The sequence below is a fragment of the Rana temporaria genome, chromosome 7 (genome assembly GCF_905171775.1).
Source record: "Rana temporaria chromosome 7, aRanTem1.1, whole genome shotgun sequence".
NCBI classification, from domain to species: domain Eukaryota; kingdom Metazoa; phylum Chordata; class Amphibia; order Anura; family Ranidae; genus Rana; species Rana temporaria.
This window is the reverse complement of record NC_053495.1, coordinates 79,530,109-79,602,197: the sequence shown is the minus strand read 5'-3', so window position 1 is coordinate 79,602,197 and position 72,089 is coordinate 79,530,109. Positions and strand designations below refer to the sequence as shown.

Below are 72,089 nucleotides of genomic sequence, written 5' to 3'. Positions count from 1 at the left end.
CTCGTGTATAACAGTTCACAGTGTTTGCAGCTGCTTTGTTTACTATTGACTTAACGGCTGATAATTTTCCTCTCTTGCTCTTTACCTTTCTCTTATCTCCTCTCTTAGACGGATGAGGAGATGGATGGGAGCCCGCTACGTCCAGGATTATCTCTGCAGTCTCTGGTTCTCTGCAGCCTCTGGTAAGCCGATAAACACTGTGTCTGTGTGGGGGGATACAGGAGATCTCAGTCCTCTCTCCTGTTTCCCTCTAATGACACCTTCATCCTTGCGGTGGTGTACGGGACCAACTGCTCATACAGCCTGCTGTTCCTTGCCCGGGGGAACTCAGAGGGGAGGAGCCCTCACAAGCCTCTCACTCACGTCCGCTCATCAGCACTACTCCACATCGAGGAGATGATTGGGGATAACGGAGTTAGAGCCTTGCTGATCCTCCAGAAAATGAGGGAGAATGGGTCCCCAGGTCTATTCCTGTCGATCGATGCTGAGAAGGCATTCGACAGGGTAGACTGGGGACTCATGACACGAACCTTGGAAAATATGGGTTTCGGTCAGAGGATGCTAGAATGGATCGGGGCCCTCTATAGGTCTCCAACGGCCAGGATAAAAATAAATGGTAGCCTATCTGAACCCTTTGTGATGAAGAACGGTACAAGGCAGGGGTGTCCCTTGTCCCCTCTCCTGTTTGTTTTGTCTCTCGAACCTCTACTGGCCAGGGTCCGCAAAGATCCAAACATCGAAGGAGTCAAAATCGAGAAAGAGGAACACAAGTTATCTGCATTTGCGGACGATGTCCTCTTCTACGTAGTGAACCCCATAACATCAATTCCCAAGCTGATGATTCTTTGTGAGCAATATGGGGAAATCTCAAACTTTAAATTAAATCTCTCTAAAACAGAAATTCTGAACGTAAACATCAATAGGATAGAAGAAAGACTATTAAGAACAATGTTTCAATTCCCTTGGGTGAAGGAACTCAAATACTTAGGGATCCGTCTGGCAAATACAAATAAGAAAATCTACGAGATTAACTATTTACCTTTACTGGACGAAATAAAGGCTGAAATCAAAAGAGTAAAAAATCGACCAATCTCATGGATCGGGAGAATACATTTTTGTAAAATGGTCCTATTAGCTAAAATGGTATACAAATTCCAAATGATCCCTATGGCCCTACCAAAGCCCATGCTCAATATGCTTACAAAATTGATTATGAACTACATTTGGAGCCATAAGAAACACAGAATCTCCCTACAGACTCTAAAACAACCAAAAAATAAAGGTGGACTCGCTGTACCGGACATAAAAAAATACTACGAAGCAGTTGTCATATCGCGAGTAGTGGAGTGGGCCAGGGCCAACAAAGAAAAAAGGTGGGTCAATCTGGAAAATGCACTATCCAAGGTGAGACTAGACACAATAATATGGAACCCCCCCCAATTTAGAAAATTAAGCACGAAAATACACGGGATAACAAAAAACGCACTTAGAATCTGGGACACAGTAAACAAAAAAATGGAGAGGGAATTCAATTCACCCCTTATAGCACTGAAAAACAATGAATACTTTGCACCAGGGAAAACACAAGTGGGAGGAAATTGGATAAAGAAAGAATCGGCACAATTAAGAGATATAATTAAAGATGGACACTTGGTAACATATTTGGAATTAACACAGGAAAAAAGTTTGATGGAAATCAATAAATGGAGATATCAACAACTTAGTCGGTTCGTCCAGAAATTACCAACCCCATTGAGATCAGGGGAACAGTTAACAGAGATGGAAAAATTATGTTCATCGGAAAGCGTTAAAGGTACCATATCAAAGGTATATAGGATGTTAATAGAGACCGACGAGAGGGAGATACCACCATTTATTGAAAAATGGGAGAGGGAACTTAAAACACAGCACGATGGATCCCAATTAAAGAAAATGTTGAAACTGATACACTCCTCAGCAGTAGATAGCCGAACGGCGGAAATAAATTACAAATGCATCGCTAGATGGTATATAACCCCGAACAAATTAAGCAAATTTAAAGAGGGTCAATCAGAAAATTGCTGGAGGGGATGCGAGACCCCAGGTACTATGGCCCACCTATGGTTGGAGTGTCCCAAAATAAAGACATATTGGGAGAAGATTTTGGAGTTCGTAGAAGAGATTACAAAAAATAAAATAAAAAAAGACCCATGGACGGTGCTATTCCACGGAGGTGAAGTAGGGCTAAGAAAGTATAAAGAATCAATGGTCCCACACCTATTGAACGCAGCTAAGAGGCTAATTCCCAGAAAATGGCAAGAGACAGAATGCCCTACGATTTGGGAGTGGATCGACGCCGTCGAAGAGACATACACGATGGAAGAACTAAGGGAAGGGCTAGAGGGGAATAGTATAAGTCAAAGTAAGAAATGGGAAGACTGGAGGGCTTTCAAGAGGTCATGGAGTTATGCTGAAAATCTGAGGGCTGACATAGGAGTTCCTGGAGGAACTTTATAAAGAGGCTATATCTGGTGAGGGGGGGGGGGCTAGGGGAAATTAAATAGGACAGCACATTTTGTTCTCTTTCATACATTTAAACTTGAAAAAAAAAAAACTCAAATAAAATAATGTAAGTGATAAACAAAAGAAAAGAAGAAGAAAAAGAAAAGAAAAAAAGAAAAAAAAAAAAAAAAAGAAATGAGTATAATATAGTCAAAAGCACACCCTTACTAATGATGTAAAACCAAATAGAGACGCTATGGGGGCTGGCAAAAACAAAAGCTGAGCGCTCTAAAGAAACTCTACGAGGGGAGAAAAAATAAATAGATAAATAAATAAAAAAAAAAAATATATTGATTTTGACCTTGGAGGACGAGGTCCATACAGTTTTGTTCAAAATTATTCAACCCCCCAATGCTGTAAAGGGTTTTAGGGAATTTAGTGTACATTTGTAATTGTATTCAGAATGCAATCCTACAAGGACTTCATAAAGAACCATATGCAACTAATATGACATCAATTGGTTTTGTAATACAGTAGTAAATGCAAAATTCAAGGCAAAGGGCACTGTTGAAATGCTACCTGGTCGTGGCAGAAAGAAGATGCTGACTTTGACTGCTGTGCGCTACCTTAAGCGTAGAGTGGAGAAAAGTCCCCGTGTGACTGCTGAGGAACTGAGAAAAATATTTGTCAGATGTGGGTACTGAAGTTTCTGCTCAGACAATACGGCGCACATTGCATAATGAAGGCCTCCATGCCAGAACTCCCAGGCGCACCCCCTTGCTGTCTCCAAAGAATAAGAGTCGACTGCAGTATGCCGAAAGTCATGTGGGCAAACCACACACGTTTTGGGATTGTGTTCTGTGGACTGATGAAACAAAATTACAACTGTTTGGGCCCATGGATCAACGCTATGTTTGAAGGAGGAAGAACAAGGCCTATGATGAAAAGAACACCTTGCCTACTGTAAAGCATGGCGGGGGGTCAATCATGCAATGGGCTGTTTTGCTTCTGCAGGTACAGGGAAGCTTCAGCGTGTGCAAGGTACCATGAATTCTCTTCAGTACCAGGAGATATTGGATGACAATGTGATGCAGTCCGTCACAAACCTGAGGCTTGGGAGACTAAGACCTTTCAACAGGACAATACTCCCAAGCATACATCCAAGTCCACTAGAGCATGGTTGCAGATTAAAGGCTGGAACATTTTGGAGTGGCCATCGCAGTCACCAGACTTAAATCCGATTAAGAACCTCTGGTGGGACTTAAAAAAAGCAGTTGCAGTGCGCAAGCCTAAGAATGTGACTGAAGGTGGAAGCGGCGGTGGAGGAGGAGGAGGAGGTAGCCAACACAGCAGGTTTTGGTTTTTAATTGATTTATTTTTAAAATTAGGGTAAACCCCAAAAGAGTGAGACAGATCTAGGGTTGCTACCTCATCCCTTTAAACCTGAACACAGAGTTACACAGGTTCTGGGGCTAATTTGATGTCGATAAGGCACCAAGTGAGTTTAATTAGCAGCACCTTAAATCAGCCAGAGAACCTGTGTAAATAATATGTTTTTGCTTTGAAAGCTAGAAAAAAACAATGGCTGGGTAAGGCCGGCCCGGTGTCTATTCTGCACAAGGTACGGACAACTCCTCTGGGATCCATGCCTGGTTCATTTTAATGAACGTGAGCTTGTCCACATTGGATCTGGACAGGCGGCTGCGCTTGTCTGTGATAACGCCCCCTGCCGTGCTAAATACACGTTCAGACAATACACTGGCCGCAGGGCAGGCCAGCGCCTCCAAGGCGTAAAGGGCAGGCTCAGGCCATGTGCCCAATTTGGAGACCCAGAAGTTTAAGGGGGCATAGCCGTCATTCAGTACGTGTAGGGGTGTGCTCACATACTGCTCCACCATGTTGCTGAAATGCTGCCTCCTGCTAAAACGTTCCATATCAGCTGGTGGTGCTGTTTGTTATGGCGTGCTGACAAAGCTTTTCCACATTTCGGCCATGCTAACCCTGCCTTCTGAGGTGCTGGCGGTGCCCCTGCTGCGTTGGCGACCTCTTCCTCCTCCTCTGCCTTCGCTTTCTGCTTCCACTGTGGCCCCGCTGCCAGGTGGGAATTGTACCAGCAGCACGTCTAACAGCGTGCGCTTGTACTCGCGCATCTTGCGTTCACGCTCCAGTGAGGGGATTAAGGACGGTACATTGTCCTTGTAACGGGGATCCAGCAGCGTAGCCACCCAGTAATCAGCACCTGTCATAATGTGCGAAACACGCCGGTCGTTGCGGAGACACTGCAGCATGTAATTGCTCATGTGTGCCAGGCTGCCCAGAGGCAACGAAAAGCTGTCCTCTGTGGGAGGTGTATCATCTGTGTCCTCTGTATCCCCCCAGCCACGCACCAGTAATGGCCATGAGCTGGTCTGGATGCCATCCTGCTGTGAACATGGTTCCTCCTCCTCCTCCATGTCTTCCTCCTCCTCATCCTCCACCGCGTCATCCTCCAGAACTGTGCCCTTGCTAGACAATTGTGTACCTGGCCTTTGTTGGTGCACGAACCCACCACTTGTGAATGACTGCCCTGAAAGCCTTGCAAATGATCCCAATTCCTCCTCCTCCTCTTCCTCCTGTGCCACATCCTCTTCCATCATCGCCCGTAGCGTTTTTTCAAGGAGGCATAGAACTGGGATAGTCACGCTGATAGCGGCGTCATTGGCACTGGCCATGTTGGTGGAGTACTCAAAACAGCGCAACAAGGCACACAGGTCTCGCATGGAAGCCCAGTTATTGGTGGTAAAGTGGTTCTGTTCCGCAGAGCGACTCACGCGTGGAACTCCACTATCTCCTGCTGCTGCTCGCACAGTCTGGCCAGCATGTGCAAGGTGGAGTTCCACCTTGTGGGCACATAACATATGAGGCGGTGAGCGGGAAGGCCGAAGTTACGCTGCAGCGCTGCCAGGCGAGCAGCAGCAGGGGGAGAATGCCGAAAGTGCGCACAGACGGCCCGCACTTTCTGCAGCAGCTGTGGCATATTGGGATAAGTTCTCAGGAAACTCTGCACCACCAAATTCAGCACATGCGCCAGGCAAGGAATGTGCGTCAAACCGGCTAGGCCCAGAGCTGCTACGAGATTTCGCCCGTTATCGCACACCACCAGGCCTGGCTTGAGGCTCACTGACGCCAACCACTCATCGGTCTGTTCCATGTCCCTCCACAATTCCTGCGCGTTGTGTGGTTTTTCCCCCAAGCAGGAAAGTTTTAAAACTGCCTGCTGGCGTTTACCCATGGCTGTGCTGAAGTTGGTGGTGAGTTTGTTACGCTGACTGGATGAGGAGGCGGTAGAGGATGAGGAAGCGGAGTAGAAGGAGTTGGGAACAGGAGGCAAACTGAAGCGCCCTGCAATCCTCGGTGGTGGAAGGACATGCGCCAAACTGCTATCCGCCTCAGGCCCAGCTGCCACTGCATTTACCCAGTGCGCTGTTAGGGAGATATAACGTCCCTGACCGTGCTTACTGGTCCACGTATCTGTAGTTAGGTGGACCTTAGCACAGATGGCGTTGCGCAGTGCACACCTGATTTTGTCCCCCACTTGGTTGTGCAGGGAAGGGATGGCTCGCCTGGAAAAGTAGTGGCGGCTGGGCACGACGTACTGTGGGACAGCCAATGCCATCAGGCTTTTAAAACTCTGCGTCTCCACCAGACGGAATGACAGCATTTCAAAGGCCAGTAATTTTGAAATGCTGGCATTCAGGGCCAGGGATCGCGGGTGGGTAGAGGGGTACTTCCTCTTACGCTCCAGTGTTTGGGAGATGGAGAGCTGAATGCTTCCATGGGACATTGTGGAGATGTTTGGTGACCCAGGTGGTAGTGTTGCTTGCCGGTCCTCTAATTGAGGGGTGGCAGGTGGCACTGTCACTACGGAGGTGGATGAAGAGACAGAGAGGCCCGAGACTGATGCAGAAGAGGAAGCAGGAGGAGCCAGAGACCTTTCTTGGTTTTTGCGGTGTCTACTCCACTGCAGCTCGTGCTTTGCACTTAGATGCCTGGTCATGCAGGTTGTGCTCAGGTTGAGAACGTTTATGCCTCGCTTCAGGCTCTGATTGTACAACGTGCAAACCACGCGTGTCTTGTCATCAGCACATTGTGTGAAGCACTGCCACGCTAGGGAACTCCTTGGACCTGGCTTTGGTGTGCTCGGTCCCTTGCTGCGTTGGGCAGTAGCAGGCGTACTGTCTAGGGGACGGACCCTCTGCTTTGGCACCCTGCTCCCTCTTCTGCTGTGCTGGTGGCTCTGTGCGACCACCGCCTCTTCCTCCGAACTACATGGGTCACCTGCACGACCTTGATTCCATGTCGGGTCGAGGACCTCATCGTCCTCCACATCATCTTCCACCCAGTCTTCACCACTGCCCTCCTTGTCGGTCTGCACAATTGCAAAAGCACCAGCAGTTGGCAACTGTGTTTCATCATCATCATGCAAGACGTGCTGTGATGGTCCCCCCATGAACTCATCCTGAAATATAAGTGGTTTGACATCGGTGCACTCAATCTCTTCCCCTTCTGGGCCTGGGCTAGGTGGATGGCCCTGGGAACACATGCTAACAGACTCATCAAAAAGAAGAAGAGACTGCTGCATGCTTTGGGGCTCAGACTGCTTGGCTGATTTGCAAGGGGGTGAGGTGAAAGACTGATGGTGGACATCGGCTGCAGGCGCCAACTCTGAGCTTTCAGCACAAGACTGGTTGGAAAACAATGTGAAGGAACTGGAGGCACTGTCAGCAACCCAATCTACTACCGCCTGTTCTGCTCCTGGCCTCAACATTCGTAGAGCTGGATTAGGCCCGACCAAATACCGCTGCAGGCTCTGTCGGCTACTCGCACCTGAGAAAGGTGTTACACTTGTGCTTGTAGCTGGCACAGATCGACCACGTCCTCTCCCTGTAACAGGAGCTCCACCAGCAGCACCACGACCGCGGCCACGTCCCTTATTTGACGTTTTCCTCATATTTCTCAAATTTAGGGTCTTGCCCTAATTTTGAGAAATTTTAAATACAAAAAAGTGTAAGCTGGTGAAATAGGCAGAGATTCACCTATATATTTCTCTAGCTATAGCAATAAGCAGGAAGCCAGCACTAAACAATGTACTGCACAGACAGTATATCACAGGGGAAAGGTGGAGTGCTGGTGAAATGGGCAGAGATTCACCTATATATTTCTCAAATTTAGGGTCTTGCCCTAATTTTGAAAAAATGTAAATACAAAAAAGTGTAAGCTGGTGAAATATGCAGAGATTCACCTATATATTTCTCCACCTATAGCAAGAAGCAGGAACCCAGCCCTAAACAATGTACTGCACAGACAGTATATCACAGGGGACAGGTGCAGTGCTGTTGAAATATACAGAGTCACCTATAGATTGCTGACTGCCCCTATAGAAAAAAAATTCAGGAAACTCTCCCTGACTATGTACTTGACAGAAACACAGTATATCACAGGTGCACAGGTGGTGTGGCAGGTGTACTGCTGTTGAAATATTCAGAGTCACCTATAGATTGCAAACTGCCCCTATAGTTGAACAAAATTCCTAAACTATATGAAGCACAGCAGATGTCACAGGAATAGAGTGCTTGTTGATATTTCTGGAGCAACATACACCTAAAACTGTCCCTATGATTCAGCAAACTTTCCCTCACATAAGTGAAGCAGTGACAACGAGCCAGATGCCATAAGATGATGCAGATATCAAAGAAATAAAGTGTGCTTCTTGATATTTCTGGAGCAGTATAACAGCATAGACCTAACACTTTCCCTGAGCAGATTCAGCAACCTTTCCCTCACATAAGTGAAATACAGTGAAAACGAACCAGATACACCCAAGACTTTCCCTAAGCAGCAGATTCCAGCAGCCTTTTCCTATCTAGAGTGAAGCAGAGTGACGATCTGTGCTGTGTGCCTCTATCTAATATAGAGGCACGTCACATGATGGGTCACATGCTGCACTGGCCAATCACAGCCATGCCATATGTAGGCATGGCTGTGATCAGTTCCCAGTCACAGTAGTAACACGAATGGCGATTGGCTGCCGTGCAGCGCGCCAAAACATACCCGAACAAACCCAAAGTCCGTACCGAACCCGAACTTTACAGTTCGGGTTCGCTCAACCCTAATTGGAAGGGCTGAACATTTACTAGAGTTAACACCGAGGCCAGAGATATTTTTGAATCTATCAAGTTCCTTTAAAAGGATAGGGATAGAGGTGAGAGGTTCTGTAAGGAAGACAAGGGCGTCGTCCGCATACAAACTGATTTTAAACGTGTTTAGGCCTTTAGTATAACCTCTGATATCTGTGTTATTCCTGATGGCTTGGGCAAGAGGTTCAATAGCTAAAGCAAAAAGGAGGGGAGACAGAGGACAACCTTGCCTTGTGCCTCTACCTAAAGTAAAAAATTGGGAGTTATTTCCAGGAATCCTGATCTGAGTTTGAGGGGAATGATATAGGGCGTTAAAGCCCTGAAGAAATGTATCCGGGATACCAAATCTAGGGAGGAGATATGTAAGATAGGACCAATCTACGCTATCGAAGGCCTTTGTTAATGTCTAAACTTAGGAGGCAAGCTTGGCGGGAGTGCAAATTGGCGTCTTGTACTATATTGGTTACCAGTCTAATATTCTCTACAATTTGTCGGCCTTGGATAAAACCTGTTTGGTCTGAATGAACTAAAGGTGAGATGACCCTGGACAGCCTGTCGGCCAGTAATCTACCAAAGATTTTCAGATCAATGTTCAGTACAGAGATGGGGCGGAAATTTTGGGGGAGGGAATGATCTTTATGTGGCTTAGGGATGAGAGACATGTTAGCAAGGAGCATTTCCTCAGGGAATTGGTTGCCAGCCAGGATGTGGTTAAACAATTTAGTGAGGTGAGGGGCCAAAATGGTTGCAAACTTTTTACAGTAGGAGGAAGTGTAACCATCTGGTCCAGGGGCTGTGGAGGTTTTCTGCTTTCAAAGATTTTTATTGTTTTTCACAAAAAAAATAGACAAGTTACACTGTAGTTACAAATATAGGGCTCAAAAGACATATCAAAGCCCAAACAAGATAATATAGCAAAAAATATAGGCCCATATTCTTAAACAAGTTCCGCCGGCGTATATAGAGATGCGCGGCCTAAGTGTAAAGATGCGCCGTCCTATCTATGCGCCGCAGTCACAGAACCAGATCCGCCAGAAACAAGGCTGCTCTCGTCTGTCTTAACTCGTTTAAGTGTACGCGGCGTAGGCGCATATTTCTGCTGAAGGCATCCTACGCGGCCATAGAATTAGTATTCAAATATGCAAATGATGTACATAAGCAGATTCCCAAACCTACGCGCGATCGGCGTAGGCTACGCGCTGTGCGCGTAAGACGAATGGCCGGCGGAAAGTTACCCCTCATAAAGCTCGGTTAACTTTGCTCCAGACCTGAGTAAGTCAGCTTGAAAGCAAATACAGCAGCACCATCCCGGACGAGCTGAGCAACCACACTTAGGACAACACATTCGTATGCCAACATGCCAGGGGCAGGCGAGGTCTTAGCACTACTAGTGTATGCAGAGGAAGAGGAAGAGGCGCGTAGAAGGAGGAGGGCACGTAGGAGGGCACGTGAGAGGGTATACCCACAGCGCATTAGCCTCTTTGGCATGGCTGATGTGGAGGTGTATCGGCGTTTCAGATTCAGCCCTGATGCCATCCTGGAAATTACCAGAGCCCTGCAGGATGACACCACCAGCCCAACACAACGCTCACATGCAGTGCAGCCCCTGGTGAAGGTCCTGGCAACATTGCATTTCCTGGCCACTGGTTCTTTTCAAAGAACAAGTGGAGACGTGATTGGGATATCACAAACCAGCATGAGCAGATGTGTGCACCAGGTTGTCCCCGCAATCCTCAGACGCATGTCCCACCACATCATCAGACCCACCCAGGAGGTCCAGCAGGCGAAGGTAATGCGTGAGTTCTGCCAAATTGCTGGATTCCCACGCACCATCGGGGCCATTGATTGCACCCATGTGGCAATACAGGCCCCCCATGAGACACAGCACATTTATGTGAATAGGAAGCACTGGCATTCCATCAATGTCCAGGTGATCGTGGATGCCCATGGCCTCATATGGCACGTCCGTGCCAAACACCCAGGATCCAGCCATGACAGCTTCATCTACCGTCAAAGCGACATCCCAAGACAATTTGAAGAGAACGTGTATGGGGACAGCTGGCTGGTTGGTGAGTGACATGGGTGTCAGGTATGACTGTCCCCCCCCATGATGCAGACATCACGAGGGGCACATGCATGACTAACATCCTCCTGTCTTTTCCCTTCCAGGTGACTCTGCATATGCCCTGGGACCTCACATGATGACCCCATTCCGGAACCCCCAAACCCCAGGAGAGGAAAACTACAATGCTGCACACATACGCACCCGTGCAGTGGTGGAGCGCACATTTGGCCTCCTCAAGTCACGTTTCCGATGCCTGGATAAGACTGGGGGTACCCTGCTGTATTCCCCAAATTTCGTGTGCCAGATCATCGCTGCATGTTGCGTGCTGCACAACTTTGCAGTGAGAAAGGGCCTGGAGATTGATCTACGTGATGACCTGACCCCCCAACCAGACATTACCCCCCTAACTGAGGGTACCCCGTCTTCTGAGGGATCAGCAATCAGGAGATGTCTAGTGGAACGAATCTTTGAACGTTAAAAATACACATTAAACATTACACAATGAGAATGCACGCATGCACACCACTGTGGTCCCTAGCACACACACCCCACATGCACATCTCATTGGATTAGACCGAAGTACACCGCACGGTACTAAGGAGCAGCAACGCCGCGTCAAGGCTCCAATGATGTTGCTGTCCATTCATACACCTTTCACACGGACCTGGGGAGAACTTATCCCCAGCGACCAAGGGTGACACCCCTTACTGGCAGGAGTGTCACCCCCCCCCCCACATTCACACACCATTCACACTGTGCTATGCACTACTTTGTGCAGCACAAAAAATACAACAGCTCTTACTTAGAGCATAAATACAAAAATATCAAAAAGCTCTTACTTAGAGCATAAATAAAAATATACAACAGCTCTTACTTAGAGCATAAATACAAAAATATCAAAAAGCTCTTACTTAGAGCATAAAACAAAAATTAAAAAAAAATCATACTTAGAGCATAAAGAAGCCCAAATAAATCACTGGCCCCGGCGCGGACTCCGCCTGGTGCCCAGGTTCCTGGCCCTCACTTGTCTGGGGGGAGCCTCATTTGGGGGTGGTGGGGCATCAGGTGGAGGAGCCTCCCTCGGTGGATTAACATCCCCAGGTGCCTCCCTGGCTGGCTGTCTGCCCTCTAGAGCCACTGCTATACGGCTGAGCAGGGCCTCCTGGCATGCAGTCTGGGCCTGCACAGCCATCCGCAGGCCCCTGACCTCCCCCACAAGTTCGGCTGTGGTGGTTTGCAGCTCACCCAGACTTGTAATGGTGGCTGCAGAGTTTCCTGCCACATCCTGCAGAGCGTCGGGGACTGCTCCAGAGGAGGACAGGCTATTATTGAGCTGCCTCAACTCCTCCAAAATGTCCCCCATATGGCGGCTCTGCTGGTCCTGCTGCCTGGCCAGCTTTTCATGCAGGACTCCTGACACACCCCTGCTTTTATGAGTGGCCTTCCTTGGGCCAGGAGTGCCTGGGGCCCTGGAATAGGGGGAGGGCCGTGAGGGGCTGGTGGTGAGGGGCATGGGACGGGAGGGGCTGGTGGTGAGGGGCATGGGACGGGAGGGGCTGGAGAGGGTGATGGAAGACCCTGAGGGGCTGGAGATTCGGTGGTGGTGTGATGTTCCGGGCATCTCATGTGAGTCGTCAAGAAATAAAATGACCTCCTGCACACTCTGGCCCACCTTCTCTTCATTGCCCACCACCTCCTCATGGGCAATATCCTCCTCAACCACCTCCTGTGCGGAGGACTGGCCACTCCCCTCCAAAAAAGCCTGTAGGCTTCCCAGGGGGTCAGCCACTGTAGCAGGCTGCTGGGGGGACGGTGTTGGACAGCAGAAGACGGCCCAGCTCCCTCCTGCACACCTGTGGATGACACAAAAAAATCCCATGTTGGTGGACCCACACACTTGTCACATGTCCCCCCCCCAAACATGCTACACACCATATTGAAGATAAAATACACTTACCTGTCCTCATGGGTGGGTCACTGGAGTCATGGCCCTCCAGGCCCTCCACCTGCTCCCTCCGCAGGCATCTGGCAATAATTTCCTCCTCCTCTGACAGCCGGATCGGACAGGGTGGCCCACCTCCAGTGCCCCTGGCATGTTTGGCAATGGTGGCCATTTTATTTCTGACCACCCCCCGCAGGTCATTCATTTTTTTCATGATGTCCTGGGGGGTCCTCACCTCATGGCCAAGGGCATTGACCTGTGCCGTCACTTTGCGTAAGATTTCTTCCTTTTTTAATTTGCTGGTATTGCCACTCTCAGCACCATGGAGCCTGGCATCAAAGCGCTCCATTGCTGAGATAATAAATTCCCTCTCAGCAGGGCTGAAGTTTTTTTTCCTGCGGTCTTTCCTTGGCATAGCAGCAGCAGCAAAGTGAAAACTCCAATAGGGAAATACAAGGGAGTCACTTTGCACTAGCTGGGCGGATGCTTGAAGCTTTTATACACTGGGCCGGCCCAACTCAGCATGGATTTACGCCTATTGTCATTGTGCGCATGCGCAGAGGGCGGAGCACGTCCGGCACATGCGCCGTTCGGTCTGGACATCATTTGCATGGGGTCACGGATCATTATAATGCTTCACGCCCACATCCCTCCTACCGTCACTTGCGCCTACTTACGCCAACACATTTAAGTTACACGAGCGCAGCGTAGGACGCAGGTGGTTCGGGAATATGGTTCGGCTCTCGCCAAATTAAGCCGGCGGTGCACATCGGAGTTCCGCTCCGCCTCACTAAATATGCGCCGATCTACGAGAATATGGGCCATAGTATCTAACTATTTTCAATATATAGATCAGCCTTTAGACATAGATACTTCTCCGTACCTCGTAAAATAACATTCTGGATCAAAATTAAAGGGAAGCAACATATAATAAGAAAAATCTACAATCGAAGGCTCTGTTATATAGTCACTCCTAACAGAGATGTTAGCTTCATCAAGATATATACCCGGATCAGAGGAACATATAGAGTCCGGATCACAGTTGTTAAATACAGATAATTGTTCGGCAACATAGCAACTAGGTCCGGCACCCCACTTGGGCTCAAACTGTGCTGAAACTAGCTGCACAAAAGATCATAATTTACTACCTGGACCGACATCCATCAAATATGCAAACCTTCCTTGAGATCCATAAAGAGGACTCTATACATATAAAATTAAAATTATAAAACCATTGATGGGTAATATTCCCATAGGAGTAGAGTTTGTAATACAGAAACAAACATAATTCTAAGGATATGATGTCCCTATTTGAATATCAAAAAATATAGAGAGAAAGGACAAGACTGAAAGGATAGCGTATAGATTAGCACTATCCAAAAAAAAAAAAAAAAGGAAAAAGGAGAGGAAAAGAAGAAAGCGAAAGGAGAGACAAAGAAGTCTAGTAGAACAGCAAAGAGATAAGTAAATACGAGTCAGCTCGCTGATACACTCCTCGAATAGAAACCACTGAGAACAAGTGGAGTATAAATCCTCACTTGTTAAGTATATGCTATGCTGGAATACCTGGACGCAGGGAAATACCTACATGATGGGCCCATGGTTCCCATATGTTTTCGAACTTGTCCCTGGAGTCAAGCAAAATACTAGAGAGTTTTTCCTGGGTCATAATCCATGATATGTTACGCTTGGCAGCAAAAAATGATACCTTGGGCTGTTTCCAGGCTTTAGCCAAGGTAGATTTAGCCCCCAGCAAAATAAAATGGATCAAGCTCCTCGAAATTTTCGGGATCTTGGGGTCGTGAATGTTTAGAAGAGCTACTTCCGGGGATCTAGATATTTGCAGACCGCTAACTTTGTAAATAAGATTACAAATTTTATTCCAATACCGTCTAATTTTGGGACATTCCCACCATATATGGGCCATGGATCCAAATAGGCCACAACCTCTGAAGCAGATAGCTTACGAGGAAGGATACATGATTGACAACTTGGCAGGGGTAAGATACCATCTAGATAGAACTTTGAGATTGGCCTCTATCAGGGCGACATTCAAAATGCCTTTATATGCTCTCGAAAATACTATAGACCAAGAGTCCAAATCCCAGTCCAACTTCAAATCCCTTTCCCAAGCTGACATGTAGGGGGTCTTGCTGTCCTGATGAGCTAAGCACTGATATATAATAGAGATGCCACCCCTCTGCTCCTCCGCACTGCCGCACCATGTCTCATAGGCCGTGAATTGTGGCGGTAGAGGTTTCTCCTGCCATATTTTATGGAGGAAATGATGTATCTGCCCAAACCTAAAGATTTCTGAGTTAGGGAGCTTAAGCTTTTGCTGACAGTAATTAAGAGTCAAGGGTCCAGAAGCTGAAAAAAAATGTCCGATTCGGTATAGTCCTTTGTCTAACCACCACTTAAAAGAATTAATATCTAAACCTGGGATGAAGTCCGGATTATTAAAAATATGGGAGAGTGGTTTACATCTCGAGGTTAGCGTTGGAATCGATCTCAACCCATCCCAAAGCAAAAGGGAATGCGATAAGACCGGGGAGAGAACAGCGGGTCTACTCCTAGGGGGAGCCCATAACAGAAAGTCCAACGTGTACGACGGAATGGCTTGTCTTTCTATCCTAACCCAGTCTGGTTTCTCATATTTCGAGTAAATCGTCGAGAGTTGTGCTAACCGTGCTGCCTGGTAGTACCAAACCAGATTTGGTAGACCTAAACCTCCGTATTTCTTGGGTCTAAGAAGGGTATTACGGGGTAATCTGTGTCCGGACCCACCCCAAACAAACTGAATAATTTTCTTCTGCAGGGATTGGAGGTGATCCTTCCGTATTATGATTGGGATAGCCCTGAACAAGTATAACAAACGGGGTAGAAGGGTCATCTTAATAGAGTGAATCCTACCTAGCCAAGATAGTCCACTTTTAGCCCAAGTTTTCAAATCTAGTTCAAGTTTTCTGTATGTGGGTGGGAAATTTGCTGAATACAACAATTCAATTTTGGAGGGAAGGTTAATCCCGAGATATTCTAAGTATTCGTCTTTCCATTTAAAATCAAAGGAAGCTTTCAGCGCTTCCACCGTGCTAGGCAGCAAAGAAACATTAAGGGCAAAGGATTTCTTATAGTTTACTTGGAGGCCAGAAGCTTTAGAAAAGTCCCTCAATATGTTACATAAATTTGGGAGAGAAGTGACCGGGGAAGTAATAAAGAGTAACATGTCGTCCACAAATAAGCCACATTTGTGGGTTTGGGAATCACAGGAGACACCGGAAACATTGGGATTGGAGCGAATAGCAATCGCCAATGTTTCTATGGCAATGGCAAAGACCAAGGGCGAGAGGGGGCACCCCTGTCTAGTCCCCCTTGAAATTTCAAAAGGAGATGAATAATGTCCTAATAGACGAATCAGTGCTCTTGGCTTGGAATACAGGGATTTAAGTGTAAACAAAAATTTACGCCCAAATCCCCAACATTCCAATAAAAGAAATAAGTAGGGCCATTCAATAGAATCGAAAGCTTTGTGCAAGTCTAGGGACAAAAGCATACCTCTTTGTTTGGGACCCCCCTCCCAATTTGAGGGTAGAATAGAGACCACGTCTACAGCCCTCCTAATCTGATCAGGTCCTTGTCTGCCTGGGATGAATCCCACCTGGTCTTTATGAATGTATCTACTTATGAAGGATGAGAGGCGGTTGGCCAAAATTTTTGTCAGGATCTTCAAATCATTAATGAGTGAAATTGGCCTATAATTTTCCACCTCCTCCGGATTTTTGTTGGGTTTTGGTATTACTGTAATAAATGCGGTATTGAGGTGAGGATCTAGAGTAGTTCCCTTGGTTTTAGCATTGAAAAATCTAGCCATATAAGGTGCCAGTGTATCTGAGAAAGCTTTATAGTATGGAGCTGATAGTCCATCTGGACCCGGGGCCGATCCCGTTTTCATGTTCTTAATGACCTCTGTAATTTCCTCTACCGAAAAATCAGCTTCTTTATGCGTTGAAGTAAGCTTGGGAATAGGGAGTTCATGGAGGAAATTAGCAATCCCTTTGTCTCCATCACCCTGTGTAGAACTATATAATTTGGAATAAAACTCCTGGAAGGTTTGGAGAATTTTATTGGGATTGGCCGTGAAATTTTGGTTCTGATCTCTGATCTTAGGAAAGGAGAGGGTTCGCATACGTGGGGTCAATTTGGAGGCTAACATGGACCCTATTTTATCCTTCTGGTGGTAGAACCTGGCCCCACTCCACCTTATGTCCTTTTCTGCCTTTATAATCTGCATATTTATCTTCTAGCTTCCTAATGTCAATAAGCCTTTCCTTTTTAACACGTGATGCCACACAAATTATTTTACCCCTAATGGCCACTTTATGAGCTGCCCATAGAACCTCAGGAGAAACATCCTCTACATTGTTTAGGATAAAGTATTCTTTTAGAGAATTTTCTAACTCCTTGGAAACTGCAGGGTCGCTTAATAAAGATTAATTTAGACGCCAATACGTTCCCGAAGATTTAGAAAGAGCGTTCTTCACCGACAAGCAGACAATAGCGTGATCCGACCAGGAGGTATCAGCAATAGTAGCCCTAATAGAAGAGGGAATAAGATTGGGAGGGACCAAAATATGGTAGATTCTAGCGTAAAGCTTATGAGGGGCCGAATAATGGGTGAAATCCTTTTTAGTTGGGTTCAATTCCCTCCAAATGTCTATCAGTCCATGTTTATGAAGGGTACGGGCAATATTCAGACTGGCTCTAGTGGGGCGCGTTAATTGTGAGTTATATGGTTTAGATCTATCTAGCCCTTGATCAAAGGCAACATTAGAATCCCCACCAAAAATAGCCTTACCCTCTATATGAGGTAGTAGGGTCTTAAGAAGATTTTGAAAGAAAGTGGCCTGGCCCTTGTTTGGAGCGTAGTAAGAGACAGAGGAATATATCACCCCTTCAATCGAGCCCTTGACGAGTACATACCTGCCCTCCGGGTCTCTAAACGTGGCTATATGGCTAAATGGGCAATTTTTAGAAAGTAATATTGCTACCCCCCGTGTCTTATTTTCCACGTTCGCTAGTTAAAAGGTGGGATAGTGTGAGTGTAAGAACTTTGGACTATACCGAGCCGGAAAATGAGTTTCCTGGAGCATGACAACATCAAATTTAGAAGAACGATACTGATCAAAAGCTATCCTCCGTTTCCTGGGGGAATTCAGTCCCTGCACGTTATGGGTAGCAACCCTCAGCTCCCTACTCAGTCGAAGTGGGTCAGACATTTATGCAGAGGGGTGTAGATCTGCTACTATATATATGACTTACCCTACGGTGTCTTCTCTGAACAAAAGCCTTAGGCAGAGGACGAGAGGCGATAAACCAGGCCCAGCTTCTCAGGATAAGGAGGTATGGCGAAATGACTCGAGAAAAAGGTGAGAAAAGAAGAGAAGAAAAACAAAAACAAAAACAAAAACAAAAAATCATAGCCAAATAAAACATAACATATAGCATGTACTTCAAAGTACAATAGTAGCTTCTGGAGAGGAAAAATCCAACCAGAAACCTAGTTAACAACAGTCGTGAACCTCCAAACGAGGACCGACTGCCCATCCCGCAGAAGTGAAACCCGCCTGTGAGGGATGGGCGGAGGCACATGTGTGACATCCCAGCCCCAATTAGAATATAAAAAAGTACCAGTTCAAAATTACAAACAGATTCTACTTAACAACAAACCTACAGTCCCAGTCTTGTTTGCACCGCCTGTATACTGCTGTTAAAAGTATATAGGGCCAAAGGGGCTGGTAATGACCTGGGGGAGGGGGGGGGACCCATGCTATTTTTCTCAATGATTTTCATCCATATTGCAGGGACCAGACATTACATTAAAGCCGCAAGCAGTTTTAAATTACTTTTTTCCTATAGTAATGCAATTTTGTGCAGGGACAGTTCTAAACACGTGCCACTTCACAGGCATACTATAGACACCCAGCAGGTACGATATTTAAAGGAATATTAAAAAAAAATCACTTTAAGCATCATTAAAATCACTGGTCTCGAAAAACTGCAGTTTTTAAAACTTTTTTTTTCGCATTGATACATGTTCCCTGGGGCAAGACCAGGGTCCCCAAACCCGTTTTAGGACAATAACTTGCATATTAGCCTTTAAAATTAGCACTTTTGATTTTGAACGTTTGAGTCCCAAAGACTTCAATGGGGTTCTAAAGTTCGCGCAAACGATTGGTCCGTTCGAAGGTTCTGGTGCGAACCGAAACAGGGGGTGTTCGGCTCATCCCTACTCCATAGAAGATGAAGACAAATCAGATACAGGACTGCCAGGGAAGTCAAAACCCCAGACCCCATCTACCGCAGCAGCTTCAGATGTATTGATCTAGGTAGTGCAGGCCCAACCTGAGATACTGTGGTGGAAATTTTTAATTTCATATTTATACCAGGGGAACCAGTGAAAAGATGGATGTATGTTTTACTGGACTGGTTATATTTTGTGATATGACTAACTAAGAGCTTAGCTGACCTTTAAAAAATGACTTCTTCCTGGCTCATGAAATGGGTAAATGTCCCAGATGATAATTAAATTAAATCATCCTTTTGTCTTGAAGAAAAGCCAGGACAGACGGAAAGGCTCCATCACAGCAGGGGCTCTTAGCATGCTAATGTGAGAATTTGGTGGGCTGTTGATCACAGGGGTTGTTTATTACATATAACAGACGGAGACGCACCAAAAGTTACCTGAAACATTTTAGGAGACTTGAGATGCAACCAATCAGGATCTGAGGGAACTCGGAACCAATGAATATCTATGCTTGAGATGCAACCAATCAGTTTGTACGTTTTTAAACCAATAAGACCACAGGGATTTCGAAACCTGGATGGTGGGGGGAATAGGGACATGAGTATGAATCAGTCAGGCAGAGCAATGGTTCACTCTCTGGAAATGATGACCTGATCTGAATGAGACATGGTGACGTAGCATCACTGGGTTATTACAAGGTTAATCTTCTCTTTTGCTTTCCTGTAACCCTTATTTTCCAACAACTTGAATTGATATACTGTTGTGTCCATTATAGCCATATTCTCATTTGTTCTCATTCTCATTATTGATATCATTTATTAGGGATGAGCTTCGAGTTCGAGTCGAACTCATGTTCGACTCGAACATTGCCTGTTCGCCTGTTCGGCGAACAACGAACAATTTGAGGTGTTCGCAGCAAATTCGAAAAGCCGCGGAACACCCTGTTAAAGTCTATGTAGGAATAATTTTAAAGGCTAATATGCAAGTTATTGTCCTTAAAAGTGTTTGGGGACCTGGGTCCTGCCCCAGGGGACATGTATCAATTACATAGTTACATAGTTAGTCAGGTTGAAAAAAGACACAAGTCCATCCAGTTCAACCACAAAAAAAATAAACAAACAAAATAAAAAACACAATACAATCCCATACACCCAACTCCATACCCACAGTTGATCCAGAGGAAGGCAAAAAACCCCAGCAGAGCATGATCCAATTTGCTACAGCAGGGGAAAAAATTCCTTCCTGATCCCCCGAGAGGCAATCGGATTTACCCTGGATCAACTTTACCTACAAATCTTAGTACTCAGTTATTTTATGTACATTTAGGAAAGAATCCAGGCCTTTCTTAAAGCAATCTACTGAGCTGGCCAGAACCACCTCTGGAGGGAGTCTGTTCCACATTTTCACAGCTCTTACTGTGAAAAAACCTTTCCGTATTTGGAGGTGAAATCTCTTTTCCTCTAGACGTAAAGAGTGCCCCCTTGTCCTCAGTGTTGACCGTAAAGTGAATAACTCAACACCAAGTACACTGTATGGACCTCTTATATATTTGTACATGTTGATCATATCCCCCCTAATTCTCCTCTTCTTAAGAGTGAATAGATTTAGTTCTTCTAATCTTTCCTCATAGCTGAGCTCCTCCATGCCTCTTATCAGTTTGGTTGCTCTTCTCTGCACTTTCTCCAGTTCTCCGATATCCTTTTTGAGAACTGGTGCCCAAAACTGAACTGCATATTCCAGATGAGGTCTTACTAATGATTTGTACAGGGGCAAAATTATATCTCTGTCTCTGGAGTCCATACCTCTCTTAATACAAGAAAGGACTTTGCTCGCTTTGGAAACCGCAGCTTGGCATTGCATGCCATTATTGAGCTTATGATCAACTAAAACCCCCAGATCCTTCTCCACTACAGATCCCCCCAGTTGTACTCCCCCTAGTATGTATGATGCATGCATATTCTTAGCCCCCAAGTGCATAACTTTACATTTATCAACATTAAACCTCATCTGCCACTCAGTCGCCTAATTAGACAGAGCATTGAGGTCGGCTTGTAAATTGGCGACATCCTGCAAGGACGTTATTCCACTGCATAGCTTGGTGTCATCTGCAAAGACAGAAATGTTACTTTTGATCTCAGACCCAATATCATTTATAAATATATTGAAAAGTAAGGGTCCCAGCACTGAACCTTGGGGTACACCACTGATAACCTTGGACCATTCAGAGTAAGAATCATTAACCACGACTCTCTGAATTCTGTCTTTCAGCCAATTTTCTATCCATTTACAAACTGATATATCCAATCCTGTAGACCTTACCTTACACATGAGCCGTGTGTGCGGAACTGTATCGAACGCTTTTGCAAAATCCAAATATATCACGTCCACAGCCACTCCTCTGTCCAGGGTTTTACTTACCTCTTCATAAAAGGAAATCAGGTTTGTCTGACAACTTCTGTCTTTCATGAATCCATGTTGTCTGCTGCTTAAATAGTTTTTTTCCTGCAAGAACTCATCCATATGGTCTTTTATTAAACGTTCCAGTATCTTCCCAACTATAGAAGTTAGACTAACAGGTCTATAGTTACTTGGTAAAGACTTTGTTCCCTTTTTAAATATAGGCACCACATTGGCTCTACGCCAATCCAGTGGTACTATTCCTGTCATTAATGAGTCCCTAAATATTAGATACAGTGGCTTTGAAATGACAGAGCTCAACTCACCTAGGATCCGTGGGTGGATGCCATCTGGTCCAGGTGCTTTATCCACCTTTATTCTGTCTAAATATTTCTGGACCATATCACTTTTGAGCCATTGTGGATTTGGGGCTGTGTCACTCCCACCCCCATTTTGGACATGAGCTCCCCCATGCTCCATTGTATACACAGAGCTGAAGAAAGCATTTAATAAATTTGCCTTCTCTTTGTCCCCAGTCACCCACTCTAGATTATTTTGTAAGGGGGCTACATGCTCAGACTTCACCTTTTTACTATTAATATATTTAAAGAATTTTTTGGGGTTTGTCCTACTATCTTTTGCAATCCGTCGTTCATTTTGAATTTTTGCATCCTTGATTTCCTTTTTACATATCCTGTTATATTCTTTGTAACATTTAAACAACACTAGTGTTCCTTCATTTTTATATTTTTTAAAAGCTACTTTCTTATTGTTTATAGCTTTTTTAACTTTGCCCGTGAGCCACATAGGTTTTATTTTTAGCCTTTTAAACTTATTGCCCATGGGAACATACTTTGCAGTGAGGTTCCACACAGTCTTTTTGAAAAATTCCCATTTCTGTTCTGTGTTCATCTGTGTCAATAGTCCCTCCCAGTCCAAGTCCTGGAGAGCGGCCCTCATCCTTGGAAAATTTGCTCTCTTAAAATTTAGTGTTTTAATATTTCCTGTATGTATTTCTTGCTTATAGTTAACATTAAATCAAATCATGTTATGATCACTGCTACCCAGGTGTTCCTTTATCTGAACATTAGTAATAAGCTCTGCATGGTTTGAGATTATCAGGTCCAACAGAGCATCATTCCTAGTTGGGGCCTCAATAAACTGCACCATAAAATTGTCCTGCAATAGGTTTTTAAATTGTTGTCCTTTAACTGTCCCAGAAGTGCCATTAATCCAGTCAATTTCTGGGTAGTTAAAATCCCCCATTATTATCACCGTCCCAGCCCTTGCAGCCCTTTCCATCTGTGCAAGGAGCTGAGTCTCCACCTCCTCATTAACATTGGGTGGTTTATAACAAACTCCAATGATTAATTTTGAACTACGCACATCTGTATGCAGTTCCACCCATAATGCTTCAGCCTCATCACACTCTCCATCAACCAGGTTCTCTTTCACGCTTGCTTTGAGGTCACTTCTCACATAGAGACAGACCCCTCCACCTTTCCTTTTTACCCTGTCTTTCCGAAAGAGAGCATAGCCAGGAATATTAATAGCCCAGTCATGTGAGGATTGAAGCCAAGTTTCAGCAATACCGATTACATCATAGCTCTCCTCATGCACCAGAGCTTCCAACTCACCTGTTTTGCTTGGCAGACTTCTGGCATTGGTGAACAAACACTTAAATGTATTGTTACATTTTTCTCTAGTGTTTTTCATATAATTTATAGTAGTACAAATGGCACTATTATTTCCAATGGCTGTTTGCAACATGGGAACTTTGTCACCTGCCATAACCCTCCCCCCATCTATCCCCATTCCACTCTCCATTAATGTCTGACCCCTAGCTGACCTGTGTACCCGATGTAATTCTAGTTCACCCTCCCCCCTCAATCCTAGTTTAAATACTCCTCCAGCATTCCCATAAACCTCTCCCCCAGCACAGCAGACCCCCTTCCATTCAAGTGCAAACCGTCCTTAGCATATAGGTTGCACCCCAATGAAAAGTCATCCCAGTGCTCTAGAAACCCAAATCCCTCCTTCCTACACCAGGTCTTTAGCCATGCATTCAGCTCTCTAATCTCCCCCTGCCTTTCCTGTGTTGCGCATGGCACAGGCAATATTTCAGAGAATATCACCTTGGAGGTCCTTCCCTTCATCTTGCAGCCTAGTTCTTTAAATTGATTCTTAAGGAGCCTCCACCTTCCATGTATACTGTCATTGGTTCCAACGTGGACCAAGACAGCTGGGTCATGCCCAGCCCCTCCCAGTAATTTATCCACCCGGTCCACCACATGCCGAACCCTGGCACCAGGGAGACAGCAAACCATTCGGTTGAAGCGATCCTGGCGACAAATTATTCTATCAGTCCTTCTGATTATAGAATCCCCTATTACCACCAACTGTCTAGGCCTACCTGCACTCCCCTCCCCACCTCTACTAGATGGGTTGCTCTCCCGGCTGTTAGGGGTAGCAGTAACATCTAGGGCTGCCACCTCTGTGTTTGCCACCTCCACATCATCACCCAAATTGGCAAATTTGTTTTGATGCACAAATACAGGACTGGCCTTCCCTTTTTGCACGCCCCTTCCACTCCCTCTAACTACATTAACCCATCTCCCTATCTGATAATCCTGACTTGCCCCTCCACCCTCCACATCAACCTTACTGACCACCTGCTCAGCGAGCAGAGGACCCCTTTGAAGGTTGTCATTTCTACCCAGTGTTGCAACTTGCTCCTCCAGATCTCTAATACGAGCTTCCAGAAGGGCAACATGCTCACATCTGTCACAGCGGTATCCATCTTGGAGCTGTTGCACCAATTTTGCATACATGTGACACACTGTGCACTGAGCAAACCCTTCAACCCTGCTAGCACTCATTTCCCAGTTACAATACAATTACTTGTAGGAAGTTTAAGAAGTTACTTACAGTTTTAGAAGACTCCTGTCTTAACTCTTGTTTTAAACTCCTGTTTTTTAACTCATCCACTTGTATTCAAAAATCCAACTTCTGATCAGAAATTCCACAGATCTACTCTTAGCAAGGAGCCAGCTCTTATGGAGTTTTTACAGACACTTATATACTCACCTGTTACCAATTAAACACTCCCAGCAAATCCTGGTTTTTAACTCATCCACTTGTATTCAAAAATCCAACTTCTGATCAGAAATTCCACAGATCTACTCTTAGCAAGGAGCCAGAATGCAAAATGCAAAAAAAGTTTTAAAAACTGCAGTTTTTTCGGGAGCAGTGAATTTAATAATGCTAAAAGTGAAACAATATAAGTGAAATATTCCTTTAAATTTTGTACCTAGGGGGTGTGTAAAGTTAGCATGTGAAATAGTGCATGTTTCCAGTACTTAGAACTGTCCCTGCACAAAGTGTCATTTCTGAAAGAAAAAAAGTCATTTAAAACCGACTCGCGGCTATAATGAATTGTCGGCTCCCAGCAATTCAGAGAGGATTCATTCATAAATTTTTTTTTTTTTTTAATGGCGTGGAGTTCTCCCAAAATATCCATTCCAGATCCTTCAGGTCTGGTGTGGATTTTAAGGGAAACTCCACCCCAATTTTTTTTTTAAATGGCGTGGAGTTCCCCCAAAAATCCACACCAGACCCCTTGCCCGGTGGTTGTGGGGGTCTGCGGGCAGGGAGCTTATCAGAATCTGGAAGACCCCTTTAACAAAGGGGACCCCCAGATCCTGCCCCCCCATGTGAATTGGTAATGGGGTACATTTCACGAAGGAAGTGTAAATAGTTGTAAAAAACACACACACACACACCATAGAAAAAAGTCCTTTATTAATAAAAAAATAAAAAATAAATCCAGCGATGGTAATCCACTCGGTCCGGCTCCCCACTCCAATGTTGTCTGTATCCAGCGACGGGTGATCTCCTCTCCTGTCCAGCGATGAGAAGATCTTCAATGCGCAGCATCGCCGGCCTCCTCTCTCCGCCGGACACAGCCCCGGCAAATGACGCTGCTGAAGCTGTGACATTTATTTTTTAGGTGAGGCGGGGCCACCCGTCACATGACCCCGCCCCCTTTGATGCAAGGCTTCCCCAGTGACGTAGCAGAGGGTGCGTCAGAGGGGGCGGGGTCATCGCTGGACAGGAGAGGAGATCACCCGTCGCTGGATACAGACAACATTGGAGCAGGGAGCCAGACCAAGTGGATTACCATCACTGGATTTTTTATTTTTATTTTTTTATTAATAAAGGACTTTTTTCTATGGTGTGTGTGTGTGTGTGTGTGTGTGTGTTTTTACAACTATTTACACTTCCTTCATGAAATGGTAGGGGTACAATGTACCCCATTACCAATTCACATAGGGGGGCAGGATCTGGGGGTCCCCTTTGTTAAAGGGGTCTTCCAGATTCTGATAAGCCCCCCGCCCGCAGACCCCCACAACCACTGGGCAAGGGTTGTGGGGATGAGGCCCTGGTCCCCATCAACATGGGGACATCCTCCCCATGTTGAGTGCATGTGGCCTGGTACGGTTCAGGAGAGGAGGGGGCCGCACTCTGTCCCCCCCTCTTTTCTGCGGCCGGCCAGGTTAACGTGCTCAGATATGGGGTCTGGTGTGGATTTTTGGGGGAACTCCACGCCATTTTAAAAAAAAATGTGGGGTGGAGTTCCCCTTAAAATCCACAGCAGACCTGAAGGGTCTGGAATGGATATTTGGGGGGAACCCCACGTAATTTTTTTTAAAATTGACGGCGAGGTTCCCCTTAATATCCATACCAGACCTGAAGGGCCTGGTAATTGAATTTGGGGGGGACCCCCCACGCTTTTTCTTTTTTTATGAATAAACCTCTCTGAATTGCCGGGAGCCGACAATTCATTATAAGTCCGGTTTTAAATGATTTTCTTTCTTTCAGAAATGACACTTTGTGCAGGGACAGTTCTAAGTACTGGAAACATGCGCTATTTCACATGCTAACTTTACACCCCCCATAGGTATGAAATTTAAAGGAATATTTCACTTTTATTGTTTCACTTTTAGCATTATTAAATTCACTGCTCCCGAAAAAACAGCCGTTTTTAAAACTTTTTTTGCATTGATACATGTCCCCTGGGGCAGGTCCCAGGTCCCCAAACACTTTTTAGGACAATTACTTGCATATTAGCCTTTAAAATTTGCATTTCAAATGTTCGAGTCCCATAGACTTTAACGGGGTTCTAAAGTTTACACAAACATTTGGTGTGTTCGTAAGTTCTGGTGCGAACCGAACAGGGGGGTGTTCGGCTCATCCCTATCATTTATGTTATACCAGTATTCCTATGTGTATCAGCGGTATCTTCTTTGTTTTAAAGGTGATATCATTTATGGTATGGTTACGAATATCAGATTAATACAAGTTTCTTTTCTGTATCAATAAATGTAATAATTTTTTCTTTTTCGCACCACTATTCATGGTTTTAATTTTTATTACAAAAGGTTTTAATCACTTATTTTAATTATTTAAGTGAGGTATAAATATTTCCGTAACAGATGGTGCCCTGTGTGAGGAAGTTTAAAGTTGGGTGAATATTATTTCTTGTATGGTAGACAGAGCTGGTCCTAACGCCAGAAATGCTAAGCAGGTTTTTTATGTCTTTTGTGTTAACCTGTATAAATACCTAACAAACTAACAAAAAAACTTCTCAGAACTTAACTTTTTACCTTTTTGTCTATGCGATATTTTGATGAGACTGATTTTAAATAATGTCTGTATATAAAATGAAATTGCAGCAGGGTGTCAGTGCGAATCATAAGGGCTCTGTTTGGAATTTTGGAGGCAGGGGAAAAGGATATGTGCCTCTCTACCAAAAAGCTATTTCAGTTGACCCTTTGAATGAGATGAGGCCAAACTTTGTGATTTAAATTCACCTATGCGTATAGGGCTGCGTTTTCACTGGCGCAACTCCAATGTCGCATGATTCAGAATGTGACTTTGAGATGCAGCTTTAGTGCGACTGCGGTGTGGCTTTGAGTGCGATTTTGATCCAGAAATCGCATCAGCATGGTGCAGGTACCTTTTTCAGAGTCGCTGCAGCTTTGAGTCACATAGATTGGAACGGGTGCTATTGAAATCAATGGGCTGCGATTTGTAATGCAACTTTGTGTCCAAAGTCGCATGGCAAATTGCATCAGTGGAAACTGAGACTAAATCACACTGAATTATCTGGATGTATGTGAATCTGTATTTTTGTGTAAACTACTAACAGGGGATCGTAAGCTTTGTAATTAGATCTGTAAACACTGGCTATATTGTGACTGCTAAAAATTATATTGAAATTAGGTGGGCATCAGTTAAACTGCCTCCTGCACTACAAGCAATCATAGGGTCTAATCAAGCTTAACGCTTGGGAAGCCATGTGGTACAGTCATTTATTTTAGAATACTATGGAAAAGTCCACGGGGGGATTAAACTGTTTAGTAAGGAAAATCTCCGGGCTAATTTTTTAAAGGACTATAGTCAGGACAGAGATTGTTCTGGCAAGTAGTGAAAAAAAGGCAGCAACAGTGACGGGCAGTACCTGTCAACCCAATCATTGGCCAGAGCGTAGCTAACTTTGGGAAAAATCAACCTGCAAGAGGTTGTGGAATCAGTTCAAGGTCCATTGTTTTTACCCACGGGCTGGTCCAATAGAAGAAAAACGTGGCCTGCAATTGACAGGATGAACCACACACCTTTGCGGAAAACTTTGTGAAAATCGCTGAACTGAGAAATTCTATTTTAAAATAGGTACTTTCAAGCCAATACGAACGAATGAAAGAGATGCTTGGAGTACAGGGATGGTAGAATCCATAAACGGATGAGGTGAGTATTTTTAATAGGGACAAGCAGGGACAGCCACTAAAGATGGTAGTAGTTCACATCAGTGATGAACAGGGGGACGAGGAGGAACCATACAAAACAGATGTTATGGGTTTAAGAAGTACAGGTTATGATAGAAATCATGCTGATCTGTGTGATGTCTAGAGGTCATCTTTGACCTAGCTAAGTGTGTGAATGTGTGTGGGGGGGAATATGCAATATATGCAAAGGCGTGCGCACGGGGTGTGCCGGATATGCCTGGGCACACCCTAATCCTCCACTGTGCCAGCCAGGGCTTTATTCTGGTGAAATTACTGGGTTCACTAATTGCAGCGACAGTGCTGCTCGTGAGACAAGTTTGATTGATATGTATACTCCTAGAGAGACTGACCTATGGAAACTGCTCAGCCAGAAGAAATCCCCCCTTCCTCCCCCACACTGCACGTACAAGAGAGAGGTCTCAATCCTCTCTGACTCCTCCAGCCCCATCCCCTGTGTCTGCCCCGCCCACACTGCAATCCTTGCATTGAGCCTGTGTCTGAGAAATTAGATTTGTGGGCGGGAGATCTTAAAAACAGCATCTGGCAGATCCGTGGGGGCTGCTACACCAGGGTGACCAGACATCTCCGGTTTCAGGGGACAGTCCCCGGATTGAGGACATGGTCCCCGGACCAAGTCTGTCCCTGGTTTTGTCCCCGGATTGGATTTGAACAGGGGCTGGGGCAATTTCAAAGACAATCAGTGCAGAATTTTAAAAAAAATCTGAATTAGACACCCCTGCTCCACCGATCCTACTACCTTAGGGGGGTGTATTTTTCCATTATCTGTGTCCCTTTCTGATGATCATGTGCTGGTCGGAGTGGAGGGAATATTTCTTCAGCTTCGCTCGCATGTTCTTCTGCCTTGGCTCAAGTCCTGGCCAGTCATCTGCCTGCTTATCTCCTTGCCTTCCCTGGTGGAGTGATCTTCCTCCGCTCCCCACCCAGTAGTAGCCGGGGCCCAGAGAGTAAGACTTGAGAGGCTGTGAGGCGGGCGGCGGCGGCAACGGGCAGAGAGTGGCAGATTTACTGCTACAAGACAGTCGTGCTGCGAAGGATCACGTATGTATGCGATCCTGCATTTCTGGGTCCACCGGTACTCGCTAATCATTATGTACACAGGCAGAACGGTGGTCTGCCTATGTAAACAAGGCGGTCGCCGTTCTGTCAGTATGGAAGACATTGATCCTGATCCCTCACAGTGAGAAAACACTGATTAGCACACATTTAGCCCTTTGATTGCCCTAGATGTTATCCCTTTCTCAGCCAGTGTCATTAGTACAGTGACAGTGCATATTTTTAAAAAAATATGTCCCCGGATTTAATTTAAAAAATCTGGTCACCTTATGCTACACTGATTCCCCTGTGTGATCCTGCAGATACCAGCCTCTGGTGAGTGAGCAGTCCCCCATCTCCCTCCCCTCTCTCCCTCCATCTGTCCCCCCCCTTCCAGGAGCTGCCAAGTTGATTTCTTGTTCAGCTAGCACTTAGGGATGAATTAACTCTGATGTCAGGGGGCACTGTGCTAGTCTCTGATGTCAGGGGGCATTGTGCCAGTCTCTGTCAGGGTGTACTGTGCCAGTCTCTGATGTAAGGGGCACTGTGCCAGTCTCTGATGTCAGGGGGCACTGTGCCATGCTCTTATGTCAGGGGGCACTCTGCCATTCTCTGATGTAAGGGGCACTGTGCCATTCTGTAATGTAAGGGGCACTGTGCCAGTCTCTAATGTAAGGGGCACTGTGCCAGTCTCTGATGTCAGGGGGCACTGTGTCATTCTCTGATGTCAAGGGACACTTTGCCATTTTCTGTAAGGGGCACTGTGCCGTGCTCTGATGTAAGGGGTAATGTGCCATTCTCTGATTTAAGGGGCACTGTGCCATGTTCTGATGTCAGGTGTAGTGTTGCTCACGAATATTCGCATTGCGAATATTCGGCTAGAATATGGCATATTCGAGTATTCGCGAATGTTTCGAATTTCGCGGTCAATATTCGCTATTCCGAATATTCAGATTTTTTCAATTTTATTTTTAGAACAGATCACATCCTAGAGATCTCCATCGACGTCTAAAAGCATTGCTGGTATGATTAGAGACCCTGGGCCGAGTAGCTGAAGCGATCATTTTATATTGCTGAAAATTCGCAATGCGATTATTCGGCAATAGGAATATTTCGCGATTATTTTCTTCGCCCTTCTTCTGCATCAGAGCGATTTTTTAAATTTTATTTTTAGAACAGATCACATCCTAGAGATCTCCATCGACGTCTAAAAGCATTGCTGGTATGATTAGAGACCTTGGGCCGAGTAGCTGAAGCGATCATTTTATATTGCCGAATATTCGCAGTGCGAATATTCGGCAATAGGAATATTGCGCGATTATTTTCTCCGCCCTTCTTTTGCATCAGAGCCAATCAGAGTTCTCCTACCACAGTTGTCATAGGTTAGCAACCTCCATAGCAACCAATAGGAACCTGCCTGCACGGCCATTATATAAGGTCACTCCCAGCAGCATTTCATTGCAGATTCACAAGGTGGCTAGAGAATGTGGAGTGTTTCTGTGTTTCTGTGTGATCTTGCAGCATCAGCATTGTGCTTCATTGCTAGTGATTCCAGTTCATATTATCCTTCTTCTAAACTGCTTTTTTCAAAGCAAAAGACCCAACAGCTTTTTTAAAAGCTACGTTTTGTGTTGTATTGTCCACTGTCCAGGTTAGTTTAGCTTAGTGTTAGATAGATTTCTGTGTAGTAAGTGTACATATTGTTAGTGTACATTTCTTTCAGCTAGCTTAGTTTAGTGTTTGTTTAGTGCATATTTTTTATTTATTTTTTGTAGTTGTAGTCCTTGTCAGTCAGTGTAAAAAAAAAAAAAATAGCTTTAGTTTATAGTCATATAACTTTGTGTAAGCAGTTAGTGTTTGTTTAGTGCATTTTTTTAATTTTTTGTAGTCCTTGTTTTATTATAGTTTAGTAGCTGTCTGTCTATGTCTTTGTCTGCGTGCCTGTCTTTTAAAAAAAAAAAAAAATCCTTCCTCACATTTCCCCCCCAATAAAGTTTACCCCCCCCCCCCCTCCAGATCAGCAATTATGAGCGGCATACGTGGCCGTGGCCATAGCAGCAGGGGTAGGGGAGTTACTCCCAGTGCTGGGTCGCTGCCAGCACGGGGTACCTCTCGCGCCCCTACTATTGGTAGAGGATCAGGTGGAACGGGAGTCCGCCTCATCCGGGATTTTTTTTCATCGGGCAGCCGCCCGATATTGCCCTCTCAGGCTCCAGTAGTGGTGGACTATATGGGGCACAGCAGTGCCACTGAGTCGTCAGTCCCGACTCCCAGTAGTACCACCACTACACCGGTGCCTTTAGTACCCCCCCCCAGCCCCCAAGAGTCCAGCCTCTTACTGTTTGACAGCGACAGTGAGAGGGATATCTTGGGGGATGCCATGCATCAGGCAGGCATGCAGTTCTGTACTGATGGTCAGGACCTTTTTGAAGGGATGATGGAGCCGGAGGATGGGATACCTGCTGTCAGTATCCCAGAGACATCCCTTCCAAGTGGTGCTGGTGTTTTAGTGCAGGAAACACCCGCACATAGTCAGACCCAGGCGTCGGTGAGGGGACAGCGGAGCCAGGCTAGCGGCTCCATGTCAGCTGGTCCCCTCAGACCACCACATTTCAGCCCTGGGTCTGACATATCTGGGGGCGAAGACAATGGTGACACAACATGGGTGCCACCTGCCTTGTCGGTTCATAGCAGCAGTGACGACGAGCAAGGTAGGCACCCTGTGGAAACGGTGCGCCAGGTCACCAGGGAGACCAGCGTCAGGGTCTCCACTGGTGATGGCAGCAGGAGGTGTCAGCAGCAGGCAGCTCCACCTGTGCGCACCGAGTCCCAGCAGGTGCAAGTCAGCGTCACCCCATCTGACAGGAGGGCGGCGCTGAAGTCACCTGACTGGGCCTACTTCACCCTGGTGGCAGATAACCCTACCGTGGCCATCTGCCAGATCTGTCATGTCAGGGTGAAGAGAGGGAAGTGTTTGGCTCGGGTGGGTACCACAGCCCTGAACCAGCACCTGAGAATCAATCACTGGCGGGAGTATGACCAGATGAAGCGTGGTGGTGGTAGCAGCGCCACCACCACAAGTGAGCAGGGTACAGCAGCCCCTGCCACAGCTTCATCTGTTCCCAGCAGGTCCCCCCCCCGCTCCCTCACAGCACCCTCCTCGTCTGTGTCCGGCGCCAGGCGTCACTTTCCGACGCCTTTCAACGCACTGCTCCATTCACCCCTGGAGACAGACGTGTGCGTTCCCTCAATGGGCTCCTGGCAAGGGTTATTGCCCAACATCTGCTGCTCTTCAACATCATTGACTGCAACCCCTTCAGGCAGATGTTGGAGCAGGCCCAACCCCAATGGCGTGTCCCCAGCCGCCATTTCTTTGCCAGGACTGGTGTCCCTGACCTACACCAGCACATTGTGCAGAATGTAACCCTGCCGCTGGATCACGCTGTCAGCGACAGGGTGCATCTCACAATGGATGGCTGGACCAGCAGGCATGGGCAGGGGCGCTACATCAGTTTCACGGCCCATTGGGTTTCCCTCCGAGGCGCCGGGGAGGGATCGGCGGCAACAGATTTGGTGGTGCCGCCCCGGGGTGTCCAGGGGAGAACTGCTGGTCTCCCTCAAGCCACTGTCTCCGCAGCTGCTGAGCCTCACAGCAAGCGCCCCCGTAGCTACTCAAGTGTGGGGCACGTGCGCTGTCAGGCCGTGCTCCAGCTTGTTAGTTTAGGGGACCGGAGACACACTGGCCCTGCAGTGCTGACCGCACTTCAGGCTCAGGTCCAGAAGTGGCTGACACCCCGAAGGCTCAAGGCAGGTATGGTTGTCTGTGATAACAGCAGCAATCTACTCTCCGCCCTCCATGCTTGCATTAAAGAAGAAACAATATCAAGCAAGTGGACATTGATGGTCAGACTTTAAGGCCAAGGAAGTATAGTTTTGTAAAAATATATAATTTAATAGCGTATAAATAAATTGAACAGGATATACATAAAATAAATAAGTTCAAGAAAAATTATCACAAATTCATCAACAGTAAATGACCACTGTACATTCCTCCGAAGTCGCCAACGCACGTTTCGCCGTGGGGCTTCTTCAGGGCGAAGATGAGGAATATATAGTTAGCAGAGAGATAGAAACTTATCTGCAATGATACAGTGTGGCATATTAGTCAAACAAAAATATTAATCAAAATATAGAATTAAAATAAAATGCAATGCATAAAAGTGTCATAGTGTGTATTTACATGGCTGGTGGTCCCTCGATGGGTGCGTCCACGGGGCATATAAGATGGAAATATACCAAGTCGGAAGGTAAGCTTTAGGCACAAGTTTCCATATATCGAAAATCTGGTTGACAGAAATATATGTATATATATGGCAGTATTTCAATACATGAATTCTTATTATAGCTGCTGTCAACGCGCAGACACATACCATATAGAAAATAATAATAACGATGGAGTAAATGATAATAAAAATGAGGATAAGACAGAGAAAACACTAGGAACCTACATATGTGTATATGCATGCACAAGCCTAAATGCACATACATGCATGCACACACGTGAGAGAAAAAGAGAGAGAGGGGGGGAAAAGGAAAAAGAAAAAAGAAAAAAGAAAAAAGAGAAAAAGGAAAAGAAAAAATGAAAAAAATAATGAAGAAAATGTGTTGAGTAATAAGTAAAAAGGGGGAAAGAGAATCATGTGAACAAATGCATTGGATATAATTGCTACATAGTTCCTGCGGTGTTAATAAAAAAACAACAAGACCAAACGGCCACCATAATCACCTTAGGTGAGTCGAAAGAGTCAAGACTGCAAGTCCAAAAGGTGGAAGATATGTACCACAGGAAGAGTTAATACTCGGACTGTAATAGTAAAAAAATAATAAATAAAAAGTATATATATATATAACAAAAGGAGCTATTAAACAGCCTTTAAGGACTAGCATTTATGATGGAAATAAGGAGTTAATCAAAAACTCCAGGTTACCTATTTTTATGAAGTCCTGAGCACACTGGGACAACAGATGGCAGTATAACAGCAATGTGGAGGGGCTTACATAGAGAAACCCTTTCTGTAGCAGCCTTTGTATGGGGCTTTTGTACAGGCCTGTTGAGATGAAGCAATGTGTCCATTCAAAAGGTCATTCTTAAGTGTGGTAAAAATAAAGGGAACAAGTTTGGAGCAGAAGAAGTGACTTACCCTATAACTGATTGCAGCAGCAATGCGTCTGTGTCCCAGGGTGTACACACGGTGACACAGCGCCATTGCATGAGCATCAGGTTTATATAGGCTGTGGGATCACATGGACGTATAACGTGATGACGTCATAGATGCGCGCCGTTTCGATAGTGCGGCGCATAAATAGAGATCCCACTGAGGCGGACTAATATGGTATATCGCCCAAAACGGCCCACAAAGTTCAGGGCACAAAGCAAAAATTCCCCATGCCCAAACAGAAAACGCACAAGAATAGCCATCACGGCACAAACACCCAAAGAATATTAGGCACACAATGATGAATTGGGATTTTTAGCATGGCTTAGCTGTGATGATTAATATTGATGCTGGGGCTGCCATCTAGCGGTTATAAAGGGGAAATTCATCCCCAGTAGTAAACTGGAAGAAAAAGGCCCCGTTAATGATCCATTGGGTATAATATATAATAGTGTGTTTAGTGTCACTAGTGTGAGTGAAGAGACGGTGCACATGATATTTAAGATAAAAAGAGGAAACAAAAAGGGAGGGAAAAGAAAGGGGAAAGAAAAATGGAAACTGTATCTGCACATAGAAAGCAGCACATGTCAATTATTAAAAAAAATATTGACCAATACCGCTGTCAACCGGATATCAAAATATCAAATAAGAGAGCCTGCGGGTTTGATAGTTATGTTATGGGGGGAACATTAGTTGGCGTAAATTAACCCTCATAGACCGACAATACTGATCATACATGTACCCGGTGCATCCACAGAGGGGCGTCTGAGCAAGAAACACACACAAAGATACACTTTCATTACATAGGATAGAAAAAATATATATACATAATAAATATACAGAGGTAAATATCTACAAATAAGTAGTTACAGAGTACTTCCTGTGTGGGTATGGAGATTCCATCCCAATGTATCAATATTAACATTAACATGTCTTCAGATGTATAGGGTTAACAATAGCGAATGTAAAAAAGAAAAGAAAAAACCATTGTAATAGTTGTAGCAATAGCAAAAAAAGCAATTTGCTAACCCATAAATACCCTCGAATCACTATTAAAGTCAGCATTGATGAACGAGTTGGCCGACAGCCTGTAGCAATCCTATCCTATCATGGGGATATATTAAAGGTAAAATGATGATGATTAGTATAAGTGATATAAACCTATATGTCTAAGAGCACCTATTCTATTTCGATCACAGATATTTTATTCCTCACGAAAAAAAGAGAGAGGCGGAGACATGGTCAAGGAATTCAAATATTCAAGAACGGTTTGAAACTCAATGAGTCGTTCAATCCTGGCCAAAAATTCGCCTTAAGGCGATAGATCCATTGAGTCTCACGCTGTAGCACTTTCTGATCATGATTACCACCTCTAGGGTCCTCTGTAATATGGTCCAACACAGCAAACTGAACTGATGGAATTATATATTTGTGTGAAAAGGCGACATGGTGGCCCATGGTCTTGTTGAGCAGGCCGTTAGTCATATAATACATGTGATCTTTCACCCGTTTCCAAAATGGGCGGATGGTTTTACCTATATAGAAGCAGCCGCATGAGCAGAAAATAATGTATACCACCCCATGTGTTTGACATGTGACATGTTTATATAGTCTATGTGTTCCACCGTTGGGGAGGTGGATGATATGGCCTTCTTTCATAAGGTGGCAAAAATTGCATTGACCGCATCTAAAAAGGCCCGGTATCTCTGGGGTACTTGTTAACGGTTTGTAGTAGTTACTTTTCACTAGGCGATCCCTGATTGACGTAGACCGTCTAAAGGTGATACTAGGATTTTTGCCCACATATTTTGATAATGTTAAATCCGTGGTAATAAGGTGCCAATGTTTTTGTAATAGCTGGCGGATTTGGATGTGTTGATCCGAAAATGTAGTGATAAATCGCGTAACAGTACTATCAGATATTTTTTTGTTACTTTTGATAAGTGTGCTAGCTCTATCTCGTCCGGCCGCTCGATTGTATGCCTTTTTGAGGCAGGATTTACTGTATCCTCTCATAATAAGTCTGGTGTAGAGTTTGTCTGATTCGAGTTTGAATCCATTATCGTCTGAACAGTTGCGTCGCAACCGAAGGTACTGACTGTAGGGTATGGATCGTAGTAGTGGGGCAGGATGAGCACTTGCTGCGTGTAGAAGGGTGTTACCCGCCGTGGGTTTGCGGTAAAGGGATGTTTGAATGCCATTGGATTCATCGATATATATCAAGATATCCAGGAATGCAATAGCAGAGTTACTGTAGTTCATCGTAAATTTTAGATTAAACTCATTACGGTTTAAGAATTTCATGAATGCATGTAAGTCAGCTACTGTACCCGTCCAGAACATCAGTACATCATCGATGTATCTAAACCAGCTTAAAATAAACGACAAAAAATACAGATTAGACTCAGATGAAAAAAGTTTTCGCTCCCACCCCCCCAGGTACAGGTTCGCGTAGCCAGGGGCACAAGAGGTGCCCATAGCGACGCCCTGTACCTGGAGGAGGTGGGACCCATCAAAAGAAAATACATTTTTAGTGAGGATGTGAGAGAGGCATTTAAGCACAAAGCAGTTAAGTTTGTCCATTTTGGGTCCTTTTTCAACAAGGAAACCAGAGACCATTTCCAATCCCTTTTTATGGGGTATTGAGGAGTAGAGGGCTTCCACATCTATTGACACCAAGAGGCATCCAATAGGTACTGAAAGTCCATCAATGGTCCTGAGTAGGTCCGGTGTATCCTGGATATAGGATGGCAAGGAGGTTACATGGGGCCTAAGGTATTGGTCAATGAATATGCTAGCTCTTTCGGTTTTGGAGCCGACCCCAGATATTATAGGGCGGCCTGGAGGTTGTATTAAATTTTTGTGTGTTTTTGGGAGGGCATAAAAAGTTGGAATTCTGGGATGGGGAACTTGAATGCCATCAAAAATAGCTTTAGTAATTGACCCATCAAAGAGTGCTAGTTGGATTAGATCATCAAATTGTTGATTGAATTTAGTAATAATTTCTTTGTTAATAGGTAAATACCAGGTGCGGTTTTTTAGGATGTCCCAACACATATTCCTGTATTGTAGGTCATCCATTATAACCACATTTCCGCCTTTGTCAGACGGTTTGACAATTATTTCAGAGTTTTTGCTAAGTGTGTCTAAAGCTAGTTCATGTTTGGCGACAAATTTAGAGTTTGTATGTTTGACCAGGGAGAGTAATTCTACCTCCTTTATTGTCTGGATGAGAAACGCCCAGATATTGGAGTTTGTATGGAGGGAGGGGAAGTTGAGAGATTTTTTCTTTACTGCTTTTTCCAATATTTCTAGGTCCTGCCTGTACATAGAAAGCTGCAATCTCTCTCCCCTCACTTCATATGTCTCAGATACAATCTCCTGTTCTGGAGGGGCATCGTTCTCGTCCAGTAAGGAAATGAGGGTTTTAAGAGCTCGAAAGTCGGCAACTGTGAAGTTTTTCCAGATCTCCTGGTTGACGACTTCGGCCAATTTCTCTTTTCTCTCCCTGTCATACATAAATTTCAATGTAAGTTTTCGTGCAAATAAATATAAGTCTTTAATAAGATTAAATTTATTTGTTACGCTATTTGGACAAAAATTTAGACCTAGGCCGAGGAGTTCCTCCTCGGGTTGGTCCAAAGCAAATTTGGATAGGTTAATCACTTCAAGTTTAGGTGCATCATTGGTTACTACCGGTGGTCTAGATAGGGTAAGAAAGGGTGGTCTTTGGGCATTAGAATCAGGAATAACCTCGTGTGTGTTTTGAGTATTCTTGGTTATTGGTCCAAAATAATGATCTATCTGTCATTTTTTGGTAGTGTCTTTTGATATTGCACCTGACAAATTTATATTATGAGGTCTGGCTAGTGTTTGTGCCGAATCTAAGATGTTTTGACGTAGGGTCGGGTCCATTCTAGGAATGAGAGAAGAAAGACAGCTAGAATTCTCAGATGAGACACCCGGTGAAGAGGCGGGAAACATAGGCGTCAAGTTGGTTGTAGATGGTAATTGACTAGATAAAGTGGCCTCCAATGAGTTACTTACACTTTGTGCATCATCAGTGTCCGTAATTCGTTTTTTCATAAGTGCGCCGTTTAAGTACCCACCACCTTGTTGTGTTCTCTTTCTGTTATTACGTCCTTGTCGTTGGCCTCTCTCGCCAGTCTTCGAACTCTGTGAAACATGAGAGTTAGTAGAAGAATCAGAATCAGTTTTATCTTTATTATTGACTGTTCTTCTCTTTTCTCTAAAAGGGCCAGGGTTCCTACGTCCTATTTTAGGGCCATTCATAACTGGCCAGGAATACGCATAGAGGCCGGCAAATGCCATTTTGTCTCGTGCTAATTTCTCTTCTTTTTTGACCAATAATTCTTTCGTAAAACTCTGGATGTTTTCTTTTAGTCGCGCATCATATGTTGCAAAACCTTCTTTATTGAGAGTAATAATATTATCATCGTAGATTCTTTTAATTTCGCAATCTACTACTTTTAGTTCTTTCATGTAGTATTCAACCATTAGTTCCATCATTTTTTTCGAGCAGACTAAAAGGTTTTGTTCCCATCTGGTCTTGAATTCTGTATCAATAGACCAGATATTGGGAAAAACCTGTACCCGTAAACCTTTAGGGTTCATATTTTCAGTAATGTATTGCTCGAAATATCTGATGTGCCAAAAAAGGCTAGATTTTCTCTCGAAGGTTTGAAGCAGCTTATGATAAACAATCTCGAATTCAACCTCAGAGTTCGCATTAGCAGAACACGTCTTTTGAATGTCCAACATAAATCCTTCCCAATTATTCCCTGTAAAGTCAGCCATCAGTGTCACCCTGCTAGCTTGTCAAGCAAAAAAAAGGGGGGATTATATGGGAGAATTTCTTTTTTGATTAAAGACTATTGTATAACCGATAAAATGAAATAAAAAGAGATTAGTTATTACACTGAAGAAAAAGGGGAGTGGTAGCCTCAAGAACAGAGGACTTAAAACCCCCCCTGAGTGCGAAAAGACAATAGGTGTTTGCCACCTGATATATATATAATGATTGAAGGAGGAGAGGGGTTGGTTAAAGAACCTGGGGAAAAAGTTGAGAGAAGAGAAAAAAAAAAAGGGGGGGGAAGAAAAGAGAAATAAGAAAGAAGAAAAGAAGGGGAGAGGAGGAGAGAAAAGGGCGTAGGGAGAGAAAAGAGAAAATTAAGTTGGAAACACAAGGATAGCACTCACATGGGCCACATCTGTAATAATATTAAAGAAGAAACAATATCAAGCAAGTGGACATTGATGGTCAGACTTTAAGGCCAAGGAAGTATAGTTTTGTAAAAATATATAATTTAATAGCGTATAAATAAATTGAACAGGATATACATAAAATAAATAAGTTCAAGAAAAATTATCACAAATTCATCAACAGTAAATGACCACTGTACATTCCTCCGAAGTCGCCAACGCACGTTTCGCCGTGGGGCTTCTTCAGGGCGAAGATGAGGAATATATAGTTAGCAGAGAGATAGAAACTTATCTGCAATGATACAGTGTGGCATATTAGTCAAACAAAAATATTAATCAAAATATAGAATTAAAATAAAATGCAATGCATAAAAGTGTCATAGTGTGTATTTACATGGCTGGTGGTCCCTCGATGGGTGCGTCCACGGGGCATATAAGATGGAAATATACCAAGTCGGAAGGTAAGCTTTAGGCACAAGTTTCCATATATCGAAAATCTGGTTGACAGAAATATATGTATATATATGGCAGTATTTCAATACATGAATTCTTATTATAGCTGCTGTCAACGCGCAGACACATACCATATAGAAAATAATAATAACGATGGAGTAAATGATAATAAAAATGAGGATAAGACAGAGAAAACACTAGGAACCTACATATGTGTATATGCATGCACAAGCCTAAATGCACATACATGCATGCACACACGTGAGAGAAAAAGAGAGAGAGGGGGGGAAAAGGAAAAAGAAAAAAGAAAAAAGAAAAAAGAGAAAAAGGAAAAGAAAAAATGAAAAAAATAATGAAGAAAATGTGTTGAGTAATAAGTAAAAAGGGGGAAAGAGAATCATGTGAACAAATGCATTGGATATAATTGCTACATAGTTCCTGCGGTGTTAATAAAAAAACAACAAGACCAAACGGCCACCATAATCACCTTAGGTGAGTCGAAAGAGTCAAGACTGCAAGTCCAAAAGGTGGAAGATATGTACCACAGGAAGAGTTAATACTCGGACTGTAATAGTAAAAAAATAATAAATAAAAAGTATATATATATATAACAAAAGGAGCTATTAAACAGCCTTTAAGGACTAGCATTTATGATGGAAATAAGGAGTTAATCAAAAACTCCAGGTTACCTATTTTTATGATGAAGTCCTGAGCACACTGGGACAACAGATGGCAGTATAACAGCAATGTGGAGGGGCTTACATAGAGAAACCCTTTCTGTAGCAGCCTTTGTATGGGGCTTTTGTACAGGCCTGTTGAGATGAAGCAATGTGTCCATTCAAAAGGTCATTCTTAAGTGTGGTAAAAATAAAGGGAACAAGTTTGGAGCAGAAGAAGTGACTTACCCTATAACTGATTGCAGCAGCAATGCGTCTGTGTCCCAGGGTGTACACACGGTGACACAGCGCCATTGCATGAGCATCAGGTTTATATAGGCTGTGGGATCACATGGACGTATAACGTGATGACGTCATAGATGCGCGCCGTTTCGATAGTGCGGCGCATAAATAGAGATCCCACTGAGGCGGACTAATATGGTATATCGCCCAAAACGGCCCACAAAGTTCAGGGCACAAAGCAAAAATTCCCCATGCCCAAACAGAAAACGCACAAGAATAGCCATCAAGGCACAAACACCCAATGAATATTAGGCACACAATGATGAATTGGGAGCCCCATACAAAGGCTGCTACAGAAAGGGTTTCTCTATGTAAGCCCCTCCACATTGCTGTTATACTGCCATCTGTTGTCCCAGTGTGCTCAGGACTTCATAAAAATAGGTAACCTGGAGTTTTTGATTAACTCCTTATTTCCATCATAAATGCTAGTCCTTAAAGGCTGTTTAATAGCTCCTTTTGTTATATATATATATACTTTTTATTTATTATTTTTTTACTATTACAGTCCGAGTATTAACTCTTCCTGTGGTACATATCTTCCACCTTTTGGACTTGCAGTCTTGACTCTTTCGACTCACCTAAGGTGATTATGGTGGCCGTTTGGTCTTGTTGTTTTTTTATTAACACCGCAGGAACTATGTAGCAATTATATCCAATGCATTTGTTCACATGATTCTCTTTCCCCCTTTTTACTTATTACTCAACACATTTTCTTCATTATTTTTTTCATTTTTTCTTTTCCTTTTTCTCTTTTTTCTTTTTTCTTTTTTCTTTTTCCTTTTCCCCCCCTCTCTCTCTTTTTCTCTCACGTGTGTGCATGCATGTATGTGCATTTAGGCTTGTGCATGCATATACACATATGTAGGTTCCTAGTGTTTTCTCTGTCTTATCCTCATTTTTATTATCATTTACTCCATCGTTATTATTATTTTCTATATGGTATGTGTCTGCGCGTTGACAGCAGCTATAATAAGAATTCATGTATTGAAATACTGCCATATATATACATATATTTCTGTCAACCAGATTTTCGATATATGGAAACTTGTGCCTAAAGCTTACCTTCCGACTTGGTATATTTCCATCTTATATGCCCCGTGGACGCACCCATCGAGGGACCACCAGCCATGTAAATACACACTATGACACTTTTATGCATTGCATTTTATTTTAATTCTATATTTTGATTAATATTTTTGTTTGACTAATATGCCACACTGTATCATTGCAGATAAGTTTCTATCTCTCTGCTAACTATATATTCCTCATCTTCGCCCTGAAGAAGCCCCACGGCGAAACGTGCGTTGGCGACTTCGGAGGAATGTACAGTGGTCATTTACTGTTGATGAATTTGTGATAATTTTTCTTGAACTTATTTATTTTATGTATATCCTGTTCAATTTATTTATACGCTATTAAATTATATATTTTTACAAAACTATACTTCCTTGGCCTTAAAGTCTGACCATCAATGTCCACTTGCTTGATATTGTTTCTTCTTTAATATTATTACAGATGTGGCCCATGTGAGTGCTATCCTTGTGTTTCCAACTTAATTTTCTCTTTTCTCTCCCTACGCCCTTTTCTCTCCTCCTCTCCCCTTCTTTTCTTCTTTCTTATTTCTCTTTTCTTCCCCCCCCTTTTTTTTTTTTTTCTCTTCTCTCAACTTTTTCCCCAGGTTCTTTAACCAACCCCTCTCCTCCTTCAATCATTATATATATATCAGGTGGCAAACACCTATTGTCTTTTCGCACTCAGGGGGGGTTTTAAGTCCTCTGTTCTTGAGGCTACCACTCCCCTTTTTCTTCAGTGTAATAACTAATCTCTTTTTATTTCATTTTATCGGTTATACAATAGTCTTTAATCAAAAAAGAAATTCTCCCATATAATCCCCCCTTTTTTTTGCTTGACAAGCTAGCAGGGTGACACTGATGGCTGACTTTACAGGGAATAATTGGGAAGGATTTATGTTGGACATTCAAAAGACGTGTTCTGCTAATGCGAACTCTGAGGTTGAATTCGAGATTGTTTATCATAAGCTGCTTCAAACCTTCGAGAGAAAATCTAGCCTTTTTTGGCACATCAGATATTTCGAGCAATACATTACTGAAAATATGAACCCTAAAGGTTTACGGGTACAGGTTTTTCCCAATATCTGGTCTATTGATACAGAATTCAAGACCAGATGGGAACAAAACCTTTTAGTCTGCTCGAAAAAAATGATGGAACTAATGGTTGAATACTACATGAAAGAACTAAAAGTAGTAGATTGCGAAATTAAAAGAATCTACGATGATAATATTATTACTCTCAATAAAGAAGGTTTTGCAACATATGATGCGCGACTAAAAGAAAACATCCAGAGTTTTACGAAAGAATTATTGGTCAAAAAAGAAGAGAAATTAGCACGAGACAAAATGGCATTTGCCGGCCTCTATGCGTATTCCTGGCCAGTTATGAATGGCCCTAAAATAGGACGTAGGAACCCTGGCCCTTTTAGAGAAAAGAGAAGAACAGTCAATAATAAAGATAAAACTGATTCTGATTCTTCTACTAACTCTCATGTTTCACAGAGTTCGAAGACTGGCGAGAGAGGCCAACGACAAGGACGTAATAACAGAAAGAGAACACAACAAGGTGGTGGGTACTTAAACGGCGCACTTATGAAAAAACGAATTACGGACACTGATGATGCACAAAGTGTAAGTAACTCATTGGAGGCCACTTTATCTAGTCAATTACCATCTACAACCAACTTGACGCCTATGTTTCCCGCCTCTTCACCGGGTGTCTCATCTGAGAATTCTAGCTGTCTTTCTTCTCTCATTCCTAGAATGGACCCGACCCTACGTCAAAACATCTTAGATTCGGCACAAACACTAGCCAGACCTCATAATATAAATTTGTCAGGTGCAATATCAAAAGACACTACCAAAAAATGACAGATAGATCATTATTTTGGACCAATAACCAAGAATACTCAAAACACACACGAGGTTATTCCTGATTCTAATGCCCAAAGACCACCCTTTCTTACCCTATCTAGACCACCGGTAGTAACCAATGATGCACCTAAACTTGAAGTGATTAACCTATCCAAATTTGCTTTGGACCAACCCGAGGAGGAACTCCTCGGCCTAGGTCTAAATTTTTGTCCAAATAGCGTAACAAATAAATTTAATCTTATTAAAGACTTATATTTATTTGCACGAAAACTTACATTGAAATTTATGTATGACAGGGAGAGAAAAGAGAAATTGGCCGAAGTCGTCAACCAGGAGATCTGGAAAAACTTCACAGTTGCCGACTTTCGAGCTCTTAAAACCCTCATTTCCTTACTGGACGAGAACGATGCCCCTCCAGAACAGGAGATTGTATCTGAGACATATGAAGTGAGGGGAGAGAGATTGCAGCTTTCTATGTACAGGCAGGACCTAGAAATATTGGAAAAAGCAGTAAAGAAAAAATCTCTCAACTTCCCCTCCCTCCATACAAACTCCAATATCTGGGCGTTTCTCATCCAGACAATAAAGGAGGTAGAATTACTCTCCCTGGTCAAACATACAAACTCTAAATTTGTCGCCAAACATGAACTAGCTTTAGACACACTTAGCAAAAACTCTGAAATAATTGTCAAACCGTCTGACAAAGGCGGAAATGTGGTTATAATGGATGACCTACAATACAGGAATATGTGTTGGGACATCCTAAAAAACCGCACCTGGTATTTACCTATTAACAAAGAAATTATTACTAAATTCAATCAACAATTTGATGATCTAATCCAACTAGCACTCTTTGATGGGTCAATTACTAAAGCTATTTTTGATGGCATTCAAGTTCCCCATCCCAGAATTCCAACTTTTTATGCCCTCCCAAAAACACACAAAAATTTAATACAACCTCCAGGCCGCCCTATAATATCTGGGGTCGGCTCCAAAACCGAAAGAGCTAGCATATTCATTGACCAATACCTTAGGCCCCATGTAACCTCCTTGCCATCCTATATCCAGGATACACCGGACCTACTCAGGACCATTGATGGACTTTCAGTACCTATTGGATGCCTCTTGGTGTCAATAGATGTGGAAGCCCTCTACTCCTCAATACCCCATAAAAAGGGATTGGAAATGGTCTCTGGTTTCCTTGTTGAAAAAGGACCCAAAATGGACAAACTTAACTGCTTTGTGCTTAAATGCCTCTCTCACATCCTCACTAAAAATGTATTTTCTTTTGATGGGTCCCACCTCCTCCAGGTACAGGGCGTCGCTATGGGCACCTCTTGTGCCCCTGGCTACGCGAACCTGTACCTGGGGGGGTGGGAGCGAAAACTTTTTTCATCTGAGTCTAATCTGTATTTTTTGTCGTTTATTTTAAGCTGGTTTAGATACATCGATGATGTACTGATGTTCTGGACGGGTACAGTAGCTGACTTACATGCATTCATGAAATTCTTAAACCGTAATGAGTTTAATCTAAAATTTACGATGAACTACAGTAACTCTGCTATTGCATTCCTGGATATCTTGATATATATCGATGAATCCAATGGCATTCAAACATCCCTTTACCGCAAACCCACGGCGGGTAACACCCTTCTACACGCAGCAAGTGCTCATCCTGCCCCACTACTACGATCCATACCCTACAGTCAGTACCTTCGGTTGCGACGCAACTGTTCAGACGATAATGGATTCAAACTCGAATCAGACAAACTCTACACCAGACTTATTATGAGAGGATACAGTAAATCCTGCCTCAAAAAGGCATACAATCGAGCGGCCGGACGAGATAGAGCTAGCACACTTATCAAAAGTAACAAAAAAATATCTGATAGTACTGTTACGCGATTTATCACTACATTTTCGGATCAACACATCCAAATCCGCCAGCTATTACAAAAACATTGGCACCTTATTACCACGGATTTAACATTATCAAAATATGTGGGCAAAAATCCTAGTATCACCTTTAGACGGTCTACGTCAATCAGGGATCGCCTAGTGAAAAGTAACTACTACAAACCGTTAACAAGTACCCCAGAGATACCGGGCCTTTTTAGATGCGGTCAATGCAATTTTTGCCACCTTATGAAAGAAGGCCATATCATCCACCTCCCCAACGGTGGAACACATAGACTATATAAACATGTCACATGTCAAACACATGGGGTGGTATACATTATTTTCTGCTCATGCGGCTGCTTCTATATAGGTAAAACCATCCGCCCATTTTGGAAACGGGTGAAAGATCACATGTATTATATGACTAACGGCCTGCTCAACAAGACCATGGGCCACCATGTCGCCTTTTCACACAAATATATAATTCCATCAGTTCAGTTTGCTGTGTTGGACCATATTACAGAGGACCCTAGAGGTGGTAATCATGATCAGAAAGTGCTACAGCGTGAGACTCAATGGATCTATCGCCTTAAGGCGAATTTTTGGCCAGGATTGAACGACTCATTGAGTTTCAAACCGTTCTTGAATATTTGAATTCCTTGACCATGTCTCCGCCTCTCTCTTTTTTTCGTGAGGAATAAAATATCTGTGATCGAAATAGAATAGGTGCTCTTAGACATATAGGTTTATATCACTTATACTAATCATCATCATTTTACCTTTAATATATCCCCATGATAGGATAGGATTGCTACAGGCTGTCGGCCAACTCGTTCATCAATGCTGACTTTAATAGTGATTCGAGGGTATTTATGGGTTAGCAAATTGCTTTTTTTGCTATTGCTACAACTATTACAATGGTTTTTTCTTTTCTTTTTTACATTCGCTATTGTTAACCCTATACATCTGAAGACATGTTAATGTTAATATTGATACATTGGGATGGAATCTCCATACCCACACAGGAAGTACTCTGTAACTACTTATTTGTAGATATTTACCTCTGTATATTTATTATGTATATATATTTTTTCTATCCTATGTAATGAAAGTGTATCTTTGTGTGTGTTTCTTGCTCAGACGCCCCTCTGTGGATGCACCGGGTACATGTATGATCAGTATTGTCGGTCTATGAGGGTTAATTTACGCCAACTAATGTTCCCCCCATAACATAACTATCAAACCCGCAGGCTCTCTTATTTGATATTTTGATATCCGGTTGACAGCGGTATTGGTCAATATTTTTTTTAATAATTGACATGTGCTGCTTTCTATGTGCAGATACAGTTTCCATTTTTCTTTCCCCTTTCTTTTCCCTCCCTTTTTGTTTCCTCTTTTTATCTTAAATATCATGTGCACCGTCTCTTCACTCACACTAGTGACACTAAACACACTATTATATATTATACCCAATGGATCATTAACGGGGCCTTTTTCTTCCAGTTTACTACTGGGGATGAATTTCCCCTTTATAACCGCTAGATGGCAGCCCCAGCATCAATATTAATCATCACAGCTAAGCCATGCTAAAAATCCCAATTCATCATTGTGTGCCTAATATTCATTGGGTGTTTGTGCCGTGATGGCTATTCTTGTGCGTTTTCTGTTTGGGCATGGGGAATTTTTGCTTTGTGCCCTGAACTTTGTGGGCCGTTTTGGGCGATATACCATATTAGTCCGCCTCAGTGGGATCTCTATTTATGCGCCGCACTATCGAAACGGCGCGCATCTATGACGTCATCACGTTATACGTCCATGTGATCCCACAGCCTATATAAACCTGATGCTCATGCAATGGCGCTGTGTCACCGTGTGTACACCCTGGGACACAGACGCATTGCTGCTGCAATCAGTTATAGGGTAAGTCACTTCTTCTGCTCCAAACTTGTTCCCTTTATTTTTACCACACTTAAGAATGACCTTTTGAATGGACACATTGCTTCATCTCAACAGGCCTGTACAAAAGCCCCATACAAAGGCTGCTACAGAAAGGGTTTCTCTATGTAAGCCCCTCCACATTGCTGTTATACTGCCATCTGTTGTCCCAGTGTGCTCAGGACTTCATAAAAATAGGTAACCTGGAGTTTTTGATTAACTCCTTATTTCCATCATAAATGCTAGTCCTTAAAGGCTGTTTAATAGCTCCTTTTGTTATATATATATATACTTTTTATTTATTATTTTTTTACTATTACAGTCCGAGTATTAACTCTTCCTGTGGTACATATCTTCCACCTTTTGGACTTGCAGTCTTGACTCTTTCGACTCACCTAAGGTGATTATGGTGGCCGTTTGGTCTTGTTGTTTTTTTATTAACACCGCAGGAACTATGTAGCAATTATATCCAATGCATTTGTTCACATGATTCTCTTTCCCCCTTTTTACTTATTACTCAACACATTTTCTTCATTATTTTTTTCATTTTTTCTTTTCCTTTTTCTCTTTTTTCTTTTTTCTTTTTTCTTTTTCCTTTTCCCCCCCTCTCTCTCTTTTTCTCTCACGTGTGTGCATGCATGTATGTGCATTTAGGCTTGTGCATGCATATACACATATGTAGGTTCCTAGTGTTTTCTCTGTCTTATCCTCATTTTTATTATCATTTACTCCATCGTTATTATTATTTTCTATATGGTATGTGTCTGCGCGTTGACAGCAGCTATAATAAGAATTCATGTATTGAAATACTGCCATATATATACATATATTTCTGTCAACCAGATTTTCGATATATGGAAACTTGTGCCTAAAGCTTACCTTCCGACTTGGTATATTTCCATCTTATATGCCCCGTGGACGCACCCATCGAGGGACCACCAGCCATGTAAATACACACTATGACACTTTTATGCATTGCATTTTATTTTAATTCTATATTTTGATTAATATTTTTGTTTGACTAATATGCCACACTGTATCATTGCAGATAAGTTTCTATCTCTCTGCTAACTATATATTCCTCATCTTCGCCCTGAAGAAGCCCCACGGCGAAACGTGCGTTGGCGACTTCGGAGGAATGTACAGTGGTCATTTACTGTTGATGAATTTGTGATAATTTTTCTTGAACTTATTTATTTTATGTATATCCTGTTCAATTTATTTATACGCTATTAAATTATATATTTTTACAAAACTATACTTCCTTGGCCTTAAAGTCTGACCATCAATGTCCACTTGCTTGATATTGTTTCTTCTTTAATATTATTACAGATGTGGCCCATGTGAGTGCTATCCTTGTGTTTCCAACTTAATTTTCTCTTTTCTCTCCCTACGCCCTTTTCTCTCTCCTCCTCTCCCCTTCTTTTCTTCTTTCTTATTTCTCTTTTCTTCCCCCCCCTTTTTTTTTCTCTTCTCTCAACTTTTTCCCCAGGTTCTTTAACCAACCCCTCTCCTCCTTCAATCCTCCATGCTTGCAGTCTGACCCACGTGCCCTGTCTGGCACATGTCCTCAACCTTGTGGTGCAGAAGTTCCTGCGCACCTATCCCGGGTTGAGTGACATTGTGCTAAGGGTGCGTAGGATTGCCAGCCACTTCAGGCGCTCCCCAACCGCTACCGCGTCCCTGTCCAAGTTGCAGCGGGTCAACAGGCTGCCCCTTCACAGGCTGATTGTGGACAGTGTGACGCGGTGGAACTCCACCCTCCACATGCTGGAGAGGTTTTGGGAGCAGCGAAGGGCGGTGAGGGAGTACCTGCTGGAAATAGTCAATGACGGGCCTTCACAAACCCTCCCGTACATCACCTGTGCGGTGTGGGGGCAGATACACCAGGTCTGCCATGTGTTGGCCCCTTTCGAGCAGGCGACCAAGATGGTCAGCAGGGAGCATGTAGGCCTCAATGACGTGCTCCCTATAGTGTTCCTGCTGGACAGGACACTAGATCGCCTGCTCGAAGCTGGGGAGAGTGCCTTGGTGGAGCAGGAGGAGGCAACACTGCTCCACCAAGACCAGGCCCAGGACGAGGAGGAGGAGGATGATGATGATGAGGAGGTTACTGGTGTCGTCCTGGAGTCAGGGCCTGGTCAGGAGGGAGAGCCGGTGTTGGGGGCACCGATAGTCCGGGGGTTGGGCATCTCTGAGCGTGAGCAGCAGGGCTGTGCTCTTCCCCATGGCTGCCCACATGCTGAGATGCCTCAGGAGGGACCCCCGGGTTAAGACCATCAAGGAGAGGGATGAATTTTGGATGGCCACCCTTTTAGATCCCAGGTGCAAGGGGAAACTGGAGCAGTTCATCCCAGCCAGCCGGAGGCAGCGCCGGATGGAGGAACTGCAGGCAGGCATAGTCAGCCGGTTGGAGCAGGCAACCCCCCCGGCCTCCAGTTGTCCCCCCTCATCTCACCCAGCAGGTGGCTGCACCCAGCAGCAGCCGAGCAGGGGACCTAATGGGTTAGATGAGGATGTTCTTCCAATCTGAGCGACCCAGTACCAGCAGCAGCAGCAGCAGTCACCACCAGCGGCTGGCCCACATGGTGGCAGATTACATGGCGTCCGTCGGTGCTTCTGACAGTATGATTACCGACGACCCCATGGAGTACTGGGTTGCCAGATTGGACAACTGCCGCGAGCTCGCTCAGTATGCGCTGGAGTTATTGTCTTGCCCCCCCTCCAGCGTACTATCTGAGCGGACATTCAGCGCGGCAGGTGGGGTGGTCATGGACAAGAGGACCCGTCTGTCCACAGACTCCGTGGACAGACTCACATTCATCAAGATGAATGAGTCCTGGATCGGCAGTGACTTTCTGGCACCCGCCGTCGGTTCAGGGCGCTGAAGGGTCCCTTGTCATGCATTCCCTGATGTATTTACAGTGATGAAAATAATTATTTGCACACCTGAGAAAATCATTGTTAATATTTGGTACAGTAGCCTTTGTTTGCAATTACAGAGGTCAAACCTTTCTTGTAGTTTTTCACCAGGTTTGCACACACTGGAGGAGGGATTTTGGACCACTTCTCCACACAGATCTTCTCTAGATCAGTCAGGTTTCTGGGCTGTCGCTGAGAAACACGGAGTTTGAGCTCCCTCCAAAGATTCCCTATTATGTATTGTCAATGTCTACTACTACTACTACTACTACTGCTGCTCAGTCAAGACACCTATGTCACAAGTTATTTGCCACTTTATACTACTATTACCACTGCTGCTCATCACGGCACCTCCTGCCCAAGTGATTTGACTCTGTATCTACTACTACTACTACTGCTGCTCGGTCAAGACACCTATGTCACTAGTTATTTGCCACTCTATACTACTATTACCACTGCTGCTCATCATGGCACCTCCTGCCCAAGTGATTTGACTCTGTATTTACTACTACTACTACTGCTGCTCAGTCAAGACACCTATGTCACTAGTTATTTGCCACTCTATACTACTATTGTCAATGTCTACTACTACTGCTGCTCGGTCAAGACACCTATGTCACTAGTTATTTGCCACTCTATACTACTATTACCACTGCTGCTCATCATGGCACCTCCTGCCGAAGTGATTTGACTCTGTATCTACTACTACTACTACTACTACTACTGCTGCTCGGTCAAGACACCTATGTCACTAGTTATTTGCCACTCTATACTACTATTACCACTGCTGCTCATCATGGCACCTCCTGCCGAAGTGATTTGACTCTGTATCTACTACTACTACTACTACTACTGCTGCTCGGTCAAGACACCTATGTCACTAGTTATTTGCCACTCTATACTACTATTACCACTGCTGCTCATCATGGCACCTCCTGCCCAAGTGATATGACACTGTATCTACTACTACTACTACTACTACTGCTGCTCAGTCAAGACACCTATGTCACTAGTTATTTGCCACTCTATACTACTATTACCACTGCTGCTGCTGCTGCTGCTGCTGTTCATCATGGCACCTCTTGCCCAAGTGATTTGGCACTGTATTGTCAATGTCTACTACTACTACTACTACTGCTGCTCAGTCAAGACACCTATGTCACAAGTTATTTGCCACTCTATACTACTATTACCACTGCTGCTGCTGCTGTTCATGGCACCTCTTTCCCGAGTGATTTGACAATATATTGTCTACTGTTACTACTACTGCTGCTGCTCACGACACCTATGTCACAAGTTATTTGACACTATAGACTACTATGGCCACTACTGATGCTGTAAAGTCTTGCCCAAGTGTTTAGATGCTATCTAGTACTATTACCACTACTGCTTGTAAATGCTGCCTGTGTGATAATTACATTATATTTTAATACTACTGCTGCAGCCTCCATGTTGAGTAATGCTTCATGACCTCTCTGGCACAGCGGATCCACCAACAGCCTCCGCTACAAGCTACCAGACCGGATCGTAATAGCAAGTGTAACTAAAACAATGAACTTTATGTTAAACCCTGGTTTGCGGCCTTTATACTGCAACCATTAGCCTGTCTGCAAGAGCAAATCTGCACTCTCTCTCTCTTTCTTGCTCTCTCTCTCTATATCTATATATATATATATATATATATATTGTTGCTTTTGTTATGTTCATTTTTCAACAGTTTAGTTTGTGTTCGTCGTGTCTGTGTCCGTGTACTTTAGTTTGTCCTAGGTTTGTGTTACATAAAATAATAGTATAACATTTTTTTTGCTTATTATGAAGTTAGATGTGTTGATGTTGATGTTGATGTGTTAGATGTGAAGTTAGATGTGTTGAAAAACCTAAAAATCTATCTCAAAAAGAAAGGAAACTTTTCAAAAAAATAACATTTTTTATTTAAAAAAAAAAACAAACGTAATTAAGCATGCGCTGCTGAAGCTCTGCCATCTCTGAATAATTTTTTAATTGTTGCTGCTCCAGCTGCTGATTCTGCTGGTCCAGATAACGAATTCTTTTTTGATTAGAGAGGATCTTGGCATTCGTTTTCTGGATCACAGCCTGCTTCCGCAGCATATTTTTTGCAACTGTTAGGATATAAGAAAAAAACATTTGGATTTCAAAGACCGTTACCAAATAAATAAAATATTTATGTTGCTTATTAAACAATCATTATCATGTCTATACACTTGTTATGTGTCTAGCACATACAGGGAGTGCAGAATTATTGGGCAAATTAGTATTTTGACCACATCATCCTCTTTATGCATGTTGTCTTACAAGCTGTATAGGCTTGAAAGCCTACTACCAATTAGGCATATTAGGTAATGTACATCTCTGTAATGAGAAGGTGTGTGGTCTAATGACATCAACACTCTATATCAGGTGTGCACAATTATTAGTCAACTTCCTTTCCTTTTGCAAAATGGGTCAAGAGAAGGACTTGACAGGCTCTGAAAAGTCAAAAATAGTGAGATATCTTGCAGAGGGATGCAGCACTCTTAAAATTGCAAAGCTTCTGAAGCGTGATCATCGAACAATCAAGCGTTTCATTCAAAATAGTCAACAGGGTCGCAAGAAGCGTGTGGAAAAACCAAGGCGCAAAATAACTGCCCATGAACTGAGAAAAGTCAAGCGTGCAGCTGCCAAGATGCCACTTGCCACCAGTTTGGCTATATTTCAGAGCTGCAACATCACTGGAGTGCCCAAAAGCACAAGGTGTGCAATACTCAGAGACATGGCCAAGGTAAGAAAGGCTGAAAAACGACGACCACTGAACAAGACACACAAGCTGAAACGTCAAGACTGGGCCTAGAAATATCTCAAGAATGATTTTTCTAAGGTTTTATGGACTGCTGAAATGAGAGTGAGTCTTGATCGGCCAGATGGATGGGCCCGTGGCTGGATTGGTAAAGGGCAGAGAGCTCCAGTCCGACTCAGACACCAGCAAGGTGGAGGTGGAGTACTGGTTTGGACTGGTATCATCAAAGATGAGCTTGTGGGGCCTTTTCGGGTTGAGGATGGAGTCAAGCTCAACTCCCAGTCCTACTGCCAGTTTCTGGAAGACACCTTCTTCAAGCAGTGGTACAGGAAGAAGTCTGCATCCTTCAAGAAAAACATGATTTTCATGCAGGACAATGCTCCATCACACGCGTCCAAGTACTCCACAGCGTGGCTGGCAAGAAAGGGTATAAAAGAAGAAAAACTAATGACATGGCCTCCTTGTTCACCTGATCTGAACCACATTGAGAACCTGTGGTCCATCATCAAATGTGAGATTTACAAGGAGGGAAAACAGTACACCTCTCTGAACAGTGTCTGGGAGGCTGTGGTTGCTGCTGCACGAAATGTTGATGGTGAACAGATCAAAACACTGACAGAATCCATGGATGGCAGGCTTTTTAGTGTCCATGCAAAGAAAGGTGGCTATATTGGTCACTTATTTGTTTTTGTTTTGTTTTTGAATGTCAGAAATGTATATTTGAGAATGTTCAGATGTTATATTGGTTTCACTGGTAAAAATAATTAATTGAAATGGGTATATATTTTTTTTTGTTAAGTTGCCTAATAATTATGCACAGTAATAGTAGTCACCTGCACACACAGATATCACCCTAAAATATCTAAAACTAAAAAAAAACAAAAAACTACTTCAAAAAATATTCAGCTTTGATATTAATGAGTTTTTTGGGTTCATTGAGAACATGGTTGTTGTTCAATAATAAAATGAATCCTCAAAAATACAACTTGCCTAATAATTCTACACTACCTGTATACTTCTATCATAAATACCATATTATGGTTCTGAAATCTGACGGGTGCGCTTTAAATGTTGTCCATTTTTATATCTACATTTTATTGTTAAAATGTTATTAAGCTTTGTGCACATAATTACCCTTCTGACCGAGGCTCATAGCAACGGTCTCTTCCACCTCCTCGACCTCCCCTGCAGCCGTGATTTCACCAGCAATTTGGGGGGAGGGGTAAGCTCCTCATCTTGCGCCTCAACATCAACAGGAGCTGGGGTTGGCGAGTGGGAGGGCCCTGGCTGCTCCTCCTCATCTCTCTCCTCCTCTGCCGCATCCTCCTCTTCATCCTCCTCCTCGACGGCCTGTCGCCTTGTGCGCTTGGGGCACACAGCTGGTAGAGTAGCTCCTATAATAACACAATGTTCATATATGTAAAAATGTTTTCTAATGACGTATGCAAATTCTGTGTACTCTGCTGTATTGTATATGAATACAAATTAATTTATATAGACAGTTAACCAATGGGACAATGTTATATTAAAGGGTCTTGTGGGCACTACAGGGGACTGAGCGTGAGCTGGGCTGCCACCGTGGTAAAATGAGCTGTTTTTGTCTCCTTTGTTTTGTTCAGACGATCTCATGTTAAAAAAAGGGCCTGATGGAGCACACGGATTACTATAACAACCCCACGCCTAACACAGGAATTTAGTGGGAATCTATATATATAAAACTCAACGTGTGTGTGCATGTATGTATGTATGTTCCAGCATCACGTCCAAACGGCTAAAGATATTTACATGAAACTTGGCACACAGGTTACTTATATGTCAGCCACAAACATAGGATAGGTGGTTTAACCCTTACCCACCCCCATTTGCCATGGTCGGGGTTTTTCTTTAAAGTCCCATTCAACTCTATGGGAAATACATGTTACTTCATAACAGCTGTAGATATTTCGATAACACTTGGTCACATGTTACTTATACGTCCACTTAAAGTATAGGATCGTTAATTTATCCCTTAGCTACCCCCATTGGTGAGGGTCGGGGTTTTTGTTTAAAGTCCCATGCAAAGCAATGGGAAAAGTATGTTCCCACATAACTTCTGTGTTCTTGTCTGCTGTCCCATGTCTTTTTTCAACAGTACTATGAATACCTTGGCTGGTGGTGATATAAGTTACCACAACATGGCGTCTGGGTTAACAACATCTGACCTTACATTAATTACATATGACCTTACATAACTGTCACCAAAGGAGCTGCGGTGGCTCAACGCGATTGCCACTGCGCTGACAAGCCATTCACCTCTGCAGCTAGGGGTTCGGATCACGCTCTCGGCTACATGTGAATTGAGTTTGGTGGTCTAAGCCCGGCCCCTGGTGGGTGTGCTATGCGAGGTAAGCCTGCGCTTAGTACGCCCACCCCCCTCCCACAAAAACCACCACACTTACACATGCACTAGAAATTGGGTTAACATGCACGCACTCTGACCACGCGGTCTCTAAAAAGAGAGGCGAAGGACTAACGGGGCTGGTTGAGCGGGCAAATCCTCTCACTCCCGTTGGGCTTCAAAGCGGAGCAGGTAGGACGGGCTGTGTGGGAGGACCCCCTCACACCCGCCATTGCCACCCGGGGCATGGAGAAAGGTGGCAGATTGCCTCTGGGGGAGGCCTGCCTACTCCAAACTCCTGCAGTCCGGCTCCTCTCTCGAGTACACGCACAAAATAAACTTTAAAAAAAAAAAAAAAAAAAAAAACTGTCACCAATAACTTACCTGGATGATATTTATCCCGGATACGCTTGACCCAGTCCATGTGGCGCCTCTTCAGGTCTGACCATTTTTTTAATATGGCCATGCGGTCGTGTGGGCAGCCTTCTTGGTTGTGTAGGTCCTGCATTAGAGAGCTGACCACTGCTTTTTTTTCCTGCTGCCTCCGCAGCTGGTCGTAGCCCTTCTGCAGGAACCTCTGCAAGATGAAGAACAAAGTATATTATAATACTTTTGTTTAAACCCTTATGGATATATGACGGAAATCTATGATATTCAACAATTGGAAGCATTCTCGCCTTATTAATCAATGACAGGGGTAACATGACAGATTTTATATCTTGCCATTTTATTCGCCACCTTTTTTCCATAAATATAGCAGCCATTCTCATTTGCATAATTATGTATATATGAGTAACAACACAGGATACACGTATAGGGGAGAAATGCGTTGCTATTCATCTGACCGCTATAATTATTTTTGGACACTTATAATGGGCCTGTACAATAGATTATTTTTTTTCATCCCTATCTTTATATAGGAACAATAATATGTTTGTTTCTTTTGACTTTTTGATGAATTAATTTTGAATAAATAATGGAGTTGATGTTATTTAAAAACTACAACTACCAGCATGCTCTGATACACCATGTAGCTCACCGTCACCAGCTGTACAACAATTATAATTTAACTCCCAGCATGCCTGGACAGTTAATGGCTGTCCGGTAATAACGGGGAGTTGTTTTGCAACAGCTGTAGGCTCCGTTTAGGTAACAGTGCCGTACCAGATGTTTTTTTTTAATGTGGCTGCAGTGCCAAATTTGCTACAGCTAGAAGCACACTGTAAGCCACAGCCCATGTGAATGTACCCTGTACATTCACATTGGGGGAGAGGGGGGGGGGTAATTGCAGCCAGTTGCATGCAGGGAGTTGTAGTTTTGCAACAGCTGGAGGCAGAATGGTTGCAAAACACTGCGAGTGTGTTACCTAACTCAGGGTTTCAAGACCAGTCCACCTCCAGCTGTTGCAAAACTACTACTCCCATCAGCCATGGTCTGTCAGTGCATGCTAAGAATTTTACTTTTGCTGCATCTAGGGTGCCACAGTTTAGAGACCCGTGTATAGAGGTCTGAAAAATGTGGGCCTGCAGAACTTACAAAACTAGAAGTGCCAGCATTCCCAGGCATGCTGGAAGTTGTAGTTCTGCAACATCTAAAGGGCAATATGTATTCGAACGTCCTTGGGCCTTAAGCAGGGCCGGCCTTTGCGCTGTGCAGGTTGTGCGCCCGCACAGGGCGCCATGAACAACAGGGGCCCCGTGCGGCTGTCACAGCTTGCAGTCAGTCAGAGCCGGCGCTACCACTTGGCACTGCTGCCAAGGGTGCAGCCACGGCTACTGGTTCCCTCAATGTGAGACACTGACAGTAGTAGTCCTTACCCGCAGTCCTGTGGAGGGAGGGAGAGGAGGCGCTGGGAGCTTGTCACAAACGCGATCATCCAGTCAGTGGGTGGATCCATGTGCTCCCCCTCCCCTGGCTCCTCCCCTTGTCCCGCGCTCTGCGGATCTCCTGCCATGTGCAGAGCGCGGATAATGATGACTGCCGCCGCTGCCGCTGAGCAGCTTCTTGACCTCCTCTCCTGGATGGACAACAGCCGTAGAAGTGTGTGGAAGTCTGAAAGACCTGCCAGCGATCATCGGAGAGGTACTGTGAATGACAGTCCGCTGCCGTGACGTCACTGCCTGATCGAGGGTACCCCGAACATCCCCGCTGACCTCACACACAGATCTAATGCTATGATGCCACCTACTGTCCCTCCCCTGTCATCATCATACTCCTCGGCATCCCCCTGTTTCTGGCATCCCACCACCCTACCTCTAAAGCCTGTCAGCCTTCTTTCACCCACCCCTGTCATCTCCATCCTCCCTACCAACCACCCCTGTCATCTCCATCCTCCCTACAAACCACCCCTGTCATCTCCATCCTCCCTGTCACCCACCCCTGTCATCTTCATCCTTCCTGTCACCCACCCCTGTCATCTTCATCCTCCCTGTCACCCACCCCTGTCATCTTCATCCTTCCTGTCACCCACCCCTGTCATCTCCATCCTCCCTGTCACCCACCCCTGTCATCTTCATCCTTCCTGTCACCCACCCCTGTCATCTTCATCCTCCCTGTCACCCACCCCTGTCATCTTCATCCTTCCTGTCACCCACCCCTGTCATCTCCATCCTCCCTGTCACCCACCCCTGTCATCTTCATCCTTCCTGTCACCCACCCCTGTCATCTTCATCCTCCCTGTCACCCACCCCTGTCATCTCCATCCTCCCTACCAACCACCCCTGTCATCTCCATCCTCCCTGTCACCCACCCCTGTCATCTTCATCCTTCCTGTCACCCACCCCTGTCATCTTCATTCTCCCTGTCACCCACCCCTGTCATCTCCATCCTCCCTACCAACCACCCCTGTCATCTCCATCCTCCCTGTCACCCACCCCTGTCATCTTCATCCTTCCTGTCACCCACCCCTGTCATCTTCATCCTCCCTGTCACCCACCCCTGTCATCTTCATCCTTCCTGTCACCCACCCCTGTCATCTCCATCCTCCCTGTCACCCACCCCTGTCATCTTCATCCTTCCTGTCACCCACCCCTGTCATCTTCATCCTCCCTGTCACCCACCCCTGTCATCTCCATCCTCCCTACCAACCACCCCTGTCATCTCCATCCTCCCTGTCACCCACCCCTGTCATCTTCATCCTTCCTGTCACCCACCCCTGTCATCTCTATCCTCCCTACCAACCACCCCTGTCATCTCCATCCTCCCTGTCACCCACCCCTGTCATCTTCATCCTTCCTGTCACCCACCCCTGTCATCTTCATCCTTCCTGTCACCCACCCCTGTCATCTTCATCCTCCCTGTCACCCACCCCTGTCATCTTCATCCTCCCTGTCACCCACCCCTGTCATCTCCATCCTCCCTGTCACCCACCCCTGTCATCTCCATCCTCCCTGTCACCTCCCTACCACCCACCCCTGTCATCTCCATCCTCCCTACCAACCACCCCTGTCATCTCCATCCTCCCTGTCACCCACCCCTGTCATCTCCATCCTCCCTGTCACCCACCCCTGTCATCTCCATCCTCCATGTCAGCTTCCTACAACCCCACCCCACCCCATTACATTTTCTGGTGCACAAAACATATGATGGACGCAGGGACAATTTTTCTCTTGATTTTACTATAGGAGGCATTAGTGGACTACAAGGCCCAGCATTTTACTATAGGGGGCATTGGTGGACTACAAGGCCCAGCATTTTACTATAGGAGGCATTGGTGGGACTAAAATGCTAGGCATCAGTCCACCAATGCCTCCTATAGTAAAATGCTGGGCCTTGTAGTCCACCAATGCCCCCTATAGTAAAATGCTGGGCCCTGTAGTCCACCAATGCCCCCTATAGTAAAATGCTGGGCCTTGTAGTCCACCAATGCCCCTATAGTAAAATGCTGGGCCTTGTAGTCCACCAATGCCCCTATAGTAAAATGCTGGGCCTTGTAGTCCACCAATGGCTCCTATAGTAAAATGCACCAATGCTGTAGTGTCCGTGTGTATTGTGTAGTGGTCTGTGGGTAGTTTATTGTGTATCGGTCTGGGGGGGGGGGGGGCGCCACAGGATTAGCTCGCACAGGGCGCCTGAACACCTAAGGCCGGCCCTGGCCTTAAGGACCCTGAAGTCAGGACGTTCGCATATGTCCTATGTCCACAACATGTTAAATTCATTATGCTAAATAGCAAGGAAAGTGCCTAAATACACATTTACCAACCAGGGTGTCTGCAGCTGTCCAGGCATGCTGGGAGTTGTAGTTTTGCAAAAGCAGGAGACACATTGTTTGGAAAATACTAATATCTGATCTTTTATACTAACTTTTAAACTAGTCTAAAATGCAGTTAAAGATAATGAAATAACAGTGGTGAAAATACTTACACTAATCAGCATCTTTTCCTCACTGAGTGTGAAATTGCTTCCAACCATTTTCACTTCGCAATCGCAGGACAGGGCAGCAAAAAACAGCGATGCGAACATTAACTGGGAACTGGCAAGGATCCAGGAAATGGTCGCGTGTTGGCCGCGTGTTTTTCGCGCGCTTGCGCATACGCGAACCATAATGTCGCAATAAATATCGCAATCGCATTAGCGAAATTTCGCAATATTGTTTTTTCGCTAAAATATCACAAATATTCGATTTCATAATGAGCCAATCACAGTGCTCCTACCGCAGTTGTCGAAATTCCGCAATAAATATCGCATTCGCATTTTGCGAAATTTTGATAAAATATCACGAATATTCTGAGCCAATCAGAGGGCTCCTACCGCAGTTGTCGAAATTCCGCAATAAATATCGCATTCGCATTTTGCGAAATTTCGATAAAATATCACGAATATTCTGAGCCAATCAGAGTGCTCCTACCGCAGTTGTCGAAATTTCGCAATTATTTTCGCATTCGCAATAGCGAAATTTCGCAAACATTTAATTTCGATAAAATATCACGAATATTCGAATTTAGCGAATATTTCTCGAATATTCGGCTATATATTCGTGATATATCGCGAAATCGAATATGGCGTATTCTGCTCAACACTAGTCAGGTGGCACTGTAGTGGATGATTATAAAATCCCTATTTTCAAATTAGGCTAATTCTTTTACTGTTTATTTGTTTTTATACGCATTATGCATATGTATGTATGGGAATGATCAATACTGCTTATTTTCCTTGATAAGATTTGTCAGATATCAGATATTGTTTTAAAGTAATGAACACAGCATTGAAAAGACAAAGGAGAGCTGTTTGTTCCATTTCCTCTCCATTTTCTCCATTTTTCCCTCATGTTACAAATGTGTCCGGCCCCATCCTCCTATGGCATTTCCCTTCAGCTTCACATTCCAAGCCTTTTCGTGGAGAGAAGGCAGATATGGACTTCAACCTTCCCTCCCCCTTCTCTTCACCCCCACCAAAAGAATTCTATGTAAAATGGCGAATGAGTTTGAAAAAGGACACGAGGGAACTTTATGTCACATGACAAGAAGGGTGTGTGCAGCTGGTCTGGGATGAACTTGTGGAATAGGAAACCATCCTTTATATCAACTGGCCAATGACAGCCTCACAAGGGGGTGGGTGAAATGGGTTGACGAATGAGAATGCATTTTTGTGATGTTGTATTTTCAATAAAGCTAAAGAGAGGAGGCTTGCTCCTTCCTGTTGTTGGAATCGAGACAGAGGTGAGCATGTGAATTTATTTTGTCTGTAAATTGCATTTGTCTCACCCATAGCAATTTGGATCAGGCGGCAGTATGGGTAACCCTGAGATTGGATCAGGATATCAATTAAGTAATGAGTCTCTATCAGCACTGTGCCAGTCTATGATGTCAGGGGCACTGTGCCATTCTCTGATGTAAGGGGCACTGTGCCAGGATTCTGATGTAAGGTGGCACTGTGCCATGCTCTGATATAAGGGACACTGTGCCAGGATTCTGATGTAAGGGGGCACTGTGCCATTCTCTGATGTAAGGGGCACTGTGCCAGGATTCTGATGTAAGGGGGCACTGTGCCATTCTCTGATGTAAGGGGCACTGTGCCAGGATTCTGATGTCAGGGGGCACTGTGTCAGGATTCTGATGTAAGGAGGCACTATGCCATTCTTTGATGTAAGGGGCACTGTGCCATTCTCTGATGTCAGGTGGCACTGTGCCATTCTCTGATGTAAGGGCACTGTGCTATTCTCTGATGTCAGGGGACACTGTGCCATTCTCTGATGTAAGAGAGTACTGTGCTATTCTCTGATGTCAGGGGCACTATGCCAGGATTCTTGTTATACCTGAAGGGTTACATATGTACTGGCACTTTAAGGCTGGCTCCTAGACATGTGCATTAATTTTCGTCCGAATGCATTTTCGTCCGAATTTCAGGTATTTTCGTTATCATTTTAACAAACGATAACGAAAGCACAGAAAACGAAAACCGAAAGAGCCGACATAAACAAATGCTTTATTTTCATTTTCGTTGCGGTCGAATGTGCCTAACCTTAACTCTATTAGTCCAATATTATTCTACATAAAGAGAAAAGATTCGACATAGAGAGAAAAGATTTGACATTATAGAGACATGAAGAAGAGTCGACATAGAGAGAAAAGATTCGACATAGAGAGTAAAGATTCGACATAGAGGGACATAAAGAGTCAAACATTTTTTTTTTTTTAAGATTCTATCGAATCTTCTTCTTTTTTTTTTCTTCTTAGAACATTCGACGGACACCATGGCCCAGATTCACTAAGGAGATACGACGGAGTATCTCAGATACTCCGTCGTATCTCTCAGAGTATCTATGCGACTGATTCATAGAATCAGTTACACATAGATATCCCTAAGATCCGACAGGTGTAATTGTTTTACACTGTCGGATCTTAGGATGCAGTACTGCGGCCGCCGCTGGGGATAGTTTGCGTCGTAAACAGCGTCGGGTATGCAAATTAGGAGTTACGGCGATCCACGATGGTTTTTCGTGTTCGCTACGTCGCCGCTAGTCTAGTTTCCCGTCGCAAAGTTAGTCGTCGTTTTGGTTGCCTTAACTTTATTTAGCAAACGTATTGCTGTCTAAAGTATGGCCGTCGTTCCCGCGTCGAAATTAAAAATTTCACGTCGTTTGCGTAACACGTCCGGGAATACGGAAGTACGCTACGCGCGTCGCCGTTCAAAAAAATGACGGCACTTCACGCAAAGCACGGCAGGAGTTACGAAACAGAGCATGCGCAGTAGGTCCGGCGCGGGAGCGCGCCTAATTTTAATTGTACCCGCCCATTCGATTTGGACCGCCTTCTTCTTCTTTTTCTTCTTAGATCATTCGACAGACACTATAAGCCTTCAATGACAGATTCAACCTTAATTTGGATTTTTTTAACAAAAAACGAAATAAATAAAAATGAATTTCGGGAGTAACTAAATAAAACGAAAAATTGTATACTCACCTTTCCGTAATTTTCCTTTCCTGACGCATCTTCATGGCAGCACACACTGGGTTGTGACTCCGCCCCCACAACCTGATAGGATTGGTTAGCTATAAATTTGAAGAGGAGACACCCGGCATCATTCTCCGTAAATATCATCATTGAACAACAGGGTGGGCAGTTGTGTGCTGCCATGAAGATGCGTCAGAAAAGGAAAATTACGGAAAGGTGAGTATACAATTTTCCATTTTCCTGACGCATTCATGGCAGCACACACTGGGAAATAACTCGCCAGTTGGGAGGGTTCAATGCAAAAAGTATTTTATTCCCTATGGAGCAGAAGAATTGGCCCTGAAGATAGATCTGCCAAATTCAGTAGTAGCCAAAAGAGCGGCATCCACTCTGTAGTGGGAGATAAAGGTATGCCTGGAGGACCAGGTTGCTGCTCTGCAGATGGTTTCTAAAGAGACTCCACAATATGCTGCCCAAGAGGTTGCCACTGCCCTGGTTGAATGCACCCTGATGCCTTCTGGGATCTCCAGCTGTTGAGTGGAGTACGCTTTCTCAATAGCCTTGACTAGCCAAGAGGCGATGGTACGGGAGGTGGCTGCTTGGCCTCGCCTGGCTCCGTGAGGTATAATCAGGAGGGCGTCCGTTGACCGAAGGTGGATGGTGGCCGACAGATAGTTGGAAATTGTAGACTTAATGTCCAAGGCATGAGGTTCACCATCTTCGTTAGAAAGGCATGGTAAGACGATGTCCTGGCCGTAGTGGAAGGCTGAAGCAACTTTGAGGAGGAAGCGATCTGAAGGCCTCAGCACCACCCTGTCGGGCAGGAAAACTAAGTATGGTTCCTTAGACATGAGAGCTTGTAACTCCGATACTCTCCTAGCCAAAGCAATAGCAATGAGGAAGGACAACGTTAGGGTCAGGTCCCATAAGGAGATTGAGTTGAGTGGGAAGAAGGGTGGATTGGACAGCGCCTCTAGAACCACCAAAAGATCCCAAGCCGGAAAGGATGGTCTCCTGGGCGGTCTGATTTTAATACATCCCTTCATGAACTGGATTATCAAAGGGTGCAGGGCCCATCTAGTGCCAGTTTTGGCAGACAGAGCGGAAATCTGTACCTCCTTCCGGACTCAGAGGAGCTATAGGTCTGGATCTCCTGAGGTTGGGAGGATAAGTCCACCACAAAAGAGCGTGTTTCACTCGGCTGGGAATCCTGATGGGTTGGTGCATTGAGGCTCCGTCCCATTGTTTGAGAAAGGTGTTCTGGAAGGCTCTCATGTGCCATTGGGACCACTGTATCATGTGTATAGTTGAAGACATCAAACCCAACAAGCTGAGGCAGGTTCTGGCTGATGCAAGTTTGGAGGACAATAGATTCCGCACCTTCCGAGCTAGAGGTTCCACCTTCTCTAGGGGCAGCTGTACCCTGTTCCATTTCGTATCCAATTCTGCCCCCAGGAATATCATAACTTGTGAGGGTTGAAGGCTGCTCTTCCGCCAGTTGATTAACCAGCCGAAGCTCTGAAGGGTCGAGATCAGGATCTCCCGCTGGAGGAGCAGAGTCTCCTGGTTCGCTGCTAAGAGCAGGATATTGTCCAGGTAGTGATGTACCCGCAACCCCTTCTCCCTGAGGAGTGCTATGAGAGGGAGGAGGACCTTTGTGAATGTCCTGGGTGCCAAAAAGATGCCGAATGGTAGGCATCGGAACTGGAAGTGATGTTGGCTAATGGAAAAGCGTAGAAATTTCTGGAATGCAGGATGAATTGGCACATGAAGATAAGCGTCTGATAGATCCACTGACAGCATCCAATCAGATTTACTGCCACAAGAATGGACTGGAGGCTCTCCATCTTGAAAGCCTCTATCTGAATTCTTCTGTTGAGTTGTTTGAGGTCCAGTACAGCCGAAGATCCCCTGACATTCTTTGGTACCAAAAATAGAGGGGTATAAAATCCCCTGCCCCTTTGGTGAGAAGGAACTTCCACGACTCCCCCCTTCAGGATTAACTCTGAAACATATTGAATGAAAAGCTTCCTCTTGTCTGGAGAAGATGGAATTTTGGTGGGTTGGAAGACGGTGTGAGGCAATGCCCCCATGAAGTTCCATTTGTGACCCTGTTTGATCATGGAGAGAGTCCATGGGTCCTTTATGTGCTCTGACCAAACTTGTGCAAAAGCCCTGAGCCTGGCGCCCACCTGAGTTGGGTGGGCAGGCAAAACTTCAAAATGACTTTTGTTGGTCCCCCGCGGTAATGGCCTTGGTCTTCTGAGCCTTCGCAAAGGGAGGGCGAGTAGTTCTCCAATCTCTCCTAAATTCCTTGCCGGGGCGATAGGTTCTGGCTTCTCTGTATCTATCAGGCAGATTACGCCTGAAGGTAGGGCCCTTCTGAGGCTTGGGCCTCCTGTCAGAGGGAATAAGCCCCGACTTTCCTCCAGTGACCTTGGAGATCGCTGAGTCCAATTTTGCGCTGAACAGGTTTGTGCCATCATACGGTATCTTGCACCAGTTGGACTTCAAGGCTGTGTCAGCGACCCAGGGTTTCAGCCATAAGGCTCTGCGGGCCATCACTGAGGCTAGCATGGATATAGCCGAGGAGCGAATGGCGTCTACCGAAGCCCCTGCCACAAAGTCGCCAGCTAGCCTGATCTCTTGTAAAGAGGATATCACCTCCCCCCGGTGTGTACCTTCTAGGAGGGCCTTCTCAGCATTGGCTGCCCATGCGGAAATGGCTCTGGTGACTGCCGTCGTGGTAATAGCTGGTCTACATGCTCCCCCTGCCGTAGAGTATGCTTTCTTTAGCTCCAAGTCGATCTTGCGGTCGAGAACATCTCGGAACGAGACAGCGTCTTCTATAGGCAAAGTGACGTGCCTGGCGAGCCGCATCAGGGATGAATCAACGATGGGAGCGTTAATGAGGGAAGAAACTTTAGACTCCTTCAGAGGGTACAATTTAGCGAGTTTATTGGACAGACTAGGCCGCTTATCTGGTTTTTCCCACTCGTCCTTGATGAGGTCCTCCAATTCTTCAATGAAGGGGAACAGTTCGGGATCCCTCCTTAACTCAGGGAAGTACTTCCCAACCTTCAGTGGTTCCACCACAGGTTCTTCCCAACCTATGGCCTCCTTAACAGAGCGTGCAAAGGGTTCGACCAAGCTGAAATCAAATCCCGACACCATCTCATGTTCTTCGTGATTGGAAAGGGCTCCAGCTAGCTGGGCATACGGACCGATGGCCGAAGAAGTGCCCGGGGTGTGATCATCGCAGGCCAGAGGGGCCGCAGTCCAGATTGATTCCCGCACAGGCTCTCTTATAAGATCTGAAGCCACTCTAGCATCCGCCTCCTTTTCTCTAGTTGCTTCATTGAAGCAGGAGTGACAAGCTAGCTTTCCTGGCATCGCAGTAGCACCGCACACCCAGCAGGCATTTGCTGCAGGACGGGTATGGTAATGTTCACGGTGCGATGAGGGAGACCGTCTGCGGTGGGACCGGCTGTGACGGGAGCGGCTGTGGCGTGATTGGCTATGCCTTGATTGATGGTAGCGGGAGGATGATCTTGACCGACTCCTGCGGGACCTTTTGCTTGATACATGCCTAGATCTCTCCCTGCGCCGTGGGCTTGTGTCTCTTGGCCTGATAGGACTGCAAAAAAAGCAGTGTTCAGTGGCCAGCTCTCTTTTGTCTCTTCGTTACTTACCCATCATATTATGGCCTCCATACCTTGTTTGTTGGTAGTGGTCTGCGAGGGCAGTGGGTTCCATGAAGTGAGCAGAGACAGCAGCAGATATGGAAGCGGCGCTGATGACGTCATCGCACATGCGCAGTAGCGCCGCGCACATCCCGCCGCCATCTTGGATGAGGGCGAGGGAGACTGACCGGCGTCATCACTATGCTGCACGCATGCTCAGAGTGGACGAGGGGACGCGGCGGAGCGGGGGGGAGCATGGAACTACATTGTCCAGCAAGCCAGCTGGATGAAAGGTAAAAAACAAAGGAAAGAAAAATGAGGGGAAAACATAGAAAGGAGGATGCAGCCTATAGAAAGGATACTGAGAAGAGGGTGACCCACTGCCTGAGTTTAAGCTCATTTAGAGCTTGTAGGATGCCAGTTATTTTGTCGGGATTTAACCCCCGAGACCCCCAGAATGGAGTTCCCCCCATAAAGCTCTATTAGAGAGGGGGACTTCCAAACAGGAGAGGCTGAACCTGCTGGGGCGATAGCGGTAGGAGGCAAGCTGTACGTCCATGTCCTGTCAGGTGAGGATAAAAAAAAGAGAATGATGCCGGGTGTCTCCTCTTCAAATTTATAGCTAACCAATCCTGTCAGGTTGTGGGGGCGGAGTCACAACCCAGTGTGTGCTGCCATGAATGCATCAGGAAATTTTATTTTTCGGACAAAAACAAAATTACGAAACAAAATATTTCAGTGTGCACATGTTTACTAGCTCCACCCAGCAGTGATGACAAGGGTCAAGGAGCATAGTAGCCATCTTAGAGAGAGCACATGTAGGAAGAGAGAGAGAGAGAGAGAGAGAAAGAGAGATCCCAGCAGGAAAATTTCATTAATCGGGACATTAAGTGAGTTTGATGGAGAACAGACATCCTGGAGTTCCTGGGTTGAGAGACTGGAACAGTATTTCAGTACAAATGCCATACCAGACAACAGGCAAGTAGCAACATTTGTGACAGTGGTTGGTGCCAAAACATATGACACTCTTAGGGATCTGCTTTCCACTGTAACTAATGCCGCATACACACCATCACTTTATGTGATGAAAAAAAATGTTGTTTTGAAAAACATCAATTAAAATGACCGTGTGTGGGGGAAAATGTTGTTTTATGTCTTTTGAAAAACGACAAAAAATAATTGAAGCATGCTTCAATTTTTTGTGTCGTTTTTCAAAACGTTGTTTTTTGTGTCAATTAAAATGATAGTGTGTGGGCAAAACAAAGTTTAAAACAATGTTTTTAAACCCGCGCATGCTCAGAAGCAAGTTATGAAGCTAGCTTCAATGGAAAAGAGTGCTGAACGTAACCGCGCTTTGCTAGAGCATTTTGAAAAAACGATTGTGTAGGCAACGTCGTTTTTGAAAATGAAGTTTCAAAACCTTTGTTTTATTTCATGATTTAAAACGTCGTTTTTTTTCATCACATAAAGTGATGGTGTGTACGCGGCATAAGACATTGGCAGAGCTGCTGACACTGCTAGAGAATAATTTCCAGCCGAAACCACTAGAGATAGCAGAAAGATTTTGCTTCTATCAGAGACAGCAGCAGACAGACAGACAGGTGAAGAGATTAAAGCTTATGTGCTCGCCCTTCGCAGACTAGCCTGTTCTTTTGGGAAGTACCTACCTACTGCAGATACGTTTGTTATGGGACTGAATTGTGAGGCTAGCCATAAGAGACTGTTAACAGAGAAAGACCTTACCCTTACAAAGGCAATTGAGATAGCTTCAGTCATGGAAATGGCTGTGAAAGATACAGAGGAATTGAACCCTCAGAGCAGAAGGGAAGAGCTGAAGCAGGAAGTTTTCAGAACAGCAGTCAAGCCAACTGCCGCAAAACTGAAAATACAGATCCCCACCAAGCCGGGAGTCAGCTTGTTACCATTGTGGGAATACAGACCATGATCACAAAGTCTGCCGGTTTAAGGATCAGACCTGTCATAAATAAGAGGGAGGAGATGATGGACAGCCACACTCCAATAAAGTGTAAAAAATGGTGCCTTTTATTCCAGTAAAACGAAAACTACAACAGCAAAAAAAAAAACGCAAGCAGTGGGGTAACAGAGCTGACGCGTTTCACATCGATAACCGATGCTTACTCATAGCTCTGAGCTATGAGTAGGCATCGGTTATCGATGTGAAACGCGTCAGTTTCGTTACCCCACTGCTTGCGTTTTTTTTTTTGCTGTTGTAGTTTTCATTTTACTGGAATAAAAGGCACCATTTTCTACACTTTATTGGAGTGTGGCTGTCCATCATCTCCTCCCTCTTATTTATGCTTTGAGCATTGCCTGCACCCATCGGGTTTTGAACCATACTCACCGCTGAAGTGCATTTGTCTGGAGCGGTGGTTTTCTTTCTCTATCAGACCTGTCATAATTGCTTTAAGACAGGCCATCTGAAATGAGTTTGCCATAGCAAGAAGGTGCGAGATAAACAACCTCTGAACCCCAAGACAAAGAAATATATGGTGGGAAGATATAAATCTTCATCTTGTGATGGACTTGAAACTAAAATGAAAATTTTATGTTATGATTAGAACTATTAAAGTGTTTCTCGGTTTATATTTCTTTAATTTCGGTTAATATTTCCATATTTCTTTTTATATATGCATATGTATGTATGAGAATGATCAATACTGCTTATTTTCCTTGATAAAGATTTTGTCAGATATCAGGAATCATATATGATGGTTTTTTAAAGTAATGAAGTCAGCATTGAGAATATAAAGGAAAGTTCAGTCTACATTTTCTCCTCACTCCTAATTACGACCCCTCCTTTATGATGAATTCCTGGACATGTGTGGAAATACAGATGGACCTTTCTCGATAGGAAGTCACCCTTCCTCCCATCATTCTGCCTTTACAGATCCCAGAAGGAATTTGTGTCTCATGACTTTGGAAGGATCTTGTAACAAGAACTGATTTGTGCTATATGGAGAGGCCCTTATATGAACTGACCAATGACAGCCTCGCAAGGGGGTGGGTGAAATGGGTGTTTCTGTTTAATGTGAACCAATGAAAATGCATTTTTGTGATCGTGTGCAGAAAATAAAGTGAACTGCTCAGACGGCAGCCATTCTCTTGGCTGGCTGAACGTTGGAAGGTGAGATGTAGATTCTGTGTCTGGATTGTATATGTCACCTTATATATATATATTAATTTGGGTCTTCTGGCAGAAATGGGTAACCCTGAGTTTGTCAGGAAATTGATTAATGAGTCCATGTCAATCTGAGTCAGAGGATGCGGAAGTGCTCCACAGATTGGACATACATCATATGCATTCAGCACCCTCCGCAATGACTGTAGATGTAACCGTTGAGGGAAAGAAACTCAAGATGGATGTAGACACAGGTGCAGTAGTTTCAGTTATCACCCAGAAACAATGGAGACAACTTCAGACCCGAAAAACTGTCCGCCCAACACCAATCAAACTGCAGACATACTCAAAGCAGATACTCCGCCCACTGGGTTACGCAAAAGTAAAGGTATTGTACAAGGGTCAGACAAAGAGACTGCCATTATATCTCCTAGAAAATGGGGGACCCCCTCTCTTTGGGAGAGACTGGATTGCTCACTTTGGTATGCCAGACATCGCCATAAGTCCCTGTAACACCGTTACAATTCCATTAGGAGATAATGAGGAATGGGTGGTGTCCCTGAAGCAACGGTTCCCAAAGATTTTTGATGACCAGTTGGGAAAAATAAAGCATGACTGTGTGAGACTCAAGCTGAAACCCAACGCTCAGCCTAAGTTCTTCAAAGCTCGGACAGTACCTTTCGCACTCCGAGCAGGTGTGGAAGCAGAACTAAGTCGGCTGGAGGAACAAGGTGTCATTTCAAAGGTAGAGCACAGCGAGTGGGCATCACCAGTTGTACCGGTAAAGAAAGCAAATAGGGACTTGCGCATTTGTGGCGATTTCCGCATGGCACTGAACTCCCAACTGGAAATAGACCACTATCCCCTACCCAGAGTAGATGACATTTTTGCCTCTCTTGCAGGGGGTCAAAAGTTCACCAAGCTTGATCTCAAACAAGCATATTTACAGTTTGAGGTCCATCCTTCTTCCCGCAAGTTTCTGATCATCAACACCCACAAGGGACTGTATGAGTATAATCGGATGGTGTTTGGGCAACGAAAAATGGACGAGATTTTGGCGGACATTCCTTTCAAGAAGTGCCTGCTAGATGACATGCTCATCACGGGACAGACGGACCAGGAACACAAGCAGAATGTGGAGCTTGTGTTGGGAGACTCCAAGAACAGGGTCTGAAAGTGAACTTAGCAAAATGCCAATTCATGGTGCCTAAATTGGAGTTTTGTAGCCACCTTGTGGATGCAGAGGGTATACACACCATGGAAGCCAAGGTTGATGCTTGAGTCAAAGTTCCAGCCCCAACCAACGTCCAGCAGCTGCGATCATACCTTGGCTTGCTGAACTATTACCACAAATTCCTGCCAGATCTGGCACACACCTTGTTTCCATTGAACAAGCTTTTGGAGAAACACTCCAGATGGGACTGGTCGGCTGCATGCCAACATGCTTTTGAAGTTTCTAAGCGGAAGCTTTTGGCGTCACGCATGCTCATGCACTTTGACCTCCAGAAGCCTCTCACCTTGGCTTGTGATGCCTCACCCTATGGTCTGGGGGTGGTACTATCCCACATCTTACCAGATGGGTCAGAAAAAAAAGTGGCATTTGCCTCCAGGTCTTTAACAAAAGCAGAAAGCAATTACTCACACATTGACAAAGAGGCTCCTGCACTGATATGGGCAATTAAGAAGTTTCATCTTTACCTGTATGGTAGATAATTCACCATACTGACGGACCATAACCCACTCCTTCAGATCTTTAGCCCTGACAAAGGCATCTCCCATCTGGGAGTCTTACTGCGGCCCGCCTCCAACGCTATGCCCTATTCTTGGGGGCATACAGCTACAAAATTCAGTATCGTGGTCATGATGCCAATGGTAATGCGTATGCAATGT

The 72,089-nt window shown here is 44.5% G+C and overlaps 4 long non-coding RNA genes across 4 annotated transcripts; 2 read left to right on the top strand and 2 right to left on the bottom strand.

Moving 5' to 3' along the window:
* Positions 1 to 33,404: 33,404 nt before the first annotated feature.
* Positions 33,405 to 34,738, bottom strand: LOC120944824. Its single transcript, XR_005750482.1, has 4 exons — positions 34,465 to 34,738; positions 34,252 to 34,371; positions 34,050 to 34,127; positions 33,405 to 33,606 (listed from the first exon to the last, which is right to left on the bottom strand). It is a non-coding gene; the product is annotated as an uncharacterized LOC120944824 (long non-coding RNA).
* A 6,117-nt stretch (positions 34,739 to 40,855) lies between these two features.
* On the bottom strand, positions 40,856 to 41,305 carry LOC120944823. Its single transcript, XR_005750481.1, has 2 exons — positions 41,061 to 41,305; positions 40,856 to 40,967 (listed from the first exon to the last, which is right to left on the bottom strand). It is a non-coding gene; the product is annotated as an uncharacterized LOC120944823 (long non-coding RNA).
* A 90-nt stretch (positions 41,306 to 41,395) lies between these two features.
* Positions 41,396 to 42,342, top strand: LOC120944822. The gene is made up of 3 exons (XR_005750480.1): positions 41,396 to 41,495; positions 41,620 to 41,697; positions 42,141 to 42,342. It is a non-coding gene; the product is annotated as an uncharacterized LOC120944822 (long non-coding RNA).
* A 5,243-nt stretch (positions 42,343 to 47,585) lies between these two features.
* LOC120945443 lies at positions 47,586 to 48,938 on the top strand. The gene is made up of 4 exons (XR_005750577.1): positions 47,586 to 47,878; positions 47,972 to 48,091; positions 48,216 to 48,293; positions 48,737 to 48,938. It is a non-coding gene; the product is annotated as an uncharacterized LOC120945443 (long non-coding RNA).
* The last annotated feature ends 23,151 nt before the right edge of the window (positions 48,939 to 72,089 follow it).